The following is a 72,089-nucleotide window of genomic DNA, read 5'->3' on the forward strand; positions in this document are numbered from 1 at the left end:
AGTACACCACCTGGCTCTATCACAGCCAGATAAAGAGGAAAGCTGGTGATATTACTTTAAAATTTCCCAATGACTATAGCATTTCCCCTTATAACCAAACAATAGTTCAATGGCAATGACTTTATTTTGAGGCGGCTATCCACCATCGAGTAGTCCCACAAGGACTACAGATTATAACGATACTTACTTATGGATTTTTCTATCCAGAACTTTTAAAGATATGGCGAATGCTGAATTTACAAGTAAGTTTCGATTATATGCATTTGTTTATTGATCTTTTTCAGCCTATTGAACCTACTTTGTTTAATATAAGTGAATTACAGAATTAAATTCTTAACAAATGTGACATGGATGTTTGCCATGTATCTTTAGTTGAATTATATGAACAAGTTGATTTTTATGAGAAGAGGCTACAGGCATTGAAAGTTAAGATGTTACAGCACGAGATGAGAGACTTTAAAAACGGTGATGCTCTTTCATGGCCTACAGAGAATGCAGTATGTAATAATTCTGTAAATGCCCCTTAGCTGTCTGTTAGAGAAGATAGAACAGAAACTGTTCAACAGCAGAATACTGCAGTTAGTAAAGAGACTGCACCAGTGTTTTTTCTGTCTACCATGACTGCTAGTATCAATGAGACTATTGCTACAAATTCTTTTGTACTTTCTCTCCCTTTACCCATAGAAAGTGATTACAGAAAGAGTTGCTCCAAGAGCCGTTCAAGAAAGGGGCAGGTATGACAATTTGATTAGTCAGACAGAATGGTCCAGATAACAAAGCAACAACAGTAAATGGACTACTTATTAATATTTCATCTTTTGAATTAATGACAGAACAAACTTCTTTGTTGAGTAAAGGTTTATTGTTCATTCCTACAAGACCATCAGATGTAGCTGAAGTACTGGTAGATGCATCTATATCACGTTATCGAAATTTTACTACATCAAATCAATAAAGGTCGAACTTTATTGATTGAAGTAGTAAAATTTTGAATAATGTAAAAAAGAAATCACTACAAAAAAAACTAACTAGTGTAGGCAGGGTTCAAGCCCCCCTGCACCCCCCACACCCCCCTATTTAAATATACTAACTCCGAGACTGCACTACATTGAGGTAAATGGAAATCTCCCCCTTACGGAGATTTCCGTTTACCTGAGCAATGTTCTGGACTTTTGACATTGTCGTGCCGACAACATCGTATTCAATATGGTCCGCTTACGACAACGTGAACTAGACCCCTGATAGATATCAGACTGTTTGCCAGGAAAAATTCTTTATCTTTGCTGTTTCCTGATCACAGTGTAGAAAATGAGAATGTTTATAACAAACCTAGTTCGTTCTTTCCTATTGTTCATCCGTTTTTAGAAGCTTTTTTTGGCCTTTGTGGAACTGAAATTTTACATGCTCTTAATACTAAACCATAATCTGTCCTTTTATAATTTGTCTAGTGAACAAAGACAAGCACTTGCAGAATTACGTGTGTCCACCCATCTTGAAATACGACCAGCTGATATAGGTGGGAGCATTGTAATTATGGATAAACTATTTTATCTGGAATGTATGGGAACATTATTAGCAGATAGTGTGACTTATGCATCTATTACTAAACAAAAAACTAGTGGGTTTGTTTGATTGAGTGCATTTTTTGTGCATTACTTACCTATGACTGGTTTTATTAATCATGATGTGTTATATGTTACAGTTGAAAATCCTGTCATACCCATGTTGTATGGATTACCGAAGGTCCACGAGTGTATGCATGATCCACCTATGCATCCCATTGTCTCCAGCAAAGTATTGGTCACTGAAACCTTATCCATATTTGTGGAAAAAACTGAGACCAGTGTTGGACAATCTAGCTTCAGTCCGGAAAGATACTGAAAATGTTTTAAGTGATTTATACAGCTGGTCTAGAAGTATAAATGGTATCAGTGCCATGTTCTTTGTGGGTCTATATTAGAACATCAAATGCTCTAAATAGTGAACGCTGACATGAGCAAAAATGCAAGACCTTGAAGTTTTTTTTTTATCACAGTACAGTGAAGATCAGAATATTTGCCCTTTCCTCACCGTAGTGTGATTTCAGAGTTGGAATATATATTTAGCGGTGTGCACCCCCCACAATAATGTTTTCAAGGTCCTGCATTTCCGCTCATCTGAGCGTTTGCTGTTTTGAACATTCGAAGTGCTAATATAGACCCAATCTTGGTAACTCAATGTAGTATCACTGTTCACAGTGATATCAAATACCTGTGGCATTGAGTATGTTAGACTGGAGTTATATAAGCCAGGATTTATAAAGCATAGAATTGGCCTTGTTTGTCCATTACATCACTTAAAATAGAGAGCAGTGTCTTTTTGTTTAATGGTAATTTTTTTCTTCAAAAAGTTGGTGTGTCTATGGGCACTGCATCTGGTAACTGTTGTGCCAACCTTGTGCTACGCTATGGGGAAACTAAATAGATACTGAAGAATAATCCTTACTGTGAATTTACAAGCTTTTATAGGCATTTTGTGGATGATGTGTTCCTTGTTTGGACAGGGACACTGGAATTGTTTGAAGAATTTGTGTTCCTTCATACCACTATGGACTTTTTGAATTTTAGTAAACCTATTTCAGACTCTACCATTGAATGTGTAGATGTTACTAATAGCAAAGACATGTTTGGATTTTTTCATATGAGGTTATATTGGAAGCCATGTGGAAAAAAATGCATTATTACATAAAGGCAGCATGCTTCCAGCACTTGTAACTAAGAATATTATGAAAGGTCAATTACTTAGAGTAATGAGGCTACATAGCAACAATAGTGAAATGGAAAAAAAATGTTCAAACTTTGAGAAGAGTTCTTAGAAAGGGGGTACGGTAGTTATGACGTTGAACAAACTTTTGAGGAAGTACATAGACTTAATAGGTACACAAGGGATAACTTTTCTCTCTGAGAAAGTTACTGGCAGTCACAGTGCAACTAGATCCAATACTGAGAAAAGGTTGGTCCTTACATATCCTAGTGATATTAATATCACATGTGACCTAGTGAAAAAACATTAGCCATTGTATGTGGCTAATCCACTTAATAGTACACCACAGTTTAGCTTTAGCAATAATTTATCATTAAGAGAACAGCTTTGTTATAGGAATGAACTATATGTTGCAATGACAGTATCTGACAGGAGAGGCACCTTCTGCTGCAGGTGATGTAAAGGATATAAGTATATTCGGAGCTGCACATCTTTTGTACATTCTGCTGCAGGGTCTTTGGACCTCGAGTTTTATACATACTGCAAAAGCAAGGATTTAGTTTACTGTGCTAACTGTGTTAGGTGCAGAGCATTTTATATTGGAAAAAACAATTGTAATCTTGAAAGAATATTAGAACATTTGAATAACATGAGATATAAAAAGAACACCAATGCTGTTGCACACCATGTTGATAATCATGGAAAACAGCATATATTTAGGTTGCTAGTGATAGAGCTACTTTTCGAAAGTTTGAGCGGTGGGTCTCATTCCACAGAAAGAAGCGAATTAAAATGGATCTTGCAGCTACAAGCACATATCCAAACAAGATAAATGGACAAGTATCTTTAAAACCTGTGTTGAAGTCCCAACTCTTAAGCACTGAAGTGAATGAGATTTTCAGTATGCAAGTAGGTGCATGCTGGTATCTGTTTGTTTACTGGCTATTAGTTAATGTGTATTAATAGTTTTTGTTTGAGTTCTGGATTTGATTTGTTGACTAATTATGATGTAAAATTATCTGTAGTTAACTATTGGTGTATTAACTTTTAAATTTCTTAATATAACTTGTTTTGTATTTTATTGTATTCATATGGTTGGAAGAAGTGGCGTGTACACCGTGAAAGTGCTTACTTTACATTAAAGCCGGTGGAGTGTTTATGGATGTGGTCATGGTGGTCAGATTATTTCATTAGTGCTGTGGATTTTTGTATTTTCTCAACACTGCCTGGTTGTGTGGATATTCTTTCATTTGATTATGTATTACTGTCCTTTGCATCCCTCCTGGCAACAATACAGCTATATTTGAAGATATCCTACACTGGATATCCCTACCAATTCTAGAAAAAAAATACTACAAGGTGATTTGAATGTCAGTTGGTTGGACATAAACTCTAGCTCCACTTCATCTAACATGAGTTTATTTGGTTTTACGCAATTAATAGCTCTGCACATTATAAATAAGACATTAAATTCCCTATTAGACTGGATCCTAGTATCAGACACTAGCAAATACATCACCTCTGGTACAATGTCTGACTGTCTCGGTGATTGTTTGCTAATCTATACAACCAGACATCTTTCACATCCACTTAAACATCATGTTTATAAAACACACAACCTTTCCAAGTTTATCCCAGAAATGTTCATTAGTACAATCATCTATTAACTGAAACTTCCTAAATGTCCTGCCCTTAGATGATGCTGTAAATGAACTAAATACATCTTTCCTGAATATTCTAAATTGCCTTGTACCTCCTACAAGGAAGGGACTAAATACAAATAACACAATTTCGCTATCTAAAAAGAGTAATACAGGATAGAGGAAAAACATGGAAAGAATAGCAAAAAAATATAAAAACAACAATGTCTTAAACTTCAGAATGCTTTTCAGTCTTCTAAAAAAAAAAAAAAAAAAAAAATGACAAAAAAACTGTACTGTATTAACTTTCGTAATAACAATAAATACAACTGTAAAAAATTCTGGACCATTAAAGACATCTTGCATCCTGGCCAAAAATTCAACCCTAACCCTCTCCCAATAACTCTATATGAAACTGCATTACAATTCAACTCTTATTTCATAGATAGTATAACATTTCTAACCATGAAGTCCCCAACCTCTAATCCTAACCCTGACAAGTGCCATGTATGACCACATCCTTGATGAAACTACTCTGAAATTCCAGCCGATGAACGTCCAAGTGAGTACCTTAAAATAGCAGTCAATGGCATAGCCTATCATGTCTCAATCCTTATAAATAGGTCAATCCAGGAATCACACAAGTCACACATTATCCCTCTGCACAAATGGAAAAATTCAACAGACATTACTGAATTTAGATGTACAGCAATCTTATCCTCACTCTAAAATACTTGAAAAAAGTTTAGCAATTGTTTTTGAATACAATCTCCTGTGGAAAGAACTCCTATCCCCCATTCAACATGGCTTACATCTGTCCCATACTACTTGTACTACATTTCTAACCTATATGCATACTGTCAAAGAAGCTGGAGATAACAGCAAACTAGTCTCCCACCTATTTCCAGATCTGTCAAAAACCTTTGACACAATTTGTCACAGCAAACCTGGACTTCAAATGTCCTCATTAGGTTTCTCTCAGTCCACCCTTCTATGATTCAAAAGCTACCTGTCCAGTAGGTATCAGTCAGCAAAGTGGCAGCCCCATCATCTCTCCAAACCTCTCAGTCACTACCAGTGCACCACAAGACTCTAACCTTGGTCTTCTCCTCTTTAACATTCTCACCAACACCCTCCAAACATCAATACAACAGGCTTCCCTAATATAATATGCACATAACCTCACACTCATATGCACATCTGACAGCATGGCACACCTCCAAATAAATTACTTAGGAAGCTTTAACAGCCACTAAAACATGGCTTTTGTAATTCACAACACATGCTCAACCATAAAAAAATGCTACTTTCCTCCTAATCTCGCTCTCTGTCATGAGAAAACAAAATTTCATGTCCTCTCTCTTGATAATACAAGCATTGAAGACCCTTCTCATAGCAATTTTTAGGGATGATAGTGGATGATCTTACATTTGTCCTGCATATACAAAATTGCATAAGAAAAACTCATCTTATCATATATTCAGACCCCAAAATGTGGGCAGCAAAGCCAAAGGAGGCAGAATTTCAATACACATTATTACCGGCTAAACAAGAAAGGAGGCGGTGTAGCTATAATATTTAAACAGCATCTAAACATCCAGATCTTAAAATCATAAGCTCCACAAATAGGCAATGAAGAAATAATATATACCAACCTCAAAATAAACCAAAACAAATCCATCAACATAATTGGATGCTACTTTCCCACCTGACCAAAACATCCCTCCACTAGAAAACTTCCTCAGCTGGTCTACCCACCATCACCCCCAAGAAACTATAATTTTAGGTGATTTCAATATTGACTGGCAATCCTGTTCTGGCAACCATCCAACCCATCATGTAAACCTTCATGGCTTCATCCAACTAGTCCAGTCACCAACCAGGATAAATAAAAACTTCAGCGAACACACTACCCTGGACTGGATACTAGTCAGTAAGAGCCCCCAGTCATATATAACAGGCTGCTTATCAGATAGCCTCAGTGATCACTCCCCAACATTCCTACTCAAAAAATACCTGTACCAAGCTAAACCTGTCATCTACTGTCAAGTACGTAAAAAACTAAACTTTAACCCACTCACATTCATCTCATCCCTCAAAGAATGTAACTGGCATCCTCTAAAGTACCTCAGTCTAGATGATGCAGTTGAATTTTTTAATACTACCTTCCTGAGCATCCTTAATTACCATGCCCCCATAAGACTTTCCAGAACCATGGCACAGCCCTCCCCATGGCTACAGAAAACCACTAAGTCAGAAATGAAAAACAGGGATAAAGCCTGGGAGCACTGGCGCAAAACCAAAACCCCCTCAGCTAGACAGAAATTCCTAGAACTACGCAATCGAGTCAAAAAGCTAATAAAATAGGACAAATTCCAATACTATCAGTCTGCCCTAGACTCCTCCCAACACAGTCCCAAACAATTCTGGTCCTCCATAAACTCCATCCTCCACCCAGGTAAAGTCAGTACCCCTCCTCCTAACATCCCTCACTCCAAAAATATTGCTACCTCATTCAACACACACTTCACACAAACCATACTATCACTAGCTAAACAACACGACCCCCCTCCCCTCCAACCTACACCTTCAACTAGTAATCTCCCCACTGCCTTCTCTGTTTCTCCTGTACCTACCTCCAACATAAAAAAAACTCTTAACTAAATGTAAGCCTACCAAATTAGCAGCAGACAACCTCCCAAGTGAATACCTACAAATCACAGCTGATGCTCTGGCCTACCCAGTATCCATCTTGATTAACCAATCTCTGGCAGAAAGTTATGTTCCCACACTGTGGAAAGTATCACATATAATTCCCCTCCACAAAGGCAGCCCCTCCACAGAACTAACCAATTGCCGCCCCATAGCTATTCTCTCTCCACTCTCCAAAATACTATAGAGATGCATACACTCTCAGGTCTCAGCTTACCTCCTTACTAACAACTTCCTTTCCAATACTCAGCATGGTTTCCGATCACACCATAGCACCACCACTGCTTTACTCTCCTTTACTAACAGTATCCTTCAGCATAAAAATAATGGCCATCTCTCCTCTGCTACTTTCCTAGACCTATCTAAAGCATTTGACATGGTCCCACACAAACAACTCATCTCTGTCCTCAATAACCTATCCTTCTCTCAATCAGTCACCAACTGGTTTCAGAGTTACCTGTCTGACCGCCAACCCTCCATTGTATGGCAGAATGACATATTTCCCCAACTTACCTGTCTCCATAGGGGTTCCCCCAAGGATCCATCCTTGGACCCCTACTCTTCTCTGTTTTCACCAATAATCTAGCCTCTGCCACCAAACATGGCACACTCATGCAATATGCAGATGACTCCACCATCATCTGCTCAGCCCAGTCCCTACCCAAACTGCAAAAGGTCACACAGGAAGCCTTTTCCTCTGTTGAAACTTGGTTATCCGATGCCCAATTAATACTCAACCCAAACAAAACTAAACTACTCATCTTCCAACCCACCAAACATACTCAAAACAACTCTCACTTTAACATCACAGCAAAAGACAACACCACTATATACCCAACTGAACACACCAAATTGCTAGGAGTGGAAATAGACAATAAACTAAAATTTGACATTCACATATCCATGATCATAAAAAAAGTCCACAAAAAACTAGGAGTGTAATACAGAAATAACTTCTCACCAAAGCAGCAAAGATTTCAATAGCAAATTCCCACCTTATCTCCACCCCACTTTATGCCTCTCCAATATATACCAACCTAAGGCAATGCGATCTAAACAAGCTAGAGATCTGCTACAACAAAATTGCCAAATTTGCCACCGGGGCATCCTACCGTAGTCACCACTGTCTCTCACTTGCTGAACTGGGCTGGCTTGAACTCCCTCACCTCCTTCAATGGTATCAACTCTCACTCGCCCACAAACTAGAAACCCATCCACTAAATGTTCCATCCCTCCAGAATCTACTACAACCCTATCGCACCACCAGACCACTAAGATCCAGCAACAAAAATCACTTGCAGATCACTAAAACCAATAACTCTTCTGGTGAAGCAATTTTCTCTTGCGCCATAGCCAAATTATGGAACTCCCTCCCACCCACTCCCGGTCAACAAATGTAAATAAATAAATAAATAAAAAAATATTAAAGACCCACATCTTAAGGCTGTTCAAACAGTATGACACACAGGAGACACTCCAGGTGCACTTAGCAGTTGACAAGACCTCTATTCAAATCATAGCTAGCTATAGTCCCCCAAATTTGACTCTATGCCCACTCCACGTATCTGGACATCTTCAAATCTATCAAGATTCAACCCTTTACCCCGATCCTGGGCGACTTTAACTATCCAACCGTAGATCGGAAAAACTACCCATACCTACCAGAACCCAAATGCCCAGAGATTCCTCAATTTTATCAATGCAAATGCCTTTGAACAGCTAGTTAATACCCATGCAAGAGGTGATAATATCTTTGACTTGGTATTAACCAACATAAGTAACCACTGCAACACTCCTACAGTATCATCCTCCCTGGTAAGATCTGACCATGAAGTGGTCACTTTCAAAGCCAGCATCTCCCCTTACCCCCTTCTTGCTACAGTCAAACAAAAAAAAAGAAACTTCTCCAAAGCTGATTACAACTCCTTGAGGGATGGTATAAACAGCTTCACAGCCTCCTCCCCCTCTGTTGGAACTGGCACCAATGTCCAGATCTACACCAGAGTACTATACGAGCACTTTTATAGATGCATGGAATCAGGAATACCTGTCAGAACAAAATCATCCTCCGCAAGGAAGAGTAAACCTGTCTGGTGGACATCTGCAATAAACAAACTATATAATAAAAGGAAAAAATTGCTGTCCAGGACCAAGAAGGAGCCTTTGCCCAATTGGAAGCAATCTCTCCTTAGACTGAACAAGCAAATAAGAGCACTAGTGAAATCCTATAAAGCCAACTTTGAGTCCAAGTTGGCCACATCTGCTACAGACAATCATAAGGCCTTCTTGACATATGTCTGCAATCTCAAAGGAAGCATGCACATCTGTTCAGCACTGGTGGTCAAGGACAAACCCAAATGCTGTAGACATAGCCAACCTACTGGCTGATAGTTTCAGTGAAAACTTCACCCCTCTGTCCCCCCATCAGTAAATCAGGACATCCCCAGTACCTTCCCCCTTCCCTTATTTCTAGGGAACAGGTCATCACTGCCCTCTCAAAGGCAAAAAATACAGCCTCCATGGGACCTGATAACATCCCAGGCTGCATCCTGCATGAACTCTGGCATGAACTTGCAGTGCCATTGGACACCCTATTCAACCAAAGCCTGAGTACCAGCTTTTTCCTAGCCGAGTGGAGAACAGCCACCGTTATCCCTTTGCACAAAGGTGGAGTATCCACCGATCCAGGAAACTATAGATTCATCAGCCTAACTAGCCTGATTTGCAAGGCCATGGAACGGATCATCGTGGACCTCATTTACAGGGACATTGGCAACCTCGAAACACTCAACCCCACACAGTTTAGCATTCTCAAGGGGAGGTCATGGCTGTAAAATCTGGTCGACTTCTTTGAGGCAGTCATCAAAGCCATGGAAAAGGGGAAGATGGTGCACACCATCTATCTTTACCTGGACAAAGCCTTCGACACTATTCCGCACTCAGGCATAATAGATGAACTCTCTCAACTATGCATCAATCCATATATTACCAGATGGGTAGCAAACTGGCTCACTGATAGAACCCACCTAATCAAAATAGGGGAAGCCATCTCAAGCAGTAAATAGCGGTGTACCTCAGGGATTGGTCTTGCAGCCTCTGTTATTCAGGATATACTTCTCTGAGGTGCAGGCCAAAATCAGTGGACTATGTCTAACCAGGTTTACAGATGACTGCAAGTTGGGTGTGATCATCAATTCCCCAAGTGATGTGGATGTCCTCCAAGAGGGTCTCACCCAAACAAATGATTGGCACCAGAAACATGGACTCAAGCTGAATGCCAAAAGATGCATCATCATCCCCTTTGGGGAGTGATGTCCCCACATATAATTGCATTAATAACAATGTCCTAAGCACGTAATCGGTAGTGGGGGATTTGAGCACCCAGGTTGATAACAACCTGTCTTTTGACAACCATGTTGCATCCATTGTACGGAAAGCTTTCTACGTGGCCCACCTCATAAGTAAAGGTATCTCATCCAGGGACAAGGGGGTCATAACATCCCTGTAATCTTCCCTTATAAGACCAATTATTGAGTACAACATCCCATTTGTCATGTACCTCGCAAAGCGCATGCAGCAGCTGGAGAGGCCACAGAGGTTCCTCACCAGGAGAATCCAGGGCCTCAAACATCTACCCTACACAGCTAGGCTAAAAACCATGTCCCTCTACTCAGTTTCATACAGACTCCTCACAGGTGACCTCTGTCTGGCATACAAAGCAATCTCCTGCCCCGCCTTGATGGGACTGCTGCATATCCGCAAGTCAAGCTCCACTCAAGTAACCTGCAAGTGCAACCTCAGCCTGGTCTGTGACATCAATAGGACTTGTTGGTAGGACAGATTTGTGTCCCAGACATTCCCCAATCTGCGGAATAGACTTCCTCGCCACATCAAGTGGAGTACCTCATTATCCCTTTTTAAGTGCAACCTGAATAACTGGATGGGAAACAGAAAATACACCTCTGGGATTCCACCTGTGTCCCTGCTGGACAGGGGCTTTGGGTGCTGACTTGTCTGAACATGGGCTAAACTCTTGGCTAGGCTTATAAGGGCCTCAGAGCCAATAGCCTAGTAACTTCCTGTGATCAAAAACTGTGGATGCTTTACTGAGCCAAAAACTTTCTTACTGAGACAACTAAAACTTCACTTGCCCTGCTTATCTCCTCCCCACACTTCTTTACAGTGCTACCATCCTTAATAACCTTCAGGCATCACAAAATCAAAACTTAAGCAATTCTATAACAAAGTTGTTAAATTTGCAGCAAATACCCCTTTCAGAACCCACCACTGTATAGCACTAAAAAAACTGAATTGGTTATATCTATACCCCAACAACATATACACAGCTTCTAACTAACTATAACATTAGCCAGCACCCACCTGCTTGTCCATCACTAAATAATATTCTCCACAACTATATTCCCAGTCTGGGATTACAATCCATTGACCAAAAACTCCTGCCTATCCACAAATCTATCAACTTTGCTGAGCATTGTCTGTAGTCATGCTATGTTGATAAGGCCTGGAACTCCTTACTTGTGTCCAAAAGATCAGTATCCTCCCATCCTTCAAAACTATTTGGAAGGACAACCAAGCCAAAAGCTGGATCTGTTCAAATTTAGGAATATAATTGATCCTAGTGTTGAGCAAGGACAAATATCTAGTCATTTGTTATACCTCCTTACTCTCTGAATATACTATAAGCCTGCTTTTCTCTCACTTTGTGTTGCATTTCCTGTTTGTATTATACTCACTTTTAATTTCTCTATAAATTGGCTAAATTTTTTCTAAATATTAAATTATTGTCATATAACTTGAATCCATTCTTATCAAATGTTTTCATAATTTTGGTATCATTATTTAAACTGGAGATGTTTTTTTGTACTTTTTGAAGATTATAAAATTATTGTTCTTAAAATGTTTTGTAATACTTTGAGACACTTCTCCCTGAACCTCTGCTGAAAGTGAACTCCTAACCAGTTGGACTTTCCCGGTAATCAAATGTCAGTAAATAAAATAAACTGGTGGGTAAGTGTGGGAGCCTGGGAGGAGGTGAATGTAAATGAAAGTAATTGACCTTTTTGTCATTTGCTTAATTGAAATAGATATTCCTGTGTCCTGTTTTGTAATGCTCCATTGCAGTTTTGTGGTGTAATCTGAAAAAGGCGTTAATGTCACTGCTGTGTATTTTTGTGAAGCCAACTGTTTCACCATAATCAAACATCTGTGATGTGAATATTCGAGTGTCTACAGTTTCTGGTTATGAGGGGAGTGGCACACATAGATATGTGTGGTTTGTGGCTAGATAGAGATGTCATTGTTACTCTTTGCTTAGCTCTCATTAGACCAATCATTAAGTATAAAGTCCAGTTTGACACGTATCTATTCCGACAGATACAAAAACTCGAATACCCACAGAGATACCTGACTAAAAGGATCAAAGGCCTAAACAATATGTCTTGCGTGGACTGACTCAAAGACCTGTCATGATACTCTGTATCCTACAGACTGATAAGAGGTGACATGTCTGTCATCCAAGATATGCTCTGACCAAATAGGTTTGGACATACTGCACCTGAGCAAGTTAAATGGCATCAGAAATACTTGGTCTAGGGTTCTGAACTTCTTTTGGAATATCAACACAAAGGTTTAGAAGAACAGATGCATCTCTCGGAGGATATCACAGCACTGGAACAGACTTCCCATCCACATAGAATAAATTTCCTCCCTGTCTACATTCAAATGTAACTTGTATCTGTGTATGGGTAATAGAACCTTTACCACAAGACTACCCTCTGTGCTACTAATGGACAGAGGCGGCACCTAAATGCTTTATTGTATGAATGAGTCCCCTCAAATTGTCTATATGATTGCAGTTTATTCTCACTAGGGGTAATATAATTATTGATCATGGGATGAGTAACATCAGTCTAATACCAAACTGGGATTGGTTAATTTGAGCACAAAAAGAGAAACTGGCTAGTCTTAAAATGGCCTATAAGGCAGTGAACCTAGGACTTGGGATCCTGTAAAATGGGGTGAAGGGCTATTACCTAGGACAGGGAATAAAAGGGTTAGTTCCATCCCCAAAGGTTAAATGGATGGGTTGATAAGGGGGGTTGGTAGGAGAGTCCTCATTGGCATGGGTGAGGATTAAAATACTGAACAGTTGAACAAATAGTAATAGGTCTATAACCCAAACTGATTTTTGCAAAGCAAATATTTGTGAATAATGGTGATCTATGGGTTGAGATTGTGTCCACTATTTCTTCATTGATCTCAGAAATCCAACAAATGGGCCAGTTGGTGTGAAAGTCAGTGGACTGAAATGATGTTTAAAAATTGTACATTTATCATATTTTAACTAAATTCTGAGTTGGTGCAAAACACCAATATTGAGAGCTTATTCACTTTACTGTGCTTTTGAGTTTCCTTGTCTTGTGCATCATTATTGACTTCATATTGGAACAGATTAAAACCAATCAGATTAAGATGTGTTGTATGAACCACAATATAAAGTACAAGTTATTATTTCAAGTCATGTCAGACCAGCATCCATATGTATTAGGAAGGTCTGAGTATATCTGACAACCAGCAGTTGTGGTCTCTGGGGCCTGACTACTAGTGTCAATGAATATTTGAAAATGTCAGCCTTAAGAATTTGTGGCAAATGTGCACAGCTAGCTCATGCGATAATCACATACCTGACGCACCCAAACAAGCTTCAAGATTACTAAACATAATAGTGGAGATTAAAACAGTGCTTCCCAGAAATAACTCTACCTCACTCTTACTCCAATGCCTTTTAGTACAACCTTAGCAATAGTATTCACTCATAAACATTAGAATGGTAGCATGGTCACCAGCCAGACATGTCTACCCAACAAAGGTTTCACTTACTAAAGCCTCTTAAATTGAGTCAACTGTAACATGTTAAATAGTGGTAGCTAAAACGATCTAGTTTATTTCTAAAAAACATATGCCAAAGTTATTCGCCAGGTTTTATGATTATCAAGCAACCAAAAGCTTTTCAGATTAAATAATGAAATTCTTTACTTGGAATTGATACAATTAGACAATGCAGTTTTAAAAGTAAATATACAAGTGAATGTTTGCAAATAAAAGTCTAATGTATCCAACGGTTCTCTTGTCTTCAGCTAGGCATAAGGCAAGACAACTTATATTTTTATTTGCAAACATTCACTTGTATGTTTTATTTTTCAAACGGCATTGCCTATTGTATTTCTTTCATGTAGAGGGATTCAAATGGACAGTGCCATTTGAAAAGTAAATCTACAAGTGACTGCACATAAATGGTGTCTAACAGTTATCTTGTCTTACCCTTAGATAAAAATTTACTGTAATTATTTATTTTATTTATTTTTATTTTTTATTTTACATTTGTTGACCGGGATAGTCCAACTGGATACTTGTCCATTTTCAGTAGAGGCCCAGGGAGAAAAGCTCCAGAGAAAAAAAAACTTACAAAAATTTAAAATGTAACATAAATGATTACAAAAGGCATCAAAAGACAGTAACACAAAATTGAGTAAAAAAGTTTACATAAAAAATAGAAGAAAAAAAATAAAAAATTGACTTAAATATTACATAAAAAATAGAAAAATTGACTTAAATAGACAAATAAGGAAAATAGTAGTGGAGACTTCGAGACATTAGTATTTAAGTTAATATATAGAGTGTAGTATATAGAGGGGACTCCGAGACATTAGTATTTAAGTAAATATAGGTTAATATATATAGCGTAGTATACAGAGGATTTATTGGTAGGAATATAGTGGTTTTGGCGTGGAACAGTTAGTTAAGGATAACAGTTAGTCAGAGTTAGTACAAGAGCATAACCAGTGGTTATTGAGAAAAAGTTTTAGATTAGTTTTAAAGAGTGGGAGAGAAGTCTGAGATGTAAGATCATGTGGTAGTTGATTCCATACTTTACCAATGTAGTTAGAGAATAAGGAGTCACCTGCTAAGTTTTTTGATATGGTAGTATTAATCAACCTTTTGTTAGAGGAGCGTAAATTCTTGAGGTTATTATATGGCGTAATGAGTGTAGAGAGAATTGGAGTGTTGCTGGGTTGATATAGGGTTTTATGAGCTATTGTAAGTGGGTTAAATCGTAGCTGATTAAGGAGTTCTAGCCAGCCCAGTTGTTTTAGATTCAGATAGTGATGAGTCCTGAAAGGTGAGTTTGTGGCAAATTTCGCAATATTGTTATATGATATAGCTAGTTTGTTGAGGTTATTTTTAGAAAGGTTAGTATATATGGGAGAAGCATAGAATAGGGTGGAGATTAATTGGGTTCTAGCTATTGCGGTCCTAGCTTCTGATGTAAGGAAAGCTTTGATTCTATAGAGGGATCCTAGTTTTCTGTTAATTGATTTTGTTGTAGTATTTATGTGGGTGTCAAAGTTTAAGTTTAATCAATTGTAATTCCTAGGAGTTTGGTGGTGGGGTCAGGAGAAATAAGGGTGCCATAATTGGATGTAAGAGTGAAATGTAGAGGGGTGGATATATGGGTAGGTGTAAAGAGTAAAAGTTTAGTTTTTTTCGGGTTGAGGAGAAGACAGTTTTTAGAGAACCATTTTTCTACAGTGCTGAAAGCTTTTTGTGTAAGAGATTGAAGTTCGGTCTGGGATGTGGCTGAACAAATTATAGTAGAGTCATCTGCATATTGAATGCAGGTAGAGAGTGGAGTGGATAGATGAAGGTCATTTATAAAAATGGAAAACAGTAGAGGGCCTAATATGGAACCCTGAGGAACACCTAGTGAGATAAGAAGGAGATTTGAAAGATGATTTTGCCAGAGAACTGCCTGTCTGTTTTCAAGGAAGGATGTAAACCAGTTCATAGCAAGTATGTCAAGTGAGAGGGACTTCAATATGTGTAGGAGGAGCTGGTGATTAACCATGTCGAAGGCTTTAGATAGGTCAACAAAGAATGCAGAGGAAAGAATGTTATTGTTGCAATTTTTGTTGATACACTTAGTGAAGGATAGCAAGGCTGTGGTGGTACTATGGAATGGATGGAAACCATGTTGACAGTTGGCTAGTAGATTGAGCTGGAGAAGGTGGTTAAGTAATTGTTTGTGAATACATTTCTCCATTATTTTAGCAAGTGGAGAGAGGAGAGCTATGGGGCGATAGTTGGAGAAATCATTGGAGTTTCCACCTTTGTGAAAAGGAATAATGTAGGAAATTTTCCAAATAGATGGGATAGTGCCTTCCTTTAAGGTTCTATTGATCAGTATGGAGATGGGATAAGCAATTGCTTTAGCACCTTTTTGCAGGAATTCTGCTGGGAGTTTATCAGCTGAGGGGGTAGTGGGTTTTTGTTTCTGGATTAGGGAACAGATATAGGATGGTGGGTATTGGTTCTAGGTGGAATAATGGGGGAGGAATGGTATTAGGAATAAGCAGATTAGAGGCGTCAAGGGATAAATGGTTTGCAAGATTCAGTATAGAAGTAGTAAAGAAAGAGTTAAAGGTGTTGGCAGTTTGTGTTGGGCAGTCAGGGTTGGAGCCTAGAGGATTAGGTGTGACAGTTTTGCATAGGTATAGAAGTTTAATACTAGTCCACAATTTTTGTGGTTCTTTAAGGGAAGATTGTTGAAGTTGGAGATGGTTCTTTTTATCTAGTAGGATGGCTTTTTCATAGTATTTCTTTGTTGTCTAAAGGTTTGGTGATCAATAGTATCCTTTGTGGTACGCCATTTAGCCCAAGATTTTTTTCTGCAAAGGATTAGTTTCCTAGTATTATTTGAGAGTCATTGAGCTGGTTTAGTTTTGTTTCTAATAGCACGTATTGGGGCATGATGGTCCAGGATTGCTAAGAAAGTGGTATTGAAGTATTCAACAGCTTTATTTATAGGGAGAGATTTTAGAGGTGACCAGTTACATTGTTTAAGTTCAGTTTGGAACAGTTCGGGGTCAAAATGTTTTTTGGTATGGACTGTTCTGACACTAATAGGGATAGTTAGGCTTGTTTTATGTCTGATAAATATATGTTCGTGAATGGTCACTTAAGTCATCTGGAAGGGTTCCTGTTGTGTATCTTTGTCATGGGTTTATTTGTAAGTATCCAATCTAAGGTGGTTTCTTTATTGTTAAGTTTATTTATTCTGGTGGGGGAGTTTATAGCTTGCGAGAAACCATACAGGTTGATCAGGGTGGTGGGGTTAGTGCAGCTGCATAAATTCCAGTCTATGTTAGTCACCAAGGACTATGGTTTCTTGAGGGAGGTTAGAAGAAAGCCAATTTAGAATTATTCTAGTATACTGTGGTTATTTCCTGGGGGAAGATAGGAGCAGATGATGTTTATGGATTTGTGTGAGTTAAGCTGTAGTTTAGAGATAATTATTTCTGCACTATTATATGAGGGTAGGTTAAGATTTAGACTGCTAATTTGTAGTTCTGCTTTGTAGAGAATTGCTACCCCTCCACCTTTCTTGTTTGTGCGGTCGCGACGAATGATGCTATAACCTGGGAGGATGATTTCATTATCTTTAATTGTGGGTTTAAGCCATGTTTCTGATAAACAAAGGATGTCAAACTGATGTACATCTAGAAGGGCATGAACTAGAGGTATTTTGTTGCAGATACTATGTATGTTTAGATGGGCTATAAAGAGTGAATTGGAGGGTTTGTTTGAAGGTAAGGGGATTGTTTTGTATTGGTTGCAGTTTGTGGTGAGTAGGGAAGGGTTTGGACCAGGGTTAGGATGAATGTCTCTGTCTATTAGGGAGTGGAATAATATAAAGTTGTTGAATTGGAGGGGCTTACGGTGGTAGTCAAATAATTTATTATTTAGGATGGTATATTTGATGTGTATTACATGGTGATATTTAGCTAGAACGTAGCTGGGTTTGTATATGACATTAAAGAAGTTTGTAGATACAGCTAGTGAAGGTGATAGAGTGTGTTTGGAAGGTAAGCTAAGGGTAGAGAGTAGGGGTTGTTCATAGGAGGTTAAGAGGTAAGTGGTAGTTAAAATAGGTAAGTGGTAGTTAAAATAGGTAGGAGAGAGAGTAATACTAATATTTGGCATTGGAAAGACTTAGTTGAGAGTGCAATAGGTGTTAAGAGAGGTGGGAATTAAGAGTTGAGTCAGGAATTATAGGAAGGTAAAAGAGTGGCAGTGGGTGGAGTATATCTTCTAAGAGGATTAGAGATAAAGTATCAGTGGGTGTGTTTCTTGAGGCTGGATTAGAGATAAATTATTAGTGGGTGTGTTCTAAGATCTTGAGGCTGGGTGTGGCAGGATGATTATGTGATTGGAGTATGATAGTAGGGGGTGCGTTTATGGAGGTTTAAGTGTAGGACTGCTGGAGGTGGGTGGGAATTGGGGGCAGGGTAGGGGAGCAGAGTGAGCCTGAAGGGCGAACGGAGCGGGTAGAGACAAGAGAGTGGACTACTGAGGATGACGATCTATAGAGTGGGAGAATACAGCAGGTAAGTCCGAGTGTGAGAGAATGTAGAAATGGATTAAGAGGCTAATAAGAGGAAAGTACACTTTGTCAGAGGGTAAGAGTGTGGTTGAATTGGAGGTAACCAAGGTCAAGGGAGGAAAGGTGGAAAAGAAATAAGTCAAATAAAAGCCTAAGTTAAAAAAAAAAAAAACTTAATATAGGAGGTCTAATGGGGAGCTAAAAATACTGTGTGAGATTCAGAAAGGCTTGTGGTAAGGCGCCACCTAGTGGCCAGTTACTTAAATGCGGTGACTGTTACCCAAACAAGGGGGCAGGCTACAGAAGAAAGGGAGTAAAGGTACTATTAAAGAGAAAGAGGAAAAGTCTAGCTGAGAGAGTTAGTGAAATAGAGCAGAAATAGTAGGATGGGGGTGGGGGGTTATTGGCTGCTGGCTATCCTGAGTGGGAGGCTTGCCTAATGTAGGAAAGTCTCTAAAACTTAAATAATGATAGAACTGATAGCTCAATCAGGACATACTTTCACCGTCTTAAAAAGGTGGTCTCTCAGGGAGCTGGTGGATGAAATCCAAGGTTGGATTAATTTTCTGAGGCTTCCAGGAGGGTAAAATGCAGGTTTTTTTGGTGCAGGAATGTACCGGTTCACCAGGCTAGTAAAGAGTAGGGAGAGAAAAGGTAGTGAGGCAAACAATATTGATAATAGAAAGCAGGTATGAATGTAACATATGCAATTACATGTATTTGCCACAAACTTCAAGAAATGTAACTGTTTTAAATCATCTAGAGAATACATTAAAGAAAACACAGGTACATCAATGACTCTAACAACTGTATCATATTGCATGCAGGTGGCTAGGATAGAAATAGCTACATTAGCTTTCCTTATATGATGTTACTTAGAGAGGTTATCAAGATATACTCACAAAAAAATAAAAAACCTTGTTTAACTCTAAAGAGCTTAACTAGGGCTAAATATAGGCCAAGTAGAGCAGATGTTCCATATAGACTTAGAATAAAAACAAAATAGGGGTGGACTGTTTAATTTTAAAAGGAGTAGTGAGCAGAACAAAAGCAGTGTAGATCTTTTTAGCGTTCCACGTGCAGAGCGCTGACTATGTGTAAGTGAGCTTGATTACCCTAGCGGTGTTTAGTAGGTTTCCAGACCCTTGTTTAAAATCCCATTTATTGTGTAATTAGCTAAAAACTAGGCAGTCGAGACGCTTATAGCGGTCAGCATGCAAAATGCCGACTATTCTTAGTGAGCTGGAGTACTGAAGCTATATTTAACAAGTTTCTTCACCAACATTTTACCATTTACTTTTCATAATAACTTTTAACAGTTGCAGAGCACTTTCTAAGTTCAATGCCTGTGGTCAGCGGGCTATCTCTTTGCAATCCATAAAGTTCACAGTACACACATGTAGATGCATACCAGGACAACTTGAATAGCTGTCCTGAGCAAATTAACATCTTCATAGTAAATTCTGAATATATCTGTAGTAGCATCCAAGGAAGAGGCAATGTTGGAAAATATATAGTTATTGATACCCTTTCAAGAAAAGTCTCTCCAAAATGTCCATAGCCCCTTATATTCTTTCAGATTTAGATTGCTCATCAGTACATGTTGAGTCAGACCAAGAAGAGTGTTGAAGCCTGATGGATACAATTCTGACCTGTATAACCATAAACAACTTACAATTTTGTACCCCAGTAACCGATATATATATATATTCTACCAAAAAATCCATAAAAACCTGCATAATCCCCCTGGAAGACCGATGGTGTCTGGAAGAGGATCCATGACTGAGCCACTCTCCCAATATTTAACTAAGTATCTGAAGCCATTATTAAAGTGGGTAAGGGCTCGTCTGAAAGACACTACAGAATTCTTACAGGTCATCTCTGAAATGCAAATAGAAGATGAATGGATACTCTGTACCCTAGATGTCAAAGCCCTTTATACCTGTATTCCACATTGGGCAGGAATAAACGCACTGAAACCCACCAAACAGCATCCTTTCATTTTGTTATTTTAGACAGAATTTTGGGAATCAAGTACAATAAATCTGGATGGCATGAGTTACTTGATGCTAAAGAGAAAAAATGGATTATTAAACTGGGAGGGCATTTGCCCCAGGATTAAATGAGCAACTGTAATTGGTCTTAAGGCTAGTGATATAGTATATAAATTGTTGATTTTAATTACAGCTTTACACTGACGAAGGCTTAGAGAAGCATAAGCCAAAACTGGTCTATGACAACTATATACTGATGTTTTGATTGATGTAAAATATATTATTCTACAGCTACCATCTGCTGGTCATTTTTTTGGAATGTGTGGGTATTTTGAGACCTTGCAGACACCTTACATGCAGGAATCCCATTTTGGACTGGCTTCATCGACATTGAAAACCTGCTCTAGTAGGTAACCTTCGTTGTCAATAATTGCTGACAATACCTTGGGAAGCTCCTCTGCCGCTACCATATCCAGAGTGGCAACCTCTTCACCCACCTTTGTGTTGTGCAAGTTTGAGTGAGCCTTAAATTTATAGAACCAGCCATAGCTAGCTGTAAATGTTTCTTTGCCAACACATGTTACATAATGCATTCTTTGTCTTTCAAAATTGTGGAAGCAGTTTAACTATTCAATCTAAGCAAACTTGCTATGTTTGCAGTTTTCTCACCCAAGTCGCTTTGCTATTTAATGTCCATTTTAGTTTCCATGGTAATACTGCAGTGCTTCTTGCATTCACCACCACTAGGAGGCAAGTTGGTACTACTGTATTAAGGTTGCAGAAATAATAGTGCAGCAACATGTTTGGGGTACTACTGTTCAAAGTCACATCACAGAGAGACAAGTACAGTATGCTATATTTGTTTACAGGCTAAAAACTGACTGCTGTCGCCACCTCTTGCACGGTGGTTGAACTTCAGAAGTTTGTTCAGAAGTATGAAAGTTTGTAAGTTCAGGAGCACCTGTACATAAATCATTTCCTAAAAACACTGAATCTTAGTGGCGATATCGATCTTAACCACAAAACTCATTTCAACAAAGTTGTACAGTTTCTCACCCTTCACCTCCCTTAATAGAATATCTGGTTTAACGTTTCACTTGATCACCTCCCCCATTAAACTCTATAAAAGCAGTAACAGGCATTCTACGCTCGACTTGGTCCTAGCCTCTCAGCTAAACCACATAAGATCTCAGGTTCCTTCCTTGATATAATTAGTTTAACTTCTATTTTTTATAGTATGATACCTTTATCTCTTACCTATAACCCTTCAAATGAACTAAACTCAGGGGGGTGTTTAAAGGAAAAAAACAATGTCCAAGATTTGCTCTTCTCCAGCCCCCCCGAGTGTAGATTTTTCAGAAAATGCACTGGAATGCAAGGATGAGTATATGAGGTGTGGCATTCTACATGTCATGTGATTCTACTTTGTGGAGGCATTTTTTACCTTCCCACTAAATGTTATGGTAGCTTACTTTCCAGCTCCTGTGTCTGTGTGGTACGTGCATGCTGTAGGTGCCTGCAAAGTCAACCTGATCTCAGTTTCCCTCCTAAAAGGAGACAACCACCTCTGTGTTTCATCAGATGTGTTTCTATCCACCTTGTACTTTGCTGCATAAATCTTTTTCAAAGCTTGCATGAATTCCCAGTGAGAGAGAGGAAAAAAAGACTGGCACTCCCCAATTAAGTTAAATGCCATGATCTGTATGGTAGTACTACTACTGCTGCTGTGGGCCTGCATGGGTGACTCTGTGGTAGCCACTGCTGTAGTACCATATGGACTGGGCTTTTCTTTCTATGCTCTATTTCTTTTGTAAGATGTGCCTTGTGATGAGTTGCATTGTAGTTCACATGTACATTCAGTGAACTGTATGTGACCAGTACTTTGTCTGGTTGGCAGTCAACAGATAAATAGGAATCTAGATTCTAGTCATGTGGTTGGTGGCTAGTTTTATTGAACTTTATCAATCAGATACCATATACAAAAGCAACAAGTCTTTTATGTAGTAACTTGTTGAAAAACATATAATATACAACTGATGACCTCAACCAAAAAAAGAAACAATTAAGGTCAAGTTGGCCACTGACAACTTGCCCTGTTTGCAAGGAAGCATATAATTAATGGGGTCAATAAAGTTCCCCATCAACAATATGCTGTTGGTGGTCAGAAAGAGTCATGGGCATGGTGTACCATAGGACGTTGAGGAATATTCTTCCACACTGAAGATTTTCAAGCATGTAACTACAACTGTATACGCATTTCTCAAGCAGTTGCTCACAATTGTATGTATAAAATATGTATGATTGAGACACTTGGCATATACTCCTTGCCCATTTATTGAGTTTAAACAACCTGTGCACCCTCCCACTCATTGTCTGATATATACCCACCCCATCTGTATTGTACTGTGCTGAACTGCATGAACGATCCACAAAGTCTAAACTTTCACACTATCATGGGCAGTGAAAATTAAAAATAATGCAGACTGACACGTGCCACTCACATTACAGAATGCTTTATACATTGTTGTTGGCCCGATAAGCGAGTTTTGTTTCGGCTTCTTTTGTGGTTCCAGTGCTACTAGACTGTAAGTAGGTTTCTGGATAAGCTGCATATGTTTTTGTGTTTTAGGTATGTCTTGTACCATTTTATCCAGAGGTGATGTGATCAGTGAACTTTTGACAGGTGTGCAGTGAATCTCCAGACAGGATTCCATTTATTTACCCACGAAAAATCAAATATGCACATCCACTGAAATCTGTAAACATTTCAAAAACTATTTTTAAAACATTAATATTCTTGTGACTCGGAGCTATTCAATAGTCAGTTATATTCAGTATTCACAGTTAAAGCCTGGAAGGCTTTTCATAAAGTTCATTTGTGTCCCTTGTAACTACTTCCAAAGGAATGCCTACCAATTGCAACAGTGTCTGGAACTATATCATGGGTGTTGTGCATAATTACTTTAATTTATTAAGGAATGTCATAGGTGTTGGGATTATTCACAATAACAAAAAGGTGTTGCATTTGTGGCAACATCCATTCAGATGTCCCTTAGGTGTATGTATGAGAACACATAAAAAGCTGGACTTTAGTGGAGTTTGGTTCTGCTGGACTTGTCACTGACCTCCAAAAGTTCCGTTGAGAAGTGAACCTTGCCACAAGTGCTTTGCTATGCCTACTGCAGACTTCTGTATTAAAAAATGCACTCAGATGCATTCTAGAATAGTCTAGCTTTCAGGCACAAGCCTACAAATCATATTATGCTCCTGCAAGTCTTAGAATTCCATTATAATAGATAATAAATGGAGATTTTTGGAAAGTGCAATAAATTTAAGATGTTAGAGCAGAAGTATATTCCATTTTTATTGATGTATTGATAATGTGGATCAGCAGAGATTCAATGAACCACGATGGGTTAGTTTCTAGACAAGAATATAATCTATGTCATTTTAAAGTGACTTGGCAACATCACAACAGCAAATAAAAGCCATGCTTCAGATTACTGGCAATCAGTCATCCAGCATTCAGAATGATAGAAATCAGAAGCTTGACTGAAAAATTACTGTTGTAGAGGTTAGAAGCAACAATTATTTGTAGTGCCCACTGCCCAGAATTATTCATAATCAAAATGAGTACATATTTCTATCCTTATGCAACAACGAATGACCTTTAGCTGTTAAAATGCTTTACTGAGAGCAAATATACAGAATAATGTTTTACAAATAAATGAGACGTTACATTACTGAAATAACAAAATATAATTATTCTGTTTCCAAATAGGAATCGGAACATTCAAGGAAAGTTTGCACTTTAATCATGTATTGTGCGTTTGCTGTGGCATTGTTCTTTCACTTGGGTCAAGAAAAACTGAAAGCAAGATGGAATTAATTATATACATGAAAATAAACTTTGCTATAGTTGTTTTACCAAATAAATAGCTATATTTATGTGAAATGGGAATTTAGGCATATTGCAACATTTAAGCATTTATACTTGTAGTTTATACTTCACAGCCATCTATGAGCAGGCATTTAAGATATGGTATTTCCATATTTCACAGCGTTGTCGCCTCACAGTAAGATGCTGTCCAGTTCGATTCTCAGCTAGACTGTCTTCTGCGTGGAGACATGCGTGAATGGGCATACCTTCGTTGAAGGTTGTGCATCAGGCCTGGCAAGCCGGTATGTAAAAATCAACTGCCAATCATTAGCAGACTGGAGTTCCACTGTGGCGACCCCTATCCGGGAAAAGCCAAAAGACACAAACAAACATTCTGTGTGTTAAATATTAAGCAAGTAAATAATACCCTACAGGGTGTGTGTTAATGTGTAATTAATGCCCTTCCAGGGGTGTAGACACCCCTGGGTGTGTGTTATTACACATTAACACACACACCCTGGAGGGCATTATTGTTCATAGGTTCATAGATTAGTACTAAGCTAACTAACTGCCTTTGCCAAGCCATTTTTAGCTTAGCCACTATCCCTTGAGATCAAACCCTGCACCTTGTGTTTGTGGTAAGGCAACACCTTTACCATTAGGGCCACAGCTTAGAGAATGGGCTTTCTGTAAAATTGTTGTGTTTTATTTACTTATTTTTTTAAGTACCATATTTTTTAATATATATTTTTGATGTAAAATAGTTCCTCAGCGTAATGTTTTAAACTTGCTGTAGTATATGTTAATGGTGTTGGAGGAAGCATTTTAGATCCAAAATATAACACTTAAAAAAAAATCCAGATATTTACTTTATTTATTTTGGTCCCTTACTCCTGGTTTATTGCCAGTCATGGGAGACAGTTACTAAATAATGACATACACTTGAGTTTCAGAGTTTTATTTCCTTCAGAAAATTCATGCTAGCACAAATCCTTTTATTTAAGCAAGTCTGTAATTTTACAAGAGCAATAATTAAAATCTGTTCTTATTTTTGAGCCTTTGTTCTCCTTTTATTTTAAGCTTTATCCAGATTTCTTCAGCTGAAGGGTGCAGATGTATACAAATGTCTCTGCTGCTGCCATTGGCAGATCTCATGCGCACACACTCTCTCTCTCTCTTTCACATGCGCACACACACACCTCTGCTTCACAAAATGCATGCTAACACAAATCATTTAAAATATGTTTCTATTCTGAATCTTTCTTCCATTTATTTTTAGGCCTATCCAGATACCTTGATCTACAAGCATATCTCTCCACTGTACATAATTTTGCAGTATGCCCAGATTTTCATGTCATATTTCAGTCTCTTCCTCATAAAAAATGTTTTCTTTGACAAATAACCAGTATGATCTAAAGATTAAAGTCACTAAATGACATGCATTGGAGTTTCAGATTTGATATCGATCAGAAAATGCATGCTAACACAAACCCTGTTATCCTAGCAACTTTCTAAGTTTATAAGAGCAATATTTAAAATGTGTCCCTATTATTTAGCATTTCTCCCCCCTCCCATTATGTAAGGCTTTGTCGGGATTTCTTGTGCTAATAGGTAGAGAACTATGTCTGAGTTCGAGAAGTATGCAAAACTGCTGCTACCGCTGCAAAGGTATTGCTAGATGTCTCACACACACACACACACACACACACACACACACACACACACACACACACACACACACACACACACACACACACACACACACACACACACACACACACACAGTCTCTTCTGCTTTCATTCATGCATTCATACATACACACTTTTTTCTTTTTCGCTCCATCTCTCTCTTACTCTCATACATGCATGCAATCTCATACACACGTCTTATTTTAAATTTTTTTCTTTTATTTTTACACTTTCTAAACAGCAAAATTGCTGCTTCACGAGTGTAAAATAATGGCTTCTTTGCTCTTACTGACACGCACGCAGACGCACACAATTTTTTTTTAACTGACATATTTTTTTTTCACATTTTACACTTGCTAAACAGCAAAACAGCTGCTTGGCGAGTGCAAAATAATAGTGGCCATTCCATTTTCTCATTCCAAGCTTCACGACAGCTTCATATGTTGCCGTGAAGTGGTAGACTTATTTTTAGCGGGGATTACTTGTACATTAATATCCTGCAGGAAAACGCTCGTTCTCCAGTCAGGGTGCTGATGTACAGTTTGTCCATTCTCTAACAGCTGCATCAGTGAAATTCTAAAATGAAAGGGACATTACATTCTGATAGTCTGATGCCAAGCATGCTCTGAATGGTGGGCATAGAAAGCTGACATACTTCTAAAAGGATGTGGGGATGATCACTGGAGAGATGTCCTGTGTTTATTCTCTGATTTCTGATAAGTGATACAAGATTTTATTTTAATCTAGGGTAAAATCCTTTACTTTTTTTTCTGTAAGTGAAGTAAGGTTTCTTATTTCCTTGTAGTAACCTAACAAAGCTGCAGATTGTATGTAAACATGGAGTGTCATTCAAATAATAGGATGTCATTTGTGTTTAACTAATTCACTTCTTACTGGTGATGCATGACTGCTTCACTGTGCATATTGTAGTTCTGCATACATTTCATAATTTGTTCATATAGCTTATTCCCCAAGTCATGTGGTTGGCAATGCATTCTGCAGTCACCCCCTTCCCCAATTAAAATACAGCTACTGTAATTTACTGTGTGGCACTATTTCATTTTTTGGATCTCATGTAAACTACACATTTAAATGTGCTGTCCTCATCATATAGATGGATAAAGCCCTTACTATGGCCTATATGACCCAAGTTTGACTATCAGCTTGGGTGCTTGTTAGTAACCTGGGAAGACTGGTGACTCCATCCTGTGGGTGGGTGGCTCCCTGTGCCTTGTGTAGTTATTATTCAAGAAACCACTACTGGAGGCAGAAGCAGAGTAACAAGATGTCAAAGCCGTGATGCTGGTTCTTGTTTGCTGCATAATGATGTACATGCATAGTGATAGGGATGTATAACTGGTCTCTATGATGATGTAGGTATCGATGTCACCACAGAAGGGGATAGATCGGATCATACATACATAAAAAAAAAACAAAAAAGAAACAGTCTCTCATTACTTGGATGCTAGCAAGTACATCAAAACTCCATGATATCGTCCTGGATAATGGCCCATGATATCGTCCTGGATAATGGCCCATGATATCGTCCTGGATAATGGCCCCTGTAGATTGATTTCACCCATCATTCCTAGAGAATGATTGAGCTTGAGTCAAATATGGGATGCCTTGATGCTTGGCAGGGGAGGGAAATAATTATTGAAAGAAAAATCTGTTTTTATGTGCAGTATACATAACTTGTATAGCTACACACCAATGTCATCATAGTTGTGTGAATCATTGTCATCTTGCACAGAATGAGAACTATCCTGGGTCTGGACTAATGTAGGATATCCTAGTTGCTGAGTTTCCTTAATAATAACTTAGAAATAATTCATATGAGGCTTATTATACAAAAGTATGGTAACTCAGCTTAAAAAATAAATGTGCTGCAAGATGATGATATCTATGTTTGATTGTTGCTCATCCAGTTGTTTGCAAGAAGGACCAGCCCTGTACACTGTTGTCTTATTACCAATGCTTGTGTGGTATGACCCGTCTCAGAGCAAAGGATGATTGCTTACCCATGTGATACTTTTTTCCTACAAGTGTTGTGTGATAATGTATATAGTGAATATAAACAGAGTTTTTTCTCTCTCCATAGTATTTCCCTTTCACCTTGTCAATACAGAATGTAAGCAGATCAGGTGGTGCACTATTTTAACATGGCAACTGCTGAACTGTATGCGTGATTGTTATTTATGTTAATCATCCAGGTGTATTGTCAGTGCATAACACATAAGTATCTACATCTTTCATTCATTCACTACTCAAAACATTAAAACCTGCTACCCTAGACGTGGACCTTCTCCCAGCTGAAAATTTGCAAAAAGCTGCTGATATCATAGCGCACCCCATTTCCATTCTAATTAAACTGGTCCATATCAGAAACCTGAGTCCCCTCCATCTGGAAAATATCTCGCGTCATACCCCTCCATAAAGGTGGTAACTCTACTGAATTATCTAATTATAGACCCATAGCCATCTTATCACCTCTGGCAAAAATCATGGAAAAATGCATCCATAAACAACTTCTGTACTTTCTAACCAAAAACAACCTACTGGCTAACTCCCAGCATGACTTCAGGCCAAATCATAGTACCACCACAGCTCTCCTCACCTTCTCTAATGCAATAAACTATAACAGGAACAACAACAAGTTATCATCCGCTCTTTTCTTGGACTTGTCCAAGGATTTTGATATGGTTGACCACCATCTTCTCAACACCCTAGCAACAATGTCTCTAGGCAGTCACTCTCTCTGATGGTTTGAATCTTACCTGCACAATAGACAACAATCCATCTTATGGCAGAGCAAACTCTCAAACCTCCTACCCAACACCCTAGGTGTCCCACAGGGGTCTATCTTGGGACCACTTCTGTTTTCCATTTTTATTAATGACCTCCACACAGTCATCCCTGAAGCCAACTGCATTCAGTACGCAGACGACTCAATGTTGATCTCCACTGGCAGCTCACAAACAGAGCTGCTAACAATAACTCAGACTACTTTTAACCTAGTAGAGAACTGGCTTGCCGCTCACTGACTGATTCTAAATCCTAACAAAACAAAGCTCCTACTTTTCTCCCTCACCCAAAGATCCATTGCGATATCTCTCTCCATTGTCTAATAATGGTACCATAATCTCTCCAGATGCCCACACAAAAATCCTAGCAGTTATTATAGATAACAGTCTTAAGTTTGACTTGCACGTCAACAAAACAATCAAAACCATTAATAGAAAACTGGGCTCGCTATATAGGATAAAGCCATTCCTTACTCCACATGCTAGGACTTCCATTGCCTGCTCCCATCTACTCTTTACACTCTTTTCTGTGCTTCCCCTTTACTTGCCAACCTAAATAAAACTGAACTTAAACTCTCAAGCTGCTATAATAACACAGCTAGATTTGCCACTGGTCTACCGTACAGAATGCATCATTGTAAAAATCTAAATTATCTCTGATGGCTAGAGCTACCCAGGCAGAGTCAGTATAATCAACTTATTGTGGCTCACAAAGCACTTAAACAACCAGAAAATACATCTGCACTGAAAAACATCATCTATCCCCACTCCAACTCCAGATCACTCCGGTCATCCCAGCAGATCCAACAACTCAGCCAGTGACTCCCTGTTCGCCAACTCTGCTGGCAAAATCTGGAACTCGCTTCCTGCTAACATTACCCTAAATACCACCCTATTTCAATTCAAAAAAGCTCTCAAGGAGTATTTCAAGTCTCAGTGGATATGCCCCTGCTCTAAGCCTGACTAAATCTTTACTCATCCTGGTGTACTAATACTATGTCTTTAAATGGAACTTAAATATCTTTTTAAGCCAGATTGGAAGTTTGCTAGACTGTACAAATTTAACTGCGACTGTAAAGTGCATTTTATTTGTACAATGTTGTGATGATTCCTGTTTTATCTGTGCATTGTTATGATTGCGTATGTAACCACCTTTGGAGCTTTTCTCCCCGGGCCTCTTCTGAAAATGGACATGGATCCAGTCTGACTATCCCAATCAACAAATGTAAAATAGAAATAAAATAAAAATAAATCTAACAGATACTTCCTATATTGACCTGTAATGAGATCGATAACCATAGTGGTGGGGTATGGGTGAATCCTTTTCTGCATCCTCCTCATCAGTGCTATTACTTTTACCATCCACAAAGGAGTGCTGTAATAGTGGTCACTGTGCTAAGATATGCTGACTGCGTACAGTCTGAGCAGCCTGCCTCCTGACCATTACCCTGTACAGTATGGCACACACAATGGATACATTATTAAAAATGGTCACATACTGTACTGCCTCTCCTCCGGAATCAATGTGTAGAACAGAGAGTGGCAAAGCAGCAAAACAGGCAAGTAGAAACAGCAAACTGGAAGCTGATAAAAACAATGAAAAACCAGGATCCAAACACCAAATTTATTAAAATCTCTAGCTCCTCAGCAAGAGCCTTCAAAGGAGAATACAAAACACATCCCAATATTTAAATTTAAATAAAATCAATTAACTGACAATTACACAATTAAATATTAATTAGATTAAATTAAAACTTTCCAGTTGCACTCATTATTAATAGCAGTAGGGCTCATTGTCCCATACTTCAATATAAATATAGTAGAACAGAGAGTATATATGTAACTTTAAGAAGCATTTCCAGATGTAGTCACGTGCATATAAATAGTGAGCACATGCAGGCAGCAGTGACATTTTGAGAACAGTCAGAGTATTAACATATGAGTGTGGTAGTCAGTCTGTCTATAAGTTTATTTAAGTTTAAGTTACTAAAACTCATTCCTGATGTATTTGTATGTAATAAAGCTGGATAAACTGACCCCACAACTGTTCTTCTGTTTTATCTGGACCGGATGAGTAACATGGTGTCAGAACCGGGATTGAGAGTGCAACTTCTTCAAGCCACAAGGTGCAGATTTGACGGTTAAGGTATATTGAGCAGGTTGGGGGATAACAGTGCTCAAATGATCAAAAAAGGCCAGAAATGAACTTCAGGTAACCAAACTTGCACAAACGATTTATTTTGCTAAGAAAATCAAACAGAGAATTCATAAGGCACGAAATGCATTATTATTCAAACAAAAAGCACAAAACACATTAATAATTAAATGAAGTGTTCAAAACCATGATATTTGATAAAACTATCAAATATTCATATTGGGCTCAGAATTGCCTTTGGTTTGAATTACGGGCATGTTTAATGTAAAACTAGCACAAGAAAAGTATAATGAGCATGATATGAGGTTAAATGGACAAAATGAGTACAATAAAAGGGCAAAATAAGCTTAAAGAGCAAGGCAACTGCATGCTTTTTAGTAAACCACCATTTTTTAGCATAATCTACTATTTTGCATTGACCAAAGCCATTCAAAGCATAACTAGAGTTGTGTGAGGTATCTCAGAGTGTGAAGTCTTTGTAGAGCGTGTCTTTATTATGGTGCAACTGTCAAAGAGTTTGCTGTGTGTAAAATACATTTATTTTGCAAACTGTAGTCAAAGAATGGCCATTTCAAAACATTTTCTTGAGCTGTGTACATTTCTTTGCAGAGTGCCACCATTTCAAAGTGTTTCTTGCACTGTACATAGTTATTTCACAAAGTATGGACATTTTGAAAAGTTCTTGTGCTGTGTACTGTTTATTCGCAAAGTGCATTTATTTCTAAGTGTTTCTTACTTTGAACTTCTTCTGCTGTCTACACTTTATTCACAAAGTACGGTCATTTCAAAGTATTTCTTAGAGTGATAAGGAGTGATTTTGCAAAGTACAGTGATTTTAAAGTGTTCTTGTGCTATGGAGACTTATTTAGCAAAGTGCAGTTATTTCAAATAATCTTTTGTGCTATTGAGCATAATTACAAGTTCTAGCATAAAATTCTGATATGTATATATGTATATATATATATATAATGTGTGTGTGTGTGTGTGTACATTTGTACATAACTTCAAGCACCTTCACTGCTGTGTGTTGATATTATTTAGGGTTTCTTTAAATTGTCCCTTTAAATTATGTTTTGTTCAGATATCAAATTCATCATGTTCATTAAACTCATTAAACATACCAAACAACCTGTCTTTTAGATTTAGTGTCCATTCTTTATTAAAAAAACTTTTAGGGGGGTAAATAGTAAATCACATAGGCCTTTATACCTTGTTTGTGTCATTAAACAGCGGACAGCGATTAGAAAATTCTCTTTTGCGGTGCCCATTCTCTTTAGCTCGTGCACCCAGTCTCTCATTTTCATACATTCAGATTGTATAGGAAGCCCTTTTTTCAGCATATATTATATTTCAAAAGCTGCCCATCACTTCAGAATATTCAAAAAGTATACATCCACCCTTGAAGGCAGCTGCATGGGATAGACATTAAATCAACTGAAGGATTGAATAGAGGACCTCAAATTATCACCCAACTTTTACAGGATAATGAAATAAAATGCAATGGGGAAATATAACTACATTTGTAGAATCTATGTGTTAAACAACAAACCAAGTAAGGATTGGGACAAAGTGTTTACAGAGTAATCCAAGTAACCCGTTGCAAGAAAAAAGTTTGTGTGATAAGATTCTAACTTTTGATAATAAATCTGCAATAGAATTGGAAAAACATAGAAGGAGCAGGCACTGTACTGTTACAAAGAATATAAAGTGTATGACTGAGTGGTACTGTAAACAAAAGGAAAATAATATATAAAAAAAAATAGAGGTGGATGGGGAAACATAAAAAAAATAAAAATAAAAATAAGGCTACACAAAATGTGGCACTTGGAAACATCATGCATACTAAGATATGGCAGAGGCTTTTTGCAGACCCAGTCCACTTGTGTTTGATCATAATATTGCAGAGAGCTGGAGAGTATTTGAGCAGGAATATGATGTTTTCATACATGCAGCTTTTTCTGACAGATATGCATACAAGGGCATTCTTTTTGCTTGACTTAGCTGGGTCAGAGGCCATTGAAAGAGAGCGTTCATTTGTGTATGCACCAGCAGTATACAAGGAGAGGGAGGAAACCACCATATTGTTATACTGACTGAATCAGGAGAGGATCCTGAGTGCTTGAAACATAAATTTAGAGAAATGCATAACCCCCCAGACAAATGTTACATTAGAGAGGCACCTATTTTATACAAGAGACCAAAAGCCAGGTGAAACATTTGCAGCGTATATCACTACGTTCAAAAATAAGGCTAAAATGTGCAGATCTGGTGATTTGAAAGATGAGTTAATAAAGGACAGGCTTGTGTGTGGTATTAATAATGCTGCAGTGAGAAAGGTTTTGCTTCGTGACAGTGACTTAACTTTAGACAAAGCTGTAGAGATTTCCAAATCCATGAGCTCACAGAAAGGCACAGTAGCATGCTTGCAAGTGATAAATGTATAGCTTCAGAAGCCTCTAGATCAAGTGTAGACAGCATGCAGCAGGTGAAAAGCAGAAATAGGCCTAAGTACATGGCAGCTGCAACCTCCAAGGGATTCCCAGGGAGGGCCTATAACTTTCTAGCAAGTCCCAAGACTACCTCAGCAAAACGGACATGCTCAGTGCAGTATAAGGGTGAGTCAGCAAAACCCAAGTCATATCTTATTGTTAACTGTATTAATTGTGGTGCCAGACATCTGTCTAAAAGAGAGAGGTGCTTAGCAGTTGGTCAGCAATGCCACAAGTGTAAAAAATGGAACCACTTTCAAACGTTTTGCAAGTTAAGCAAGCCTTGTTCAGTTAAGAAAGGTCACTCAAAAAAGCAAGTTGATCATGTGGAAAGCTGCAACCCTACTTTCTATGCAGATGGTGTATCAGTGGTCGGTGAAAAGGTTAATGCAGTAGATTTATTGACAAAGAATGAAGTATTTTGTACTACTCTGATCAATGGTAAACCCAAGGAGCTCAAAGTAGACACTTGTTCAAAGGGCAATGTAATGTCAGCAGAAACATTTGCAGAGTGAGAGCTGGTGAGCAATTTAATTTGGCTAATTGTGTGAAACTTGGTTATGGAGGTGAAGCGATTCAAACCGAAGGCTTAATAGTGTTTTCATCCTACTCATCTGGAAAAAGTCACAGCTTGCAATTTTATGTGGTCAGAAGTCCTGAGCAGTCATTACTAGGTCTCGGAGACAGTTTAAGGATGAAACGTCTTTCTTTTACCAATTAGGTACCTCATGCACATGTCCCATTTCTAGCTTCAGTAGTACAATTTTCTCAGAGTATGCCGATGTTTTCGATGACAAGTTAGGAAAACTTCCAGTTTGTCCTCCATAAAAGTAGACCCAGAGGTCAATTCAGTGGTCAGCCCAGTGAGGAGAGTTCCAACAGCTATGCAGGACAAAGTCCATGTCCAGACAGACAAAATGGTGCAGCAAGGTGTGATTTGTCTAGACACAGAACCACCTGAGGGGTGTTTTCCATGGTAGCTGCTCACAAGAAAAGTTCAGATGAAATCAGAATATGCATTGAACCAAGAGACTTAAGGCATTAAAGAGACCTCATCATCCTATGTGTACAGCCGAGGAGTTGCCATCTTCATGACAAATGACACAGTTTTTCTGTCATAGATGCAGAGAGCTCATTTTGGCAAGTAATGCTTGATTGCAAATCTTCATTACTGACTACATTCAGCACACCATTTTGTAGATACAGATTCAAAAAAGAACGTATAGCCACCGGAGAATAAAACCAACTTCCACTTTATTGAACAACACGTTTGTTAAGCGCTTTTGTCTCAATAATTTGGGGCTTCTTAAGAACAATAAACTACATCATAGCTTCACTTAAATACATGTCCAATAATAACAACCATTAACAATTACCCTATTAATTAACTACCCATAAATTTAAAGAATGTGCTGTTCAATAAAGTGAATGTTGGTTCTATCCTCCAGTGGTTATACATTCTTTTTTTGTATCTTATTGGTTGTTTTTGTTTCTGGTTGATATGTACATACGGATTCCTCGGGATGCCTTTTGGAATAAATTTTGCCAGGGAAGTCTTTCAACATGAAATGGAGCAACATTTTTGGGATATCCGTGTGCTATAAAAGTTGATGATTTATTGGTTGGAGGTAATGGTGGAACAGAGCATGACAAAAACCTCTGGAAAGTTTTGGACAGAGCATGTTAAGTGAACTTGAAGCTCAGTCCTCTGAAATATAAATTCAGACTACCAGAAGTTACGTATGTAGGTCATTTTATTTACCAGTACAGGCTTATGATCAGACCCTTCTAAACAAGCAGCCATTCTAGAAATGCCAGCTCCAGACAATGTCCAAGCCCTACAGCATTTCCTTGGTATGGTTAACTATTTGGGCAAATTCATCCCTGACTTTAGTGAGTTATCGGTGCCTTTAAGAGAGCTGACACACAAAAATGTTGCCTGGCCATGGTTAGACCACCACCAGAGAGCATTTGATAACCTCAACAGCAAATTGCCAACCCGCCTATATTGAGATACTATGATGTCCATAAACCAGTAGTTCTTTCCTGTGATGCTTCAAAGTTCGGTCTTGGTGCAGTTATTCTTCAGGAGGGCAGACCTGTTGCCTGTGCATCTAGAACTCTTACCCATACTGAGGTGCAGTATGCTTACATTGAGAAGGAACTTTTGTCAATTGTGTTTGCATGTTAGAAGTTCCATGACTATATCTATGGCTGAGCTATCCAATTCAAAACCAATCATCAGCCTCTAGTCACTATACCACAGAACAGCTTGATGCAGAGAATTTTCACTTTGATATCATGTAAGTGCATCAGTTTTCTACCAATCTGAGATCATACAAAGACTGATCCAATTTTCCAGAAGCTCAACCACTTCATCAGTGCTGGATGTCTTTCAAAGCAATCTTGTTGACCGCCAGAAATGTAACCTTATTTTCCATACAGTGATGAGATGCTGATGGAAGATGGTACCATTTTCAAAGGTCCAAAATTTATTGTTCATACTTCCTTGCAACATGAATACATTCAGATTTTAAATCATGGCCACCCAGGTTCCGATCCTACCAAAGGAATGGTCTTATCTGTCAAAGAACATTGATAGAGTGCTTTAAGCTTTTTCAGTGTGCAATAGTGCTAAACTAAATTTGCAAAAAGAGCCACTTCAGCTTCCTGAACTGCCTTGGTCAATGGTAGCAACTGACATATTTGAGTGGAACAATCAGCATTACTTGGTGTTGGTAGACTCTTATCTGAACTGGTTTGAAATCGATTTGCTACCTAACCTAACATCCAGTGCTGTTATTACTAAGTTGAAACATAATTTCTCAGTCCATAGTAGTCCACACAAAGTTATTTCTGATAACGGTACCCAGTATACCATTCAATTGTTTCTGAAATTTGCCGAATAGTGGGACTTTATCCATGTTACTAGTAGGCCTGAATACCCACAGTCAAACGGCCTTGCTGAACGTGTAGTACAGAGTGCAAAGCAATTACTGGAGAGTTCAAAGTGTGATGATACTGATATCTTCTTGAATTTACTTAATCTCAGAAATATACCCTGTGACAACCTACTTGGCTTGCTTGCTCAGCAACTTCTATCTAGGCAAACAAGAATAACCTTGCCTTTCATTTCTAGTTTGTTGGTACCTAATGCTAAAAACAACAGAGTAGTCAAAGCCCAACATTTTAAGAAGTGTTCTTTTCAGAAGTCCAGTTATGATAAAATGAGCAGATTTCTTTGCTAAAAGGAGAGAGAGAGTGAGGATGCAAATGGTGAAAGGCTTTGATGGACCTGGTCAAGTGAGAGGCATATGTGCTGAGCCAAGATCCTACTTAGTGGAATCTGAGGGTATAGAATACAGGAGAAGTACATTTTATTTAATATGTGGCATGGTACTCGCAAATTAGAAATATATTCAAGAAAGTAGGAGAACAGATACAAAAGCAAATGATGTCCTGGGATATATGAAAGATGCAAACTGGTTGCTGCTAGCTCATTTGGCACCTGGTTCTGCCCCTTGATCTGATTACCCTCAACTTTAAGTTGAGGAGCAACAAAAAGGTCCTTCAAGCAATCATCTCTAGCCCTGCCCCTTGGTTTGTGACCTCCTAATACCCTGTGCACCTCTGTGTGAAAGCAAATAAAAAAATGGGCCCTTCAAGTCATCCTTCACAGTCTTACCCCTTACATTCTGATGCCATATCCCCTTTACATTCTACATGGGAGTAAAAAGACACAAACAAGGTCTCTTTTCAAATCTGATACCTCTCCCTTACCTAAGGAGGAACTTCAGGTCCTGCTCCCTCATGCTTTACTGTCCTGCAGAGGACATGCTGTGGGCCATGAAAATTAAAAGAAAAAAATGGGTTTAATTGCATCTAATAACGCATTGTACCTAGGGCAGCTGCCTCATCACACCACCTTAGCTATGCTTCTGGACAGAGACAACAAGAAAGATGGATATTAGATGCAGTTCCCAGTAGAAATATTACGTGGATTTCATGCCTGTATAATTTTATGAATGCCAGATACAGTACTGGCATAGCTATTACTTAGCTGTTAGATGCAGTACCTGAATAATCATTATATACATGTCAGATGCAGCACCAATGTAGTTATTACCTGCATATTATATGTAGTATGGTAAAGTCATTACATGGAATTTAGATGCCCTACCTATATGATTATTACATGGATGTCAGATGCAGAACCAGTATAATTATTATATGGATGTTAGATACAGTACTATTATAATTTTAACACAGATGACAGATGCATTACATGTGTGTAATTGTTATTCCATGGGTTTCAGATGCAGCACTGATAAAATTATTATTTAAATGTCAGATGTACTAGTATAATTATTACATGGGTATCAAATGTAGTACCAGCATCATGTTGTTTGTCTTTCGGCTTTTCCCAGTTAGGGGTCGCCACAGCAGAACTCAGGTCTGCTAATGATTGGCAGTAGATTTTAATGAACGCCGAGGTGCCAGCTTGACGTCCAACCTTCAACGAAGGCACACCCATTTATGCATGTCTTTCGAACGCCCATGCAACCATGGGGGGGACATGCAGACTCCACACAGAAGGCACTCCCTGCACTCCAGCCGATAATCAAATGGGAGAACTTCTTGCTGTGAGGCAACAATGCTACCGCTGCACCACCGCTACCAGCATAATTATTATACATGTCAGATGCAGTACCGTGTTATTTATTACATGACTATAATCAAACAAAATGGTCATTCTAAATGCTGAAAGAATGACCATTAAAAATATTAAACACAACAGCAAGACATGCCACAAATGTTTTACTATTATACAGATAGAATCAGTATTGATATGAATAATGCATTGAAGTCAGATGCACTACTGGTGTAATTCTAACATGGCTGTCAGATGCAGTAACATTGTCATTATTAAATGAATGTCAGATACAGTACCAGTATAATTATTGTATGATGATGGATCATGTGACATACAAAGCAATAAAGCCACAAGACCGCTTACACCTTGACAATGCCAACACTCGTGCTGTACCCCAATTCTTAAGAAGGGCAAATAAATTTAAGGATAGCCATCCCAGCATGCAGGTTTAATTTGTAGGATGCTATTATATCACTCTGCTTAACTTGCAGATGAAGGTGGGGGAGCTTTTTTCTTCTAAAACATCAGGATGTTTGTCATTTTTTCCCCACAACTACCAAATTATGAAAAAATAAAGGGACAAGTGGTAACCCTAGAGTGTGTGAATTATTTGTATGTGGCATTTTTGTTTATTTAAGAAGTGTTGTATGTTTCATGAAGGTCAGTGGAGACATGGAGTGTTCAAATTATACATGGACAAAAAGTGGCATATTGGGTCTCAGCTCTTAGGTTTTACATTATATTTCCTTTGAAGGCTTTTTAACCTGAGGCATCTTTGTGTAGTTTATTCCAGGCAACAAAATATGTTAGTGGAGGCAAAGTTAGTTGATTGGAGTTGATTGGTAGGCCTGTCAGTTTGATCCATCTGTGTAGCGTGGTGGTGGTCTTCACCATTGAGATGACAAGGTTATTGCTTCCTAAACTGTAGTGTGAAAAACAAAGCAAACAGGATGTGATGCATTTTATCATTGAAATAATAAAAAAGGTAGACTAGGACAAGAGCATCTCTCATCTTGAGAAATTGATACCTCACTTTTTGTAGTACTGCTAATGGTGTTCTTGTTAGTCTGTTAGAGTATGAATGGCAAAGGAAAATCCTTTTGGCTGAAAACTTGAGGTTGTGAGTCTTTGACAGAAGCATAGGAATTAATTCAAGCAGAGCTAATATTATCCATTTGCCTGTGTTATCTCTAACCTGTAGAATGTCGTGACTATGCTCTAAATAACGGCAGTCAAATGTAGCTGCTGGCTAAATTTAAATTAGTGTGTTGATCTTGCAAAAAATTGCTCCAACAAAAACATAGGTATGTTTTATTTGAAATGCTCCAGCTAAATTAAGGTACCAGCTATCATTGTAGTATATAGAATGTCATGACTATGCTCTAAAACTGGGGAAAAGACATACTTATTAATCACCTTTCTGACATCAGAAAAGTGCTTAACAAGCTTCTCTTAACCAGCTCTCACTGATTTTAAAATCTAGTCTCACTCTGGATCATTGACAGTGGTTGGAGGCCATAACAGAAGAGTGTAAAAAAGGTGTTAAACACTTAATTTAGACTTGTTTTAGGGCTGAACAATAGTGTGAATGAAGCATTTAACAGCTTCCCATCACTGTTCTTTGGTGCTGTTCTCTGTGTCAGTGGTAAGTGTGTTAGAGCTTTCAAAACTATATTTCTTCCCACAATATTTACTTCCCTGGACCCCTGTCTAGCAGGGCGACTGATGTGATCCCCGAGGTGAATTTCCTATCTCCCATCCAATTGTCAAGGTTCCTCTTGAAGAGGGCCAAGGAGGCACTCTGCTTGACATGTATGGGCAGTTTATTCTCAGAGTATGGGGAGTCTCTTGGTTAGGAATCTATCCCTCCAGCTTGTTTTGTTAATTGTGATGACAAGGTTTAGATCTCTGGAGTGTGTGGCTCTGAGCGATTGGGATTTCTTTAAGTGGAGCATGTCCAACAGGTCAGAGTTTGACATGGCCTTGTATGTTCAGCAGAGATCACATCTGAGTAGATGATATGCCACAGCGTATAGCTGGAGTTTTTTTAGATGGTCAGCATAGGGCACCTGCTTTTAGGCCTGTGATTCATTTAATGAGGTATTTCTGTGGCCTTTCCAGCTGTTGCAGATGTCTTGTGAGGTACATACCAAACGGGGCATTGTACTTGTTAGAAAAATGTGTATTTGAATACATACGTGAGACCAACTGATGTGAAAAACCAACGAAACAAATCCACAGGTCAGCGGAATAGCAACCCAGCGATCCAAACCGAAGAAATACAAAATTAGCTTGAACACAAGTTTATTTAAGTAAAAACGCGTTTTTGCTGCAAATAAATTATGCAGCTTCTTCAGAACCAAGTATAAAAAGAGCGCTAAACATTTAAAATACCTTAAGTGAATAAACTACGTCACTTCCTGTGAAGTACTTGTTAAAAACACGCAATTTAGAAACACATTTTGAAAAGCACACAATTCAACGCAAGAGGACATCCAGAGAATAAAAAAGCTGATCAAAAAACCCAATCATTTCACGTGGACAAACATCTACATTACTTGTCAACATAAGGGAGAAAAAACTAATATACGCCTACCCAAAACACAAAATTAATTTTAATTTTGTCAATGAATTTAATACTCATTAATTTATAAAAATACCTAAATAACCACATGTATTAAATTAAATAATAACACAACAGTGGGAATAGAAGTAATATTGAGTATGACCAAAAAAGCAAATAAGAGCTGAAAAATCACCCTATTTTACCTAGAATAGCTTCTCATTTTGAGAACTGCAGAAATGTTGCAGTTCTCATTCAAACCTGGGTTATTGAAGGCAGCAAGTGTTATTTGCCATTCAAGTTCTTTTAATTCTAATAAAAGTGGTATTGGGCCACCCCTTATATTGTTAGGTAGGTGGTCTATGCCCATGAAGCTAAATTTGTGATTAGGATGATTTTCAATGTGGGCATTTTCCAATTTATGGTTCCTCATAGCATAAATATGCTGATAAATGCGCTGCCGGAATTTTCGGTCCGTCTTACCTATATAGAATGCTGGGCAGCATTCACACAAGGCTAAATAAACAACGGACCGAGTGTCACAGTTAATTCTGTGATTAATGTAATATTTCCTACTATTAATTTGAAAGGACCCTCCAACTTTAACAAAATTGCAATAATTGCAAGTACCACATATAAAGGACCCTTTATTTCTGGAGAAATCGGGGCTCAAAGAGTTATTCTGTAACAACTCTTTAAGATTTTTACCCTTTCTGAAAACTATTTTTGGAAATTGACCTAGTTTTTCTAATAAATATGAATCACTGCTGATAAAATACCAATTTTTCCAAATAACTTCAGAAACCTGTCTAGAGTCACCACTAAACGTGGTTATAAAGCTAGTAGTGAACTTGGCCTTATCTGAGATAATATTAGAAGAAGGAGAATCGAGTTCAACAACGTTGGTCAAAAAGGTAGCAGGTGGGCTAAAAGATGCCAATTCATTATTGCCTGAATTAACTTTAAATTCATCCAATAAAGGTTTGTACAAACCTGTGGACCGTTTGAACTCAATTTCTAAAATAATATCATCTATGAGGGTCTCCGGGTATCCTCTACTGAGAAATTGATTCTTTAAGAATTGAACCTCACTTTGAAAGGATTCGGATGTGTTGCACATCCGTACAGCCCTCACCAATTGGCCCTTGACTATTGCACGCTTTTGTTTAAAAGGGTGCGAGCTAGTAAAATGAAGTACTGAATTACAGAAGGTAGGTATACGGAATACTGAAGACGGGTATCTTTGCCCATTTGTGTCTTTCTTAATTTGAACATCAAGATATTCTATTATCTCACCAGAAAATTGGTGAGTGAATTTCAAAAAAGAGGTAGTTTGGTTCATATAAGCAATTAAAATAGCTACTTCATGAGAGTCCCCATTGAAAAGGATGAAAATATCATCTAAGTAGCGTGTGTACAAGCGCTGAGCTTTTTTGTTGGGTTGGGTTGGAAAGAAGGAATTTACTTTCCCAATAGGCCATGAATAAATTTGCTACGCTTGCACCACACGGGGACCCCATGGCTACCCCCTGTTTTTGAAGATAGTACTGATTGTTAAAAATAAAAAAATTAGAACTCAGTACAAGGTCTAACAATTCAGTAACTATCCTGATCTCATTAGGAATAGCCTGCAATTCCAGTAACATTAATTCTAACCATTCTATAGCCTCTTGATGAGGGATTGAGGTGTATAAGTCCACAACATCAATAGTGAGGAAGTTGTTAGAATCCTCGTATATGGTATTGTTGATGTTACTTAAAGACCATGAATCTTTACAGATGGCTGGAATCTTCTTGATGTATTTAGATAATGGGTGGATTTGTATTTTGCACTTTGGGAAGGTAATGTCCAAAGTTTAGCAAATCCAGGTCAATAATCCCTGAAAGGAACAAATCTCAGGTAGCCTCGAATCCTTTTATATGCCAAATTCATTTCATTAAGTGAAGATAAAGAGTATGCAGGTGAATCTAAAACTACTAGCATCTTGTCAATATACATATTGTTGTCAAAGACAACAAGACCTCCTCCTTTATCAGGCTTGATGGCACGTATAGATAAGGCTTTCAAATCTGAAAGGGCCACCTTTTGTTCTTTGGTGATGTTAGGTTTGGGGAGGGAAACATGAGATCCAGCCAGACTACTCAGGTACCTTAAATCAACCTCACATATTGACTCAGTCCAATATGTAAAGGGGGGTTGAAAGTACTGGAAAGCTTTAAGGAGGATTTAATACCAAGTGTATTGTTACTAAATAAGAGATTCAAGTTCAATTTCCTTACAAAGCATTTGAGGTCAATGATAGTTTTAGAAGTGTTCCCTCTAGCCAATAGTTCAATAAGGTCGGGTTGCAAGTGTGTTTGGGAAAAATTGTAAATTTTGAAATCTCCTTTCAAATTAGTATGAATTGTAGGAAAATCTTCAGAATCCAAGAGGAAATCATTCAATCTAGTCTCATCCAAGGTTATTAAGTCATTTAATTGTTGCGGGACCTGTTCCTGGTCTGATGAATCCGAGGAGGGAGTGGTCCTAAAAAAACGGTTATTACCATTGTTCACAGAGTTGTTGTTGTTCCTTTGGAAGTCAACTCTGTTATTTCTATTATTTTTATTATTCCCTTTGATTCTGTTACTTCTACGGGGTTCACCCTGGTTCAACGCACCAGCTTCCACAAAATTGTCATCATTTCCCTCAACATTGTTGTCACTAATTGGATCAACATCATCCAGGACTTCCAATCCCGGATTAGTGTCACGGGCCTCAGGTTTTTGAAGTTTGGGATAAGCTTTATGTTGCTGATAAGCTGTTCTGTCCCTGGTTAATTTCTTTATTTTATTTTGTTTAAGTTTAACCATTAAACCGTCAATGCTGTTGAATATGCGGTTGTAATCAAACTTGTATCTCAAGAAGTCCGTGTCCAATTTAATTAAGTCATCGAGGGAATTAATTTCCTCAGTGACTTTATGTATATTCAAGGAATAATGCTTGACCAATAGTTCAAGTAATTGTAAACCCTGTGATTCGAAAAGGCCCATAAGGTCAGTAGAAAAGTTAATATCTTGAATGAGGCCCGAGGGCGCAAAAGAATTACGTAAACCTTTAGGAATAATATGTTCTTTAATACATTGTTGAAAACAGGAGACCTCAAGTTGTAATTTCTTGAGTTTCAAAAGTTTATCAAGTTTTTTTTAAATTATCCAGGATCATGTTAACTGTAGAAGAATTGTCCAAAATCCCAGTAGCCGGTAGTTCTGTGTTTGGTGCCCCAATAAAAGTGAAAGCGTCCAAATTAGAAATCCATTCGGATATAGTTGGAACCCCTATAAGCCTCTGGTCACTTACATTGTGTTGTGGTACGTCCTCTCTATTGTCAATGGGTATATCCATGTTAAAACTGTTAGGTAAAATAGATCCACTCACAGCAGGGGGCTGTGCATTAGGTATAGAATACCCCGTACTGTTCGTCAGTGGAGGAACAACATTAAAATCCAAATTAGAGTCACTACTACGAAGAACAGCACTTGTATTCGGTTGCGCACGCAAATGATTGCTATTCTCAATAGCATCAATGCGTGCATGTATTAAATCTATCCTCTGCGTTAGTGAAACAAGTAAAGCAGCAATATCCAAATCCTTAGAGGAATTGTTATTAGAAGTTCCAAATAGGTTCGGTGTACAAGGGCTGCTAGTACCGTCTGAAGCCATAACAGGAAACAAACGTGAGACTAACTGATGTGAAAAACCAATGAAACAAATCCACAGGTCAGCGGAATAGCAACCCAGCGATCCAAACCGAAGAAATACAAAATTAGCTTGAACGCAAGTTTATTTAAGTAAAAAAGCGTTTTCGCTGCAAATAAATTATGCAGCTTCTTCAGAAACAACCAACGTTGTTGAACTCGATTCTCCTTCTAATATTATCTCAGATAAGGCCAAGTTCACTACTAGCTTTATAACCACGTTTAGTGGTGACTCTAGACAGGTTTCTGAAGTTATTTGGAAAAATTGGTATTTTATCAGCAGTGATTCATATTTATTAGAAAAACTGGGTCAATTTCCAATAGTTTTCAGAAAGGGTAAAAATCTTAGAGTTGTTACAGAATAACTCTTTGAGCCCCAATTTCTCCAGAAATAAGGGGTCCTTTATATGTGGTACTTGCAATTATTGCAATTTTGTTAAAGTTGGAGGGTCCTTTCAAATTAATAGTAGGAAATATTACATTAATCACAGAATTAACTGTGACACTCGGTCCGTTGTTTATTTAGCCTTGTGTGAATGCTGCCCAGCATTCTATATAATTTATCAGCATATTTATGCTATGAGGAACCATAAATTGGAAAATGCTCTGGCTAAGCACATTGAAGATCATCCTAATCACAAATTTAGCTTCATGGGCATAGACCACCTACCTAACAATATAAGGGTGTACCACTTTTATTAGAATTAAAAGAACTTGAATGGCAAATAACACTTGCTGCCTTCAATAACCTATTTGAATGAGAACTGCAACATTTCTGCAGTTCTCAAAATGAGAAGCTATTCTAGGTAAAATAGGGTGATTTTTCAGCTCTTATTTGCTTTTTTGGTCATACTCAATATTACTTCTATTCCCACTGTTGTGTTATTATTTAATTTAATACATGTGGTTATTTAGGTATTTTTATAAATTAATGAGTATTAAATTCATTGACAAAATTAAAATTAATTTTGTGTTTTGGGTAGGCGTATATTAGTTTTTTTCTCCCTTATGTTGACAAGTAATGTAGATGTTGTCCACGTGAAATGACTGGGTTTTTTGATAAGCTTTTTTATTCTCTGGATGTCCTCTTGCGTTGAATTATGTGCTTTTCAAAATGTGTTTCTAAATTGCGTGTTTTTAACAAGTACTTCACAGGAAGTGACATAGTTTATTCACTTACTTAAGGTATTTTAAATGTTTAGTGCTCTTTTTATACTTGTTTCTGAAGAAGCTGCATAATTTATTTGCAGCGAAAACGCTTTTTTACTTAAATAAACTTGCGTTCAAGCTAATTTTGTATTTCTTCGGTTTGGATCACTGGGTTGCTATTCCGCTGACCTGTGGATTTGTTTCGTTGGTTTTTCACATCAGTTGGTCTCACGTTTGTTTTCTGTTATGGCTTCAGACGGTACTAGCAGCCCTAGTACACCGAACCTATTTGGAACTTCTAATAACAATTCCTCTAAGGATTTGTACATTGCTGCTTTACTTGTTTCACTAACGCAGAGGATGGATTTAATACATGCACGCATTGATGCTATTGAGAATAGCAATCATTTGCGTGCGCAACCGAATAAAAGTGCTGTTCTTCGTAGTAGTGACTCTAATTTGGATTTTAATGTTGTTCCTCCACTGACGAACAGTACGGGGTATTCTATACCTAATGCACAGCCCCCTGCTGTGAGTGGATCTCATAACGGGGGTTTACATCGTATTTTACCTAACAGTTTTAACATGGATATACCCATTGACAATAGAGAGGACATACCACAACACAATGTAAGTGACCAGAGGCTTATAGGGATTCCAACTATATCTGAATGGATTTCTAATTTGGACGCTTTCACTTTTATTGGGGCGCCAAACACGGAACTACCGGCTACTGGGATTTTGGACAATTCTTCTACAGTTAACATGATCCTGGATAATTTAAAAAAACTTGATAAACTTTTGAAACTCAAGAAATTACAACTTGAGGTCTCCTATTTTCAACAATGTATTAAAGAACATATTATTCCTAAAGGTTTACGTAATTCTTTTGTGCCCTCGGGCCTCATTCAAGATATTAACTTTTCTACTGACCTTATGGGCCTTTTCGAATCACAGGGTTTTCAATTACTTGAACTATTGGTCAAGCATTATTCCTTGAATATACATAAAGTCACTGAGGAAATTAATTCCCTCGATGACTTAATTAAATTGGACGCGGACTTCTTGAGATATAAGTTTGATTACAACCGCATATTCTACAGCATTGACGGTTTAATGGTTAAACTTAAACAAAATAAAATAAAGAAATTAACCAGGGACAGAACAGCTTATCAGCAACATAAAGCTTATCCCAAACTTCAAAAACCTGAGGTCCGTGACACTAATCCGGGATTGGAAGTCCTGGATGATGTTGATCCAATTAGTGACAACAATGTTGAGGGAAATTATGACAATTTTGTGGAAGCTGGTGCGTTGAACATGGGTGAACCCTGTAGAAGTAACAGAATCAAAGGGAATAATAAAAATAATAGAAATAACAGAGTTGACTTCCAAAGGAACAACAACAACTCTGTGAACAATGGTAATAACCGTTTTTTAGGACCACTCCCTCCTCGGATTCATCAGACCAAGAACAGGTCCCGCAACAATTAAATGACTTAATAACCTTGGATGAGACTAGATTGAATGATTTCCTCTCAGATTCTGAAGATTTTCCTACAATTCATACTAATTTGAAAGGAGATTTCAAAATTTACAATTTTTCCCAAACACACTTGCAACCCGACCTTCTTGAACTATTGGCTAGAGGGAACACTTTTGTCTCTAGTGCTCGCTTTAATTTAACTAAAACTATCATTGACCTCAAATGCTTTGTAAGGAAATTGAACTTGAATCTCTTATTTAGTAACAATACACTTGGTATTAAATCCTCCTTAAAGCTTTCCAGTACTTTCAACCCCCCTTTACATATTGGACTACGGACCTTTGAGTCAATATGTGAGGTTGATTTAAGGTACCAGAGTAGTCTGGCTGGATCTCATGTTTCCCTCCCCAAACCTAACGTCACCAAAGAACAAAAGGTGGCCCTTTCAGATTTGAAAGCCTTATCTATACGCGTCATCAAGCCTGATAAACGAGGAGGTCTTGTTGTCTTTGACAACAATATGTATATTGACAAGATGCTAGCAGTTTTAGATTCACCTGCATACTCTTTATCTTCACTTAATGAAATGAATTTGGCATATAAAAGGATTCGAGGCTACCTGAGAGATTTGTTCCTTTCAGGGATTATTGACCTGGATTTGTATAACTTTTTGGACATTACCTTTCCCAAAGTGCCCGTTATGTTTGGAATACCCAAAATACATAAAGATCTTGGTAATCCACCCATGCGAGCCTTGGTGGATGGCAGACTGTCCATGACACATCCGTGTGCCAGGTTAATTGATGAAATTCTATCTAAATACATCAAGAAGATTCCAGCCATCTGTAAAGATTCATGGTCTTTCTTAAGTAACATCAACAATACCATATACGAGGATTCTAACAACTTCCTCACTATTGATGTTGTGGACTTATACACCTCAATCCCTCATCAAGAGGCTATAGAATGGTTAGAATTAATGTTACTGGAATTGCAGGCTGTTCATAATGAGATCAGGATAGTTGCTGAATTGTTAGACCTTGTACTGAGTTCTAATTTTTTTATTTTTAACAATCAGTACTATCTTCAAAAACAGGGGGTAGCCATGGGGTCCCCGTGTGGTGCAAGCGTAGCAAATTTATTCATGGCCTATTGGGAAAGTAAATTCCTTCTTTCCAACCCAACATTCAAAAAACAGCTACGCTTGTACACACGCTACTTAGATGATATTTTCATCCTTTTCAATGGGGACTCTCATGAAGTAGCTATTTTAATTGCTTATATGAACCAAACTACCTCTTTTTTGAAATTCACTCACCAATTTTCTGGTGAGATAATAGAATATCTTGATGTTCAAATTAAGAAAGACACAAATGGGCAAAGATACCCGTCTTCAGTATTCCATAAACCTACCTTCTGTAATTCAGTACTTCATTTTACTAGCTCACACCCTTTTAAACAAAAGCGTGCAATAGTCAAGGGGCATTGGATTGGGTGTGCTGCTGGATGTGCAACACATCCGAATCCTTTCAAAGTGAGGTTCAATTCTTAAAGAATCAATTTCTCAGTAGAGGATACCCGGAGACCCTCATAGATGATATTATTTTAGAAATTGAGTTCAAACGGTCCACAGGTTTGTACAAACCTTTATTGGATGAATTTAAAGTTAATTCAGGCAATAATGAATTGGCATCTTTTAGCCCACCTGCTACCTTTTTGACCAACATTGTTGAACTTCTAATATTATCTCAGATAAGGCCAAGTTCACTACTAGCTTTATAACCACGTTTAGTGGTGACTCTAGACAGGTTTCTGAAGTTATTTGGAAAAATTGGTATTTTATCAGCAGTGATTCATATTTATTAGAAAAACTAGGTCAATTTCCAAAAATAGTTTTCAGAAAGGGTAAAAATCTTAGAGTTGTTACAGAATAACTCTTTGAGCCCCGATTTCTCCAGAAATAAGGGGTCCTTTATATGTGGTACTTGCAATTATTGCAATTTTGTTAAAGTTGGAGGGTCCTTTCAAATTAATAGTAGGAAATATTACATTAATCACAGAATTAACTGTGACACTCGGTCCGTTGTTTATTTAGCCTTGTGTGAATGCTGCCCAGCATTCTATATAGGCAAGACGGACCGAAAATTCCGGCAGCGCATTTATCAGCATATTTATGCTATGAGGAACCATAAATTGGAAAATGCCCTGGCTAAGCACATTGAAAATCATCCTAATCACAAATTTAGCTTCATGGGCATAGACCACCTACCTAACAATATAAGGGGTGGCCCAATACCACTTTTATTAGAATTAAAAGAACTTGAATGGCAAATAACACTTGCTGCCTTCAATAACCCAGGTTTGAATGAGAACTGCAACATTTCTGCAGTTCTCAAAATGAGAAGCTATTCTAGGTAAAATAGGGTGATTTTTCAGCTCTTATTTGCTTTTTTGGTCATACTCAATATTACTTCTATTCCCACTGTTGTGTTATTATTTAATTTAATACATGTGGTTATTTAGGTATTTTTATAAATTAATGAGTATTAAATTCATTGACAAAATTAAAATTAATTTTGTGTTTTGGGTAGGTGTATATTAGTTTTTTCTCCCTTATGTTGACAAGTAATGTAGATGTTGTCCACGTGAAATGATTGGGTTTTTTGATAAGCTTTTTTATTCTCTGGATGTCCTCTTGCGTTGAATTGTGTGCTTTTCAAAATGTGTTTCTAAATTGCGTGTTTTTAACAAGTACTTCACAGGAAGTGACGTAGTTTATTCACTTACTTAAGGTATTTTAAATGTTTAGCGCTCTCTTTATACTTGTTTCTGAAGAAGCTGCATAATTTATTTGCAGCGAAAACGCTTTTTTACTTAAATAAACTTGCGTTCAAGCTAATTTTGTATTTCTTCGGTTTGGATCGCTGGGTTGCTATTCCGCTGACCTGTGGATTTGTTTCGTGTATTTGAATACATGAGAAATGCTAGTTTAAAAGCAAAGTAGTATATAATGCATTTTATTCTATTAATCATATAACAGTACAGATTAATTCATGTGTAAATGTAAGTAGTTTTGAAACTGCAGTGTGGCTTGAAGCAAAGCTGATCCTTGACCCTGGCAGAATGCTAGCTTAGCAAGTTTTAATGTTTATGCTTTTCACAAGTGATTATCTGCTGGGTCAGGAAATTAAATGTGTGAAATAATGAAATCTTCTGCTCTTTCCTGTTGGAATGATATGGCCTTGTATATGTGTTACTGAGATAGCACGCAGCTGTGTGAGAAAGTGTAACAAAGACGTGTATTAAGACTGAAGCTGCTATTGTATTCGAACTGATATGAAACCTTGAAGTAGTAACTTTACAGAAAGACATCATGTCTGACCAGCTGGATAGCAAGGCCGTATTGTATCTAGAGGAAAAGTTTTTTTTAAATATACAGCATCAACAGTTTTATGAATAAAGGACTGTAAGCTAAAGTGATGTAGATGCCCTTTGACATATCATGTCAGTAAGGTGGGCATAGCTTAAATGTTAAACCTATATAAAATTGTGTGCTTCCTGTTTCATGTCAGACAAAATTCTGTACTTGTACGTTTTTTGCCTCCTGGTGTACACTAGTAAACTTTTGAATCTGAACCTCCTGTGTATTGAATTCTTAATTTTATTTAACAGTACTCTATAATGGGTCTAATGAGGGATGAGTACAGTGGGACAATGACCTCCTTTTTTCTGGATGAAAAGCCCTTGGTGATGAGGTGTGCCACATAAAAGGATTTCCTGACTGTTGTGGTGATGTGGTTATCAAAGGTGAGACCACTTTCCACCTGTGTCCCTAAGTCTCTCATCACACTTTCGGTGTTTAGTGTACTGTCACCTATGTGGTAATTCATGGGTACATGTTTTTTCCCAAAGGGGTTAGCTATACATTTCTTGGCATTGAGCTTGAGCCCATGGCTCTAGCACCAAGCATCTGTTTCTGTAAGGCCCTTTTGTAGAATATCCACATCATTTGGGTTTTCAGTAATGGCTCCCAGTTTGCAGTCATCTGCAAACTTTGTTAGCTAGAGTCCCTTAGTGTTGGCCTGTACTTCAGAGAAGTAAATGCTAAACAAGAGGGGGTCCCAGGATTGAACCCTGTCACCTGTCTGGAGCTGGATTTGGAGATGGCTACTTTTACAGTCTAGGTTCTGTCAGTAAGCCAGTTGGCAACCCATCGAGTGACATAGGGACTTATGCCCAGCTTAGTAAGTTTTTCTGTGATCCCAGAGCGGGGGATGGTGTCAGTGGCCTTGGTGAGGTCCAGATGGATGTGTGGACCTCCTTACCCTCGTCCCCAGCTCTGGGGACTGATTTGAAGAAGTCAATCAGGTTCAGGCGACAAGATTGGCCCTTCACAAACCCAAACTGGGTGGGGTACAGTGTTTTAAGGTTGCCAATGTCTTTGTTTATAAGTTCCATGATAATGAGTTCCATGCCCTTGCAGATCAGGCTCGTCAGACTGATGGGATGGTAGTTCCCAGGATCCAAGGTGGATCCCCCTTTGTGGAATGGGATAATTGTAGCTGTGAGCCACTCAGTGGGCATGAAGCCTGAGGTGAGGCTATGATTAAACATGACACTTAGGTGAGGTGCCAGTTCATTTTGTAATTCATGTAGTACACAGCCTGGGATGTCATCTGGTCCCATGAATGCTGTAGTCTTAGCTCTGGAGAGTGCAGTTTCTACCTGTGTGGCTGTGATTACTGGAATTTGGCAATCTTTTGGTATTGAGATGGGCCTTTTTAGGGGGTGAGAGGGGAGTGAAGTTGGCACTAAATCGATCTGCCAGGATATTGGCAATATCCTTGGGATCAGTATATTTAATGCCATTATGTTGTAGCTCAGAGCAGATCTGAGCATTGGCATTTAGATTTTTGACATAACTATAGAATGCCTTGTGGTGGTCTTTTGGAATCTTTAACAATTTTATTTTCGTAACTTGCTTTGGAGGATTTTATAAGGAATCTCAGCTTCTTACTGATGCTGGTAAGGGAGTTTTTTGTATCCTGGGATTTTCCCCTTTTCTGCAACAGTTTCTTCCTTCTGTTGTATACTTTGTTTATGGCAGGGAGCCATCAAATTGGTGTCCTTTTTTTGGAGGAAAGTGTCTTGGTTCTATTTGGGATGGCACGATTCATGCACAAGTGGATGCGCTCGTACAGTGCCTTAGTGTAGGATTCAGCAGTCGAATTTTTAGCTCCCATCTGCATGGGTGTAATGAAGTTTGTCACTTCTGACTTGAGTAGCATGAAGTTGGCTTTGGAGAAGTTTTTTAGAGGTTTCCTTACTGGGGGTGGGATTTGGATGTTAAGGGTGATTAGCTTATGATCAGACCTGACCAATGAGGGTGTGACCACTGGTGTGGAGCATCTGTCTCCCGTGTTGGTAATGACCAGGTCTAGGATATTGGAGCCCCTGGTGGGATAGTGGATTAGTTGATCCAGGGCTTTGGAATTTATGAATTCCAAGAACTGTTGGGAAAAGGTGTTGGTACCAGAGTAGTTTTCCCAGTTAATGGCAGGGTAGTTGAAATCACCCAGTATTTGGGTATTTGGTTGTATTTTAATATTTTCCAGTATGTTTAGAAAGGTGTAGTGAGAATCTTGGGGCATGGTGGGGGATCTGTAGCAAGCTACAATTTGGATTGTAGTCTTACCTAGTGTTAGTTGCACCTGGAGAATTTCAGATGCATTATGTTGGGCAACTAGCCTGGAGGTGTGAATATCCTTGGTGAATATGGACACTCCTCCACCTGTAGTGTTTCGGTCTTGGTTTGGTGGCCAAAAGGTGTGGTAAGAGTTGTAGCCTGGTATTGCAGGGGTGCTCTCTGGATCCTTGAACCAGGTTTCAGTTACTGTACGGATATCGATGTTCTCCATTTTTAGGAGTGCCTCGAGAGTGCATTTTGAGGTTTAGACTTCTAGCATTGAGTAGCATTACCTTCAGATTTTGCATGCTTGTATCTGTTATGGTGGTGGTTTTGTCCTTTGAACCTTGCCTAAAAAAAGACACTATAGGGGTGGCAAGAGCTTTAGCCAGTAACCTAAATCCCAGCGGTGATAGGTGCAGGCCATCTCTGGCAAAGCATTGTGGTTTGCCGATCATGTCTTCCCAGGCAGACAGATACTGAATCCCCTGTGAATGACACCAGAAGCTTAGCCAGTTGTTGAAGTAAATCATTTTGTCCTTATACTGTGGTATCATTCTGGGCAAAGGGAGGATGCTACGCAAGGCTAGGGTCATACCTGGCTGGTCCACATGGTCCGAGAGCTCTTCCATGTCTCTCTTCATGTAGTCCAGGGAGGTACGTCTCAAGTCATTCACTCCAACATGGACAATGATAGAGTCATATTTGTACTTGTTGTAGAGTGACTTGAGTGCATGTGTTATGTGGCGGATCCTGGCAACTGACTGTAATTTTCTCCTTGTTCAGCCTGGTGAGTGAGACATCAGTGTGCCTGACTATAGAGTCACCTATGACTAAAGTGGTGGGTACATTTTCTTGCCTTCGGGGGCTGTTGTTGGGTGGCACACTGGTGGTGTGAGCTGTGTGTCACTTTGGTTGTGACTGTTGTTTGTTTGCGTTTCAGCTTCGGAGGTCCTTTTTCCTTGGGCAGGTTAATGTTAAGGGCCCCCGCATATTTTAGTTTAATGTTGTTATGTGTGGGTGTTGATGGTATGGGTTTTGAAGGGCTATGTGTTGCTTGAGGTGTAGTGCAGGTGTTAACCTTCTCCTCTTGACTGTCTAGCACAATCTTGGATGGAGAGAGCTTTGCTTCCAATTTGGCTATGTAAGTGCATCTCTGTCAGGTTGTAGTGTTGGGTGGTAGGAGGAGAAGGTTGTCTGTGTATATGAGGCAGTTGCTGCATTTCCCCAGTATGCCCAGATTCACCAGGTGGACAGGAGAAATCACTGGAAGCTGACTCTTGGACATGCCTGTTTAGGTGCTTTTTTGTAAAGTACAAGAGCTGTTTTTCCTTACCTTTGCAAGGTACTTTGCAATTATAGGCTATTTTAGTGCCTACGATTAATTTCTTCTTATTAACAAGGAGAGTTGAGTGCTTGTATCAGTTTAAGGCTTCCTAGTGCTTTCCAGCAGGTTCCAGAGCAAGTGCTAGTCACAGGGGTTCAGATTTTAATGCTACTACTGAGAAACCAGCTAGTTCTAAAGGAAAATTTGAAGAGCAGACTTTCTGGTACCTGGAATAGTTTAACCGTAGCCCTGCGGTGCTGCACAATGCAAAAAACATGCAAACACACATGTTTTTAAGTCAGAAAGTGGAAAAGGATAGAAATCCACCCAAAATGGCTAATAAAATTACAATTTCAGAGCTGGAAACCACTCCTCTGGTGTTAGATAGGCAGTACAATGCTCACCACTTCCATTGGTAAGCAGCAGGACTTCCCTCTACTACAGCAAGGTCTGTATAACTCTGAACACAGAAAATAAAGTCCTGAAACCAGCAAAGCCTGGGATCTGGACTATACTAGCTAGGAAAGGCAGGAAATGAGCAAACAAGATAGTATCTTTTATGTTTCTTTTTTTTCAAGCTACTGATAGGGCATTTAGGTTAGAACTAGGATTTAAGGAATGCAATTTCATATTTTAGGCCATTTTATTATAGCCTGATGTGATTCTTGGTTCAGGTGAGGACCTAGGTCATTAGAATATGTATGTGTGATTATAAAATTTCGATGATGGAGACCCTTACTATTGGATCCTGACAGCTGCCACATTTTTGAGCACTGAAAATAATAATTTAAGATTAGGTAGATCTAATGCATTAGTTACATGAATTATCAAGGTTCATGTTAACAATCCATTATTTGTATCGCTATACATGGTGTCTGCAAGTTGCTATAAGGCAGTCATGGTGCTTTTGCCATCACTAAATCTATATCATATTCCACCATATAGACCATAATTCTATAGGTCTCCATGGATTTCTGAATCCATGTCATATATACATACAACAGTATACACCATAACTCTACAGGTACTCCACGACTACTCAGTCCATATCATATATGCCACCTTATAGAGCCTAATTCTCCAGATGGCTCAGGACATCTAAATCTATATCATATATGCCACCATACAGATCATAATTCTCCAGCTGCCCCAGGACTTCTGAATCTATAATTCTCCAGCTGTCCCAGGACTGCTGAATCCATATCTTATATGCCACTGTATACACCATAACTATACAGCTATCCTAGGACTTCTAAATCCCTATCATATATGCTACCATTTAGACCATAACATCTCTACAGGTGTCCCAGGACTCCTGGAACCATCTGATTTGCCACCATAGAGACCATGATTTTACAGGTGTCCTTGGACTTGCTGGCATACTATTCTTTTTGAGTATTTTTTGCAAACATAGAAATAAACGTTTATCTGTAATCGCTTACTAAGGGTGTTTTGTTAAATTTAGGGATCATTGCTATGAATATTTTTTTCTATTAATATGTGGTTTATTGTATGCCATAGTGTTGCAGCAATAAGGCCCAAAGAGTGGAAGAAATCTATGGTCAACTTCATCTGCCCTCTGGCTTCCATTACCTTGAGTCCTTCTTCAGGTCTTTAAACTTGGAAGCTGAAATTTTCTTAAAGTGCAGCAATTGGTAAAGATACAGTACAAATTAATTTAAATAATCCCTACAGGACTGTAGTGGCAGAAGGTGAACACTTTGCTAAATACATTTCTGAAGTCTTTTGTACAAATATTTGTATTTGGTATTAAGATTAGAATTTTGGGTCCTTCCTGAAAGGAAATTTAGCTGTCTAGGATAATCTGTTTGCCTAGTGATATATATCGTGTCAGACAGTGGAGTTTTGTCTCTAAATTTATTTTTTTTGCCTTGATTGTAAAAGCTGAGGTATGTCTTTCTACTTTCTTCACTTGGCTTTGATTTCCATTTTTATCAAAGCATCATCTTTGTTTCATTTTTAATTTCAAATCTGACATAATACATGCTTGCCTGTTGTGGATTTTCTTTCCTGATATTCATAAGGAAGATTATTTTTATTTAATTTCTTTAGTCAAAGAAGAACCAAAATGCTACTGTATAGTCAATTGTTGCACATTGAGTGTCTTAATTAGACTTTAACAAGTCCATTAGTAGAGGGGTTTTACTCATCTTGTGTCTAGGTATTATTGTAAAAGTAGTAGCTGGAATCTTAAGCCTTTTCATAATTCAGTAGGAAGTTGTAGGGGAGCCATCTGTAAAGCTAGGAGGAATTATTTGTAATTCCAAGACTGTCTTAGGTTTGGTAATACAAGGTCAAAAAATGCCAGTGAGTGAGTTAGTGTGAGAAAGTTCTGTATTGTGGACTGTTGTACAGTTTGAATGAGAATGAGGCCTGTCGTGAATGTCTTAACATTAAGATGCAGTAGCAAAATCAAACTAATATCAGAACCATGCAGTAGCAAAATCAAACTAATATCAGAACCATCCTAAACTAGTTATTATCCTTTATTTTTCTGTTTTCCATATAGGCTCAGATTGTTGTCATCTGTCGCCATCTTTCTCCATTAAATGCCTCACTCCTACCATCTTCGACAGTTATACCTGACTGCCGCAGGTCTTCTCACACAATGCATCCACATCTTTGCTGGCCATCCAGATTTCCTCTAGGCTTCGTAATGGTTTCCTATTATGAAATCAAAGAGGCTGAACATTGAATGGCTTTAACATCGGAAATGCCGTTCAACAATGTGCTTTTTGTGAGATTGAAGTACAGTGAAGATCAGAATATTTGTCCTTTCCTCACTGTAGTGCGATCTTTGCGTTGGTATATATAATTAGCAGGGGGTGTGGGGGGCACAGCCCACCACAATAGCGATTTTGAGGTTTGGCATTTTCAGCCTTTAAGCTGTTTGATGTTCAGTGTCTTCGATGTTGTATAGACCCTTCTTAATTTCTGCCTTAAATCTTTTTCACCAGACTGTCTTCAGCTTTTCTCAACATGTGTCCAAACCACTGAAATCAGTTCTCTTTAAGTTTCTTTGCAACTGGAGCTACTTTTGCTTCTGCTCTGTTATCCTCATTTCATCATCTGTCCCATACTGTGCATTCTACCACCCATCTTGGGCACTTCATCTCCATTACCTCTAGCTTCCTCAGCTGTTCTGCCTTTACTCAAAGTTTTTTGAATCATACAGTACTACTGGTCGCAGCACTGTTTTGTACCTTACTTTTCAGATTTTTTTGCATTCTTCTGTCATACGCTACCCCTGACGCACCGTGCCAGTTGACTGCAGCCCCTCTGATTCTAGCTTTGACCTTTTCATTCAGACATTCCTTCTCTTCAACAACCCCTCCTAGACAGCTGAAGCTGTTAACCTGTTGCACTATTTTCCCTTCTATCTTAATTCTCAGCTTATTCTGAGTTCTCTCATTTGCTGTCCTTGCATCTGTTTCATACCATGTGCTTTCAGTTTTGCATTTCATTCCCTATCATTTGCTGAAGTTCTAACTCTGCTACTTCATTTTCATACGGTAACTACGTCAATTTCCTCCCACCGACATGTTTACTAATGTAGTCTATCATACATATGAAAAACAATGGATTCAGAGATGAACCCTGATTCACACCCACTCACCACGTGTCAGTGGGTACTTGTACACAGCTTGCATACAGCGTGGAACAGGTTAACAGCTTCAGCTGTCTAGGAACTTGCAGCAGATCCTGCCTCTTAAACTTGGTTGACAAAGTTTGCAGCTGACACAGATATTCTCCAGAAGGGCCTCACAGAAATGGATAACTGGTGCCAGAGCCATGGGTTGAAAGTAGCCGACACCTGCTGCAGCTTGAAAGGCCCCATTCAGTCTCAGAGGTGACCAACTACAAGGGCGGGAGACTTAAACCAGATTCATCACCCAGAGACTCAATGGATGGGAGATTACATAGTTTTATTCAAACACCTAAACTTACCAATGTTTATGGGACTTAGAAACACCACAAGATTGCCCAAATCAGCTTTCTTGGGATGTTGTCTCATGCTTTCTCCAAGTCTAGGAATGCATGGTTAGACTCTCTCCTCATCTTTAACTTCTTCACTATCTAACTCGCTTCAAACATCAGGTTGGTTGTGCTGCACCCTGATCTGAATCCAACCTGCTCATCTGCTATCTTACTTTCTACTACTTTGAGTGGCTTTACCATGACTTTCTTTTGTCATAGTTCACATAAACCATTACATTCTAAACTAATTTGTATTATGTTTGAACTGGTTCAAGTAGCATGGCTGGTAGTAGGAACTACATGTCTGTCACAATGATGTAATACTTTATGTTGTTTATCACTGTTTACTTGGTTGAAAGCAACTTGGGTCTGTGCTCATTAACTTGGGAGGAAAAGCTTTCACCAAAAAAAAAGACTGAATGGAAGGAACTAAACTTCAAAAACAAACAACTTAAACCACCTGGAAACCACAGAATAGGGAGAAAACCACCCAAGGCATAAATTTTGCGCTACTAAACTTTAAACACTTTCATCTCAAAAGACTTCTTCAGAATACAGTCTCACAAGGCATACCATTCTCTTATTTAAACAACCACAGACCAATAAAATGTAATCACATCCAATTGTCCAACCCTCAAAAACAATGAATACAATCAAATACAATCTAATACAAATAGAAATTACACTAGTCTGTTTTAATTTACAGGCCTGCATTCACAGCTTTACCCATATTCCAGCAAATCATTCAAACATAAGTCACACTTTATAATTGTTTTTACATGTCATGAAATATAACTGGAACAATGTATAAAAGAAAATTCTTCTAGCAGGGAAGCCAACCTGCACCCCCCAGTGCGGGATCTTTACCCACATTTCCCAACCAATTCATACCAATTCCACAGTTGCTTTAGGGTGGGCAAAAGTGAAAAGAAAAAAAGCTGTAGTGTGACACTGGCTAGCTCTATAGAATTTAACCGTTTATGTGAACTACAACAAAAGAAATTCATACTAAAGCTGGTCAACAGGGACGGTCTCATCGAAGAGGACAGCTGTATTTACACACACACACACACACATATACACACACACACACACACATATATATATATATATATATATATATATATATATATATATATATATATATATATATATATATATATATATATATTTTTTTTTTTTTAATTTGACTAATACTTTTAAAGCATTGCATTAACAGGGATACTCTTACATACTTCAGTATGCATGCCTTGAAAATGTAGGGTATTGACAAGTAATATCAGTGATATTCTATCCTTGTACTTCTTTTCTGTCACTGCGAGGTGCCTTCTGATTTCAAGCCTCCTGCAGCGTGTTTTGAGTTTCCCCTCTACTGGCTAATCCCAGAACAGGGATCCGCTATCATCAGGTAGCCATGGAGATGACTGGAACCTTTGCTAGCATCCAGGCAATGAGGGCATTATTAGGGATCTATAGATATATCCGAGGTGGATGATCTGAGCATCTATGTCACCTTATGGTGTCTTTCAAATCCCCTTTGCTTGTGCATGCTTCCACATACAATCTTCAATGGCTGCCATCACCAGCCTTAGGTCATCAAGCCTACCTGCCTAGTTCTGGTCATTTTGGAGCTTTGCAAGCCTCTACTTTCAGGGTGATGACTGTCTGACTGAAACCATTGCTACCTCTTTTCAACAAAGCTAGGTCATGCTGGCCACTTTCTCCACTTGTTTCCCACCTGGATCTTACAATACTTTTGAAGTGATCAAATTCAAGACACTTGAGTCACAAGTTAGTGGTCAAAAAGGTCAAATGAATTTGTCAGGCCTATAAATAGGGCACCTGCAAGGGGGCTATCAGAGTTTAGCAAGATGTCATCCATTAGGGACCAGTGTGCTGTCATTGTACTCTGTCCAGTCCAAAATCCATCCTGTTTGGAGGAGAGTGGGTGGTAGTACTGGATACAGAGGGAGAGATGAGTGTCGACTCTTTTTAAGAAGTTTACCCAGAATTTGGAGGATAGATATTGGGCAGACGTGAGAGGTATCATTTGAGTTGATTTGCTTTTGGAGGGGTTTAATTAGATCAGTTTTTCCATATTTGTAGTTTTTCAATATCTGTAGCGTGATGTTTTGTGTGAGACCTAGATTATATATATCAGTGAGAGGAAGATATAAATGCTGCCTTCACTGATGTATGAAACAGGGCTTTATGTTGTATCCTATCCAGGAGGGGTGTCAGTGGAAATATTTTCAAGTAGAATAGAGAATTCTTTGGGAAGTATGCAGTGGGAAAAGGGGACAAATGGTGGTGGTGGGGTGGGCAATATGCAGTTTGTGGGATGTGTGGAGTTTATTGATGGGCGATTATTAAATTCTTTAAGGATTTGCTGTACCACATTGAATGGTGCTTTATGGACAGGGTATCAAGGGAAGGTTTTCTTCATGTATTTAGGTTAACCTCTCTCTGAAAGTGTTTGGGGGAAAAGTAAGAGGGTAATTTGTTTCTTTGTTTGGAGATTTCTTTTATGCCTTCTGATGGACTTCTTGGCTAGGGTTATACAAGACTATAAAGGCGGTGCGGTTGTAAGTTGTGGGAGTCTGCTTCCATTTTTCATACCTTTGAGTGAAGATATTTGGGTTCAGTGGATAGCCATTCCATTTTAGTGGGTTTATTAATCCTGTGGATAAGTGGGACGAATTTGTCTTGCAGTTGGAGCAGAAAGTTGGTTACGTATTAGGGTCATGTAAGGAGAGTATGCAGTTCCAGTTGTGGGCTGTTAGGTTCTATGCCACTTTCTAGTGCATCCTCAAGTGTATATATCTCAGCACAGTCATTATATCCCCTTGTGATTAAACTTTTCAGAAACCAATTCATTGCTATCATCTAATTATATTAAAAACAGACTATACATTTTTCCTTGCTATCCTACCCCAAAATTCATTACTTTTTCAAAGGCAGCTATGGAGTTACACAGTTAAACTAATTATTTTAATAACTAAGTAGGTATGTTAATCCTTATAGACTCAGAAAAGCAAGAAGCAATAGTACAAAAACATGAATCAAACACTGCCAACAATTCAGAAAGACAGGAAGATGCCAAGATGTCTAACACATAAATGTAAGCTTTATAATAAGATAAGAAAACTTATTAATTAAAAAGATTCTGGAGTTTATGATGGACATTTATTTATTTCTTTTACATTTGTTTACTGGGAAAGTCCAACTGTACGCAGGTCATTTTTCTGTGGAGGCCTAGGGAAAAAAGCTCCACAATTTAACATCTAACAATATGCAATACAATACAGCCAAATCTCAAATTACAGGATGCTAAACAAATACAACTACAGTTACAATATATGTTCTTGTGAGAGACACAAATTATTACATAGATATATATCATGTATGGTGCAAGCATTTATAATTCAGCTGGTAAGTACTATATATTTAATGAAGAATGTAAGATAAAGGTATGAATAGTAAGATAGGGAAATTGGGAAGAGTGGTTTTAGATTTATAGAGGAGGAGTGGATAGAGCTGAGGTAGTGTTAAGTCCTGAGTCTGAAGACTGGAGAGAGTAAAATAGTGGTAGCCTGGACAGTCGCAGTAGCAGAGACATGTGTGTGTTAGGTGTTTTTTAAGACAATTTATAAAGTCATGTATAGAAGCAATGGGTGAGATGGCAGGGGCAGTTTATTCCATTGTTGAGTGTGTGGGGAGATACCAGCAGCATTGCTGGGGTTTGGTTACATTGAGAAGGAACTTGTTATTGGAGCGTAGGTTCCTCAAACTAGTGTATGGTGTTAGTAAGTGTTGTAAGGCTGTATTTTTTTTTGGGGGGGGGTGAAGGATTTTATGTGCTAGTAGGAGTTGATTGTAGAGTAGTAGGTGAGGAAATTCTAGCCAATTGAGTTGTTTAAGGGGAATCCAGTGATGTGTTTTAGTATGAACTATCGGTAGCGAAATTGGCATTCTTGTTATAGCAACTAGCTAGTTTGTTTATATCTTAATTTCTAAGATTGGTAAAGATTGGGGAGGCATATAGGAGTCTGGAAATGAGATGGGTACATGCTATAGTGACTCTAGTGGTGTCTGTTAAGAACGGTTTATTTCTGTAAAGTGCTCCTAATTTTTTATGCACTTTTTTACTGTATGTGAGAGGTAGACATTGAATGTCATGTTGCCTCGAAGCTTGGTATGTGTGACACAAGATATAATAGTGTTGTGGTAAGTGATACAGAAGGAGATGCTAGCAGATGTGTGTCGACTGGGCTGGAAAATAGTTTTTTTTTTTTTAGGCATTAGTATTAGTTAAGAGTGACATCTTTGGAGTCTGTCTCAAAACTTCTTCACCAGATTGTCTTCAATTAAGATTTATGTGATAGAAGTACTCAGAAGTAAAAAGAGTCAGCAGAAAAGGATCTCTTGGTATATTTATTGTTGTGTTGGACTTCTGCTGTCTTTCTATATCTTTCTGGGCTTTTAACAGTGCTTGGTTCGTGTTTACTTGTAGTGGGTGCATATTGCTTTTCCCTCTGGTTTTGAACTTTCTGGTTATTGATTAAGAAGTACATAAAAGCTAGCTATTCATGTCAAACATGTTCTAGCAGGCAGTAAAATCTGACTACATGACAAAACAGTTACAATACAATTGGAAGTTGCAACAACTGGTGGTATAACCACATAAAAATAATAAAGAAGGCTACAAAATGTGGACAACAGGGTCATCTTCTAGTGAAAAAAAAGCATGTATACAGGTGTTAATATTACTATACAATATATGCAACTACCACTTAAATAGAAGTACACGTACAACTAGTTTGCATTTTGGGAGTCATATGGTTCTTCCTCAGGTGAATATTACGTTATCAAATACTTACAACTTTGAATGTTATATGGTCGACACCATATGTTCATAGTTGTAAATATTCGAAAATTAAAGCGGAAATCTCTGTAGAGAAATTTCCGTTTTCTGCACTGTAGTGCAATCTCAGAGTTGGTATATATAAAGAGCGGGGGTGTGGGGGGGTTCAGGTACTTTTCCCTTTTTTTAATTTTTTTTGTTTTATTTTCGAATATTTACAAAATTGAACATGTGGTGTTGACCATATAATGTTCGATGTAAGTATTTGATAACGTAATATAGACCTTTCTTCCTCTTCCAGTAGTTGTTGCCATGACAAATCTACACCTGCTGCTGTGTGTATTTGCTATAGAACATGTTTTGTAGGTGTAGGTTTAGGTAGGGACTGAAATATCCCACCCATCTCAGTTACAAACGTTAAACTTCAAGATTCTTGTATCTCAAAGAAAGGGGGAAAACCCGGGGGGTATTACAACCTCAGACTTCATTTTCAACCTTTACGCATGTAGTTTCACAATTTTATGAATCAGCATAATGCTTATTCCACTTTCAACAGGTCTTGTTTCATCCTGGCCAACCCACTCCAACCTGTCAATAATTATAGCCTTGTACTACCCCGACATCCCCCCACACACACTAAACAGTGCCAGTCACCTGCTGACATGTTAGTAACTACAGCAGCCCATTGTCTGATGAATCTTCCCATCCTCTCTGTCCTTCTATAGAGCAAAGAGAACACTTTAATAATCCCCAGATAGCCTTTCGCAATAGCAATGTAGCTGATCCTCCATTCCCTCAACCTGCATGTGACACTCGGTTCTTCCAGGCAGTACGCCATACAAGATGTACAATTTGCCCATCACTATCAAATGAAGTTTGCAGAGATTTGATTAAAAAATTGTATTGCATTAGGCATTGTATGTCAGGTCAGTAGAGACAGCCAGCCAGCAATTTTTTTCTTTTTTCTTTCCACATTCCAAGACCTACATATCCATTGTTGCAACACACGTTACCAGTGTATACTATATCTACCACAGATGGTTGAAACTCAGTACATTGTGAAAAAAAAAACATGTAAACAATGTTTTAGGTAGGGGGAAGCCCCTTGTTCCCGCCTCATGTGGAGAGATTTGCTCCACATGCCTCCTGCTAATTACATATACCAACAGTCACAAAACAGTGGGCAAAGGGCAAAATCCCACATCACCCCGTATAGTGATTCCCCACAACAAATTCCAGCATCCTGCAATGAACAAGCCTCCTTTCAACACATTCAGTGTAACAAACATATGATGAAATAAAATGAGCACATCTCACCATAGAAACAGTCACTCAGTTTTTACATTTATAATTATATGTTGAAATCTCTCTCACCTTCTCTCTCTCTTTTTGTGTGTGTGTGTGTGTGTGTGTGTGTGTATATATATATATATATATATATATATATATATATATATATATATATATATATATATATATATATATATATATATATATATATATATATATATATATATAATGGTCAATATGTTGAAAAATAAAGTCGTGGGATGAAATGTCGGACTTCTGAATTGTTGACAATTGTAGCATCGAAAATCAATGCCACCCCACTCATTCCATATCAGTGTGTGCTTGTGCAGGGCTCCACAATGAACTTCAATGGCAGGATATTATCCAACACATCATACCAGAACAGAAAAACGTGGCATGAGAAAAGAATGCAAACAGATTCATCCACATTTACTTAATGCTTCCCCACAAGTGCATGAATCACAGCCTAGGTATGTGTCCCTAACACCAGAAAGTGTACATCATTCCAAACCAAAAATATACTGCAAAACATCAAAACAATCCTCAGACTGCACATAAGCCCATTAGAATGAGCAGTACTGTGCAACAATATGTAGAAATCCTCTCACACTCAAATCATCCCGTCTACCTAACAAATCCATAAATCAAGCTTCCTTATCTACAAGTCGCTGTCTTTTTGGAGTTGGAGGAATACCTGTAGTTAGCCTACTTTTGACATCATCAACCCTATTTTGTTCAAGCTGCACTGCATGCAACACATCTAACATATATAGTTTTGGCTTGCCTATTAAACTCCTGAGACGATGATGCCAACCTTCGGCAGCATTCTTGCTTCTGGGATAACCAAGACCATATGTATCCCATTGATTCCAGAATTTAACATCAAATAACGGTGGCAAACATTCTAAAGTATTGCTATGCATGCTATATCATCTAGGTTTTCTCAATACATAATTCTCTCTAAAAAATCTGCACAGTGGTTTAGCGTCGTCAGGCATGTCGGCTTCAATTTCATTCAATGTACCTTTCATTTATTCAGGAGTGAAAAGCCAATGCTGGCATTTCCTTACAAAGTAATGCAAATGTAATCTTCCAAACTGTGCTGCGAGATGTAAGTGCTGTATCTGAAGGCAGACGATCTGGCATAGGTGAAGCCAGCAACCTTTGGTAATGCTACTGTTAGTGTGTTTGAATGGCATTCATGGCACCTTTCTCGAAATCACTGATAACCAGTTTAGGTGATAAAATCAGATTGTACCGAGTACACATACTACACACACTCCCAAAACATATTGTAACATGCCTCCGACTTGGATGGAAGTGTACCATATAGTACCGGAATAACTTTACTAACTCCACCTATGTCCAATTTACAGTGGATGGTATAGACTTGTTTGCACTCTGTGTGCTAATGGGAAATGTCCCATTCACGAATATATAATCTGAAGTACACATTATTTCCAGATTACTTTTAGTTGTGATAACTACACTATTGCCTGCTGGTTAGCTAGCCCCAGTGTGTTCCACAGAAACTCCCCATTTTTGCTCGGTAGATGTCTAGGTGTCAAATCTGCCAAGGTAGTTATATCTGACACAATACTTTTCTTCTTTGTTTGCCTAACTCTGCTAATGACTTGTTTTAAAGCTGAAGTGTTTGGTAGTACGTTAACACTTGTAGGCGTTTCAGACTATATCTTACTCAAGGCTTACAGCGATCTTCTACAGAAGTTTCTGCCCTTTTCAAATTTTCTCCAAAGTCATGTACGGCAGCTTTGACAGTGTCTGGACAGTGAAAATGTCCTGTACTTCTGATAAGCTTATGACATTCGGCAGTCACAGTTGTAATGCAGCTTCCTCTACACTAATCTCTGAGTTTTCTATAGCAACACCAGTAAGTCCTCTCATTCACGGATTTCTCTGAGACGTACTGAAATCCATCTATACATAAACATATCCTTTCTCTTTTGAGTGCAGATAGTGCCATAAATATCACCAAGATTTCCTGGCATGAATCCTGTCTAGGGTTACCACCTGTCCCACTTTGCGAAGGACAGTCCCTCTTTAGGCAACTGTGTCCTGACAAAAAATTTTAATAATGGCAAATGTCCTGAGATTTTAGGACAAAATAATTTCCTATATTTTATGTAATAGTTGCATAAAACAGTTATTCTGTATCTAAAATACCTAAATGTTATAAGAAACAGAATAAGCAACTAAAATGCTACAAGAATAAGCTTTTATATAGGCAAAAAAGTTAAGTTCTATCATTTGTACTGACCGTGGGTATGTGTCGGCCTGTAAAATCTGATTTGTCCCGAAAATGTCCCACTTTGGCCATTTGAAAAGGTGGCAACCCTAATCCTGTCTCTTCAGTAGAAGCTGCACTTGTACTACAACAAAATGTATGTTACATAATCTTACAGGGTTATACTTAATAGTGACAGTTTTGTCTCACATTTCCAGTTGTATACTGAGCACATACCTTGCCATATCCATCTTGCAGGTTTATATAGTCCAGATTCATACATAAACAACAAATGTCAGGGCTGTTCGAGGTGTCACTCACATCTGCGACTCCTACATTTGGTATTAATGCTTTCCTGGTTTACTTTTGTGACCGGCTTGATGCAAGTGCACATTTTGTAAGGTCCCATTATTAATGGTAATTTTGTTTAAGGTCGATTCGATGATTTGTGTTCGCTGTTTAGCTAGTCGATATTTCAATACTCACTATGTTCAATCATTTGCTGTTTGCACATCATGGTAAACCTTTGACTATTTCATGGAAAACCTATATATATATATATATATATATATATATATATATATATATATATATATATGGGTCACTGTCAGAATGTTGGAACATGGTTTATCTAAACCGTGTTTCGGCAGACACAATTTAGTGAAAGTACATTTTGTCGAAAATGCACTTTCGCTAAATGGGGAGCGAGGAATTAGACAGCATGCAGTTTGCATGCACCGTTAGTTGTAAATCAACGTATAGTGTTGATTTACAACTAACGAAGCTATCGCTGACCTCTTGGTACAGTGGAGATAAGGGAATATTCCCTTTTTCCCACTATAGTGCAATCTTGGAGTGAGAATAATAAAGTAGGGGGGTGTGGGGGGTGCAGGGGGGCTTGTCCCCCTGCATGCCACTGTTTAATGTTTTTTTTTTACTTTTTTTTTTATTTTGATTTCTTTAGCGAAAGTGCATATTGTCGACTATATGTACTTTCAACAATATGCACTTTAGCTGAAGTGTATTATGAGAAACACAATTTGATGGATTGTGTTTTTGATAATACAATAGTGACCCATATATTCATATATTTTTCAGTTCATAAAACAAATCGGGCACACCAAACTGTAGAAAACAAAAAACACTGTCAAAACGAGCTGCCAAGGTCCGAAAATCACACTTTTAGTTTATTTGAAAGATAGTTTGAAGCGCTTTTCAAACTTCTTCAGAAACAATGAACAAGCTACAATTCAAATCTCATATAGAAAGTGTCAGATGATCATAATAACCAATCTTAACACAGCATAACACCAAGTTTAAAAATTAAAGCCACACTCCATCATAAAAAATAACACGAGCTTCACGAATAAAAAATAGGTGGTTTCAAAATTACAGAAATAATACTAAAACATTGAACATAATATTTAAAAATCATTCTAACTTCCCTAGTTTAGCATACTCGACTTGGTTCTTAAGTTAATTAACATATTACTTAAAAACATTATTGTTACTAAATATAGGGCTTCACTTGAAGTGCTTAACAAAGGCGAACTATGGCTCACACATCTTACACATAATCATCTCTGTAAACTCTTCAACTTTAAAATACTGCTAACAGAGCAGGTTTCATTTAAACCTGGGAAATTATAAGCTGTGTAAGATGTATGAGCCATAGTTCACCTTTGATCGGGAAGTCCACTGGGCCAAGAAGAGCCTGTTTTCAGTGGAGACCCGAGAAAAAAAGCTCCAATGACAAACAAGTAAATTACAAATGTATACAAAGCAGTGTGATTAGCTACATCAAGCTGAGACTACAGTGCAATACATATGAGGCATAATACTTATAATACATGCAAGGAAATGCAGATCGAGCAGTGGTGGAAAGTGTAAGTACACAGTTATAGTACATATTTGTAATAAAATCGCAGTTTTAGATATAAAAGGACGTCTAACAAGGTTAGCCACAGTACAGCAGGAGACTGTCCTTTGTAGGTAGTGGGAAGTAGTAGTAGGAAATGTAGTGGTATGAGAACTGGGTATGGTAGGGGGTGGGAGTTACAGTAGTTAGGGAGTGATTTATGTAGGAGAGTTGCATGGCCATGTCCATTTTCAAGCAAGATGTGAGAATGGAAAGATTTGAAGCTGGTGTGGTTACGGGTATTGTGCAGGGAGGGAAGTAGAGTTCCATAGTTTAGATATGGAGCAAGATAGGAGGTGACTTATTATATTGGCAAAACTGAAAGATGTTTAAAAAAGCGTATTTATGAACATTATTATCGTATCCAGAAAAAGGATACTAAAAACGCTCTATTTAGACACATTAATGATCATGGGGGAGAGCATCTATTTTGTTTTGCCATTATAGATCAATTAAAGAGTTCATTATTTGGGGGTAATTGGAAGATGCGGTTAGCCGCAATGGAGAGTAAGTGGCAGATTATATTAGATGCCACGAGACCCCCTGGATTGAATGATTTTATTAGCATCAAACCTTTTCTGGTATTGTCCCAATAGTTTTGGTCCATAGTATTTTTATTTTTATTTTTATTTTTAGTTATTCTGACAATTGTGTTTATTTAGCTCATATATTGGTATGAACTGCATAGTATTGTTCTTGTTTATATATTTGGACCTTCTTACAATAGTTCCAGTACTTTTTAATATAGTTTTTATCATGTACTGTTTTATCTTAGATTAGATAGGTATATTATCTGATATATTGTTCATTAATACATTTTATTAGTCATAATAGGCATATATATTTTATTTTTAATTTTTATCCTTGTACACATGATGGTTTTTTATTTATCACATACTTATCACATTTTGTGATTTTGCATTTGTATTAGTATGTCAAGTGTGATGTACACCTTTAAAAGTTTTGGCGGACTTTTTTATTGACTGACTCACTTTGACTATATAAATCAGGATATGTGCATCATTTAAATGGTTCTGAAGAAGACTGGGGTGTTCCAGTTGAAAGCGCTAAACTGTGGAATAAAGGATTATATTTTACTCTCTCGTGTACGAGCTTCTCTTGGTGTTTTCCGGTTCCATTTACCTCTTACTAAATATAGGGCTTCACTTGAAGTGCTTAACAAAGGCGAACTATGGCTCACACATCTTACACATAATCATCTCTGTAAACTCTTCAACTTTAAAATACTGCTAACAGAGCAGGTTTCATTTAAACCTGGGAAATTATAAGCTGTGTAAGATGTATGAGCCATAGTTCACCTTTGATCGGGAAGTCCACTGGGCCAAGAAGAGCCTGTTTTCAGTGGAGACCCGAGAAAAAAGCTCCAGTGACAAACAAGTAAATTACAAATGTATACAAAGCAGTGTGATTAGCTACATCAAGCTGAGAATACAGTGCAATACATATGAGGCATAATACTTATAATACATGCAAGGAAATACAGATCGAACAGTGGTGGAAAGTGTTTTAAGTACACAGTTATAGTACATATTATATGTAATAAAATTGCAGTTTTAGATATAAAAGGACGTCTAACAAGGTTAGCCACAGTACAGCAGGAGACTGTCCTTTGTAGGTAGTGGGAAGTAGTAGTAGGAAATGTAGTGGTATGAGAACTGGGTATGGTAGGGGGTGGGAGTTAGAATAGTTAGGGAGTGATTTATGTAGGAGAGTTGCATGGCCATGTCCATTTTCGAGAAAGATGCGAGAATGGAAAGATTTGAAGCTGGTGTGGTTACGGGTATTATGCAGGGAGGGAAGTAGAGTTCCATAGTTTAGATATGGAGCAAGATAGGAGGTGGCCAAGGGATCATGAGAGTTTGTAGATTTGTAGGAATTTTTGGTTTTCTGGTCTGAGCGAGCAGTTAGGAATGTAGGGGGTTAGGTTGGCAGCGAGAGAGGGGCAATAGGAAGAGTTGAAGATGAGCTTGTGGGCAGTGGTAAGTTTAAGAAAGCTTAGGTAATTAAGTAGTTAAAGCCACTGCAGGGTATGGAGAGATTGGCAGTGGTGGGATGAGTTTTTTTGAGTTGGTAGCGAGCTGATTTTATTGTAGCAGGATTCGAGTTTGGATTGTAGGCTGAGTTGGAGATTAGTTAGTAGAGGAGCGCACCATACATAAGGGAGGGGAGAAGGTAGGAGGCGGCAAGGGTTTTTCTGGTGGAGGTGGTGAGGTAGCAGTTGTCTGTACAGGAGCCCTAGTTTTTGGTGGGTTATTAGATGGTGGTTTGTATATGAGTGTCAAATTTTAGGTGTTCATTAATGATAGGATCAAGCAGTTTAGTATTTGACACAATTTCAATGGGGACTTGGTTCTGGCTGCGTATAGAGAATTAGTTTTTGTTGATAGGAGAATTTCTAGAAGGGGAAAAATCATCAGTTTGGTTTTATTAGGGTTCGGGGCCAGGTGATTATTTTGCATCCAGGTTTCTATATTAGAGAAAGCTAATTGGGTTTTTAGAAGCAGGTCAGTGGGGGAGTAAGCTGAGCAGATGACTGTTGAATCACCTGCATATTGTATTAGTGATGAATCAGGGATGGTGTGGTGATAGTTATTGGTAAATATATTGAAGAGTAGTAGGGGACCTAAAACAGAACCCTGGGGCACACCAGTGGGGGTATGTAGGAAGAGAGAGGTTGAAGATTTCCATTGCATGGCTTGTTTTCATTCAGAGAGGTAGCTAAAGAACCAGGATGTGGTGGAGGCAGAGAGGCTGAGAGAGGAGAGTTGAGATAGGAGTATGGGGTGGGATAGATCAAGGAACAGGGTAGATACAAGTTTGCCAGAGGTGCATGCTTGGTTAATGGTCTCAAGGAAGTAAAGGAGGGCAGTCATGGTACTGTGGCCAGGGCGGAATCCATTTTGAGTGGGGGAGAGACGATTGTTGTGTTGATCTTTGGTGTTTCAGGATCCCTCAGAAAAAAGCTGGTAACTTTTGATCAGCTGATTTTTCCATTAGCTGTACCATTTTTTTCACTTAAAGTGAACTGTCGATGTAATATGTAACCCATATTTATATCTGTATATAATAAACTGCAGTGTTTGGGGAGATCCACAGGATTATCTTCTGGAGTAGTTACCTTGCAGATAAATCCTGTTAAAAAAACTGATGCCAAAAGTCCTTTCATCATATTCACTTTTTTTTCTGAAATGCCATTATCATGTTCTAATGATCTGCCAAAAATCATCCAACTAAGCAATCCTACCTTCCCAATGGATCATAAGACTGTAGGAGTTACAAAGAAAGTGTCGCAAGGCCATTTTCATCATCATCATAATACCCACTCTTAAGCCTCGCATCTCATTGCAAGCAGGCCCATGCCTATCACACCAGGGGGTAACTTTGCTAAGATCCATCAAGATGTCTAGCTCTTTTCTAAGTGTGAACATTGTGTGCCACTGCTTAACTTGGAGAGGGAGTTGTTCCAGAGAAGGTCTAGACATTGAGCCAAATCTGTTGCTTCTCCATCTTTATTTGTAGGTGTAGATTTAAATCTCTAGTGCAGGTGTTAGCTGCACTGTGG

This window comes from Protopterus annectens, chromosome 9.part0 (genome assembly GCF_019279795.1).
Source record: "Protopterus annectens isolate FY-2018-M chromosome 9.part0, PAN1.0, whole genome shotgun sequence".
Classification (NCBI taxonomy): Eukaryota; Metazoa; Chordata; order Ceratodontiformes; family Protopteridae; genus Protopterus; species Protopterus annectens.